This window comes from Poeciliopsis prolifica, unplaced genomic scaffold (genome assembly GCF_027474105.1).
Source record: "Poeciliopsis prolifica strain line A6 unplaced genomic scaffold, Auburn_PproV2 SCAFFOLD148, whole genome shotgun sequence".
Taxonomy (NCBI): Eukaryota; Metazoa; Chordata; class Actinopteri; order Cyprinodontiformes; family Poeciliidae; genus Poeciliopsis; species Poeciliopsis prolifica.
In genome coordinates this window covers 3,043-73,885 of record NW_026562523.1, presented here as the reverse complement: position 1 = coordinate 73,885, position 70,843 = coordinate 3,043, and the positions used below count along the sequence as shown (strand labels likewise).

Sequence of the window (70,843 nt, the reverse complement as noted above, 5' to 3'; positions counted from 1 at the left end):
ACCAATATGAGACTGGACCAGACCGGGACTAATATGAGTCCGGACCAGACTGGGTCCAATATGAGACTGGACCAGATTGGGACCAATATGAGACTGGACCAGACTGGGACCAATATGAGACTGGACCAGACTGGGACCAATATGAGACTGGACCAGACTGGGACCAATATGAGACTGGACCAGACTGGGACCAATATGAGACTGGACCAGACTGGGACTAATATGAGACTGGACCAGACTGGGACCAATATGAGACTGGACCAGACTGGGACCAATATGAGACCGGACCAGACTGGGACCAATATTAGACTGGACCAGACTGGGACCAATATGAGTCTGGACCAGACCGGGACCAATATGAGACTGGACCAGACTGGGACTAATATGAGACTGGACCAGACTGGGACCAATATGAGTCTGGACCAGACTGGGACCAATATGAGTCTGGACCAGACCGGGACCAATAGGAGACTGGACCAGATTGGGACCAATATGAGACTGGACCAGACTGGGACCAATATGAGACTGGACCAGACTGGGACCAATATGAGACTGGACCAGACTGGGACTAATATGAGACTGGACCAGACTGGGACCAATATGAGACTGGACCAGACTGGGACCAATATGAGTCTGGACCAGAGGGACCAATATGAGACTGGACCAGATTGGGACCAATATGAGACTGGACCAGACCGGGACCAATATGAGACCGGACCAGACTGGGACCAATATGAGTCTGGACCAGACTGGGACCAATATGAGACTGGACCAGACTGGGACTAATATGAGACTGGACCAGACTGGGACCAATATGAGACTGGACCAGACTGGGACCAATATGAGTCTGGACCAGACCGGGACCAATATGAGACTGGACCAGATTGGGACCAATATGAGACTGGACCAGACCGGGACCAATATGAGACGGACCGGCTCGACGGGATGGTGGAAAACACTTTAAGGGAGAAATTAGCTCAACAAGCCTGCAGGTGGTGGCAGCATCATGCTGACTGGACAACCAGCCTGATATTATGGGATGGTTTAGATATAAACTCATGCCACACTTTTCAGATTCTACTGTAACTGGTGGCTATGTGTTTATTACAATGATTACAGTAAGATGTGAAAACATGAGTCATCAAACTTTGAGGGAGAAAATCCTCCGAAGGTTTTTATCTAAACGAGATCAAAAATAATTCCTATTTATAATTAATGTATCGTTTACAAACATTCTGGTTCTTTCTAGTCTCTTGGTTCCGGTCCGGTAAAATGTTCTTACAGATCAGAGTGACTCCCACAGCGGCTCCACACGTCAGCAGGACGCCGCCGCCTCCGGGCCCCGGGTCCGACCCGCCGTCGCTGGGCCACGGCAGAACCAGGAACTCCTCTGGAGCAGCAGCTTCCATCCCTGCAGGTTGGCGCAGACTGAGCAGAGCAGAGCAGAACCGGCTCAGAGGAGGACGGATTAACAGATTAGAGCAGATTATGGATCAGAGCTCCTCTGGGATCAGTTACCATCTGAAGAACAGGAAGGATTAGAACAGCAGGAAACCACACAAACAGAACCGGACCGGTACCACAACAAACTAGAACCGGATCTGCTGGACATTTACGGAGCTGTCTCCTGGACAGACATGCTGGTGACCTTTGACCTCTGACCCTCCAGAAGATGAATGTCTCGGCATCTGATGGTTAACGATGAAAATTGACATTTGTTCCTGCGTTTCTGACTTTTGTTTTTTTGTGATTTTATGATGTAAAGCTCTTTGAAATGCCTTTTTGCTAAAATGTGCTACACTAATGAAGTTGATTGATTGATTGATGAGAGAACCACCACTGCCAACTCAGCTAGATAGCTTTAGCTTGTGACTTTTCTCAAGACAGCAGTTAAAGATAAATCTCTAAATACTGACTTGGCACGTTCAGGTTCCTGGCGTCCGGTGGCGTCCGGTGGCGCCAGTTAATATGAATTCAATCTTTATTCATGCTGGACTCCTCCAGCAGCATTAATCAGCTCTCTGTTAGCTTGGGGTAAAACCTGTGCTGAGGTTTTGCCTTCAGCTGATTGGCTGCCATGATTCTAACACAGACATATTATATTTCCATTAAAAACTGATTTATCCTGACATGTAAAATCCAAAGAAGACTCAGAGACAATCAAAATATTAAATGTAGTTTACAACAATAAATTAAAAATAATTGGGTGGTCAGTGTTTTATGTTGTTTTTGCATTTTGTAAACCAATAATTTAACTTTTTCATCCTGTCTGATTATTTATCTCCTTTTGAGTTTCTATTTTTTTGATGTTAAGACAGATAATAACATCAGACAAGTAAATGCAGAACTGTTTGACCATTTCACCAGAACCAGAACCCGTCTGACAACAGGAAACAGACAGCACAAGTTTGGACCTGATGAGACACAAAGTCTGGAAAGGGTGTCAGATCTGGTTCCGGTTCTGGTCAGAAACCCAGGGAGAAAGTTCTGTGGTCCTATGAGTTCAGTCCACTTTCATCTGCAGTGAAACGAAACAGTCATACATCATGGTGGCAGTGTCATGCTATGGCTGGACGACCTTCACTTTATGACTTTGACTCACTCTGATGAATTAATTTCAATCAGACATATTTTCCAGGAGGACCGACCTGTTTATGGGAAGTTCAGGTTTTAACTAGGCCCTTTGTAGACAATCTGTGGTTTATCTGCTCAAAAAAGTGACCTCAAAGTTCATCCACAGTGACACTAGACCAGGGGTGCTCAAGTCCAGTCCTGGAGAGCTACCATCCTGCAACTGTCAGATGCATCCCTGCTCCAACACACCTGAATCAAATGAATCGTTACCAGGCCTGTTCAGAGCTGAGCCTGGTCTACTGGAGTAAGGCTGCAACTAAAAGTTGCAGGACGGTAGCTCTCCAGGACTGGACTTGAGCACCCCTGCACTAGAGGCTTTAGGATGTGATTACTTTTTCACACAACATCCGGTTGGAGAGTCTTTTTATCCCCAGCAAATAAAATCCATTTGAAATCGGTTTCTTGAGGTTGTCTCGTCTTCATTTGATTTAAAGTTATTTTAAAAACAAATGAATAAAACACCAAACAGCCTCTGGTTTCTATTTGTGTGTTTTTGTCTTTGTTTAACAAGAGGAAGTCCTTTTCAGGTTAACTCGTGACGTCGCGATTCGTAACCACGCCCCTTCAAAACACCAAAACCAATATGGCGTCTCTGGATGTCCCTGGGCTCGGGCTTTGGCGCTGCCAGGCCGCCATACAGGCCACAGTTGATGTTTGTTTGTGTGTAAAAGGTTATGGGCTGCACCGCTCCGGGTCACAGAACCCGCTCCGGTCGAACCGGGCCGGGTAATCCTTGATCTTCTGAAAACCCGCAGCTCACGTTGGTTCCTCCAGAAAAATTCTCATCAACCAATCACAGGCAGAGCTGTCTGATGGGGACGTAACGTCAGACCCCAGAGAGCCAATCCACGGCTCTGAAACAAACTATGAGGAGGAAGGCCCGCCTCCTGCGTGTCGAACTGCAGCGCGCGTGAAGAAGAAGGAGTAGAACAGTCCGAATCGGTTCGGTCCGACTGCCGAAGCGACGCCCCAGCTGCAGGTAGGAGCGGTTCGGTTTGACCCGGAGCTCACGGACAGAGCCAGCCGGGCGGTGGGAGGGTGTACTCGGTGTGTATGTGTGGACAGCCGCTGGAGGAGCGGGGCGGGCGGACACAGACCGGAGAACCGTACGGCTGCGGTTCTACCGGACTCAGCACCGTTTCTGAGTCCACAGTGACCCGCAGTCTCCTCCAATGGTGTTCCGGTTTGGACTGGAAGTTTGTTCCCGCCGGAACAGAGAAGCTACAGGGAGAATCAAAGGAACAAACAGGACGTTGGGAGCGCGGGCGCCCCCTGCGGCTGCTGGTACTGCAGCGACAAGTTTAACCTTGTCGCTGCAGCCTGAGTGAGGGCGTACAACAAACATAGTTTCTTCAAAATTAGATGTGAAATGATGACTAATAAATATTTAAGAAAACCTTGCATGAAAACTGTAACATAGTTGATACAGGGAGACATTTCCGTAGCATTAATGTGGAAAATATGGAGCTAGAGTCAATGATTACATGTATCGGAACAGGCCTTAATAAATCATGAGTTTATGGAAGATATTGCACATGAATCACAAAAGAGACAAAATATCTTTTTTTCTTATTTCTATTAATTTCTTGTCATCCCCCAGTCCAGTTGATGGCAGTAGTGCAGAGTTACAGCAGCTCTTTCAATCAGCATTAAACAAAGAAGACATGACATTATTAGTCATTATAGAACCTTTCATGTCATGAAAGAGAGTTGTCTTAGGTTGGTTAGAGCCACAAAATTGGTTAGTAATTCTATCTCTTTCTGTGATTTAATCATTATTATGATTACAGCTGTTAGCCGTACGGTCAGACCACTCAGGAAATGATCTCAGGTCAAATTGACAGAAAATGTGAAAAGGTTCCTGCTGCAGTGACGTAATATGATGAAAGTATTGGCTTCGTGTCTCAGTAGTGAATAATGTGACTTCCAGCATCAATCTCAGCGTGATTGTGGCGCCTCCTGCTGGTTAAAGGTTTCCAGATTTTTCCAGACGTCTGGATCCGTTTAATGTTGTTGTGTTTTATTGACATTAATCGTTCTTATACTGACTCCATATGACCTTTGAACTTGTTCAGATTACTTTGTAATAAAGTTATAACCGGGTCAGCCCGACCCGGGTTGTTCTGTCTCCATAGCAACATGGACACTGAGCTGTTTATGGAGTGTGAGGAGGAGGAGCTGGAACCGTGGCAACAGGTGGACGACAGCGTGGAGGAAGACGACATGGAGTACACAGACAACTATGGAGAGCCAGGTGGGACAAAAACGCTCTGCTGGTACTGGTCCAGATCAGGACTCTCCTGGACCTGAGCTGGGTTCCAAGTACCTACACATTTTTTGGAAGAATCTGAACAGAACTGTGTCTTTAGCGATGGTCTTAAGCGGACTGGGGTTTCAGCTACACACCAGAACAATTCAGCTTCAGAACTTCTACAGTGGATTTGCGAACGGGAACGCGCCATATCATCATTAGATTTAGCAGAAGTTAATGATAAAATGCTATATCATCATTAGCTTTAGCAGAAGTTAATGCTAAAATGCTATATCATCTTTAGCTTTAGCAGAAGTTAATGCTAAAATGCTATATCATCTTTAGCTTTAGCAGAAGTTAATGCTAAAATGCTATATCATCATTAGCTTTAGCAGAAGTTAATGCTAAAATGCTATATCATCTTTAGCTTTAGCAGAAGTTAATGCTAAAATGCTATATCATCTTTAGCTTTAGCAGAAGTTAATGCTAAAATGCTATATCATCTTTAGCTTTAGCAGAAGTTAATGCTAAAATGCTATATCATCATTAGCTTTAGCAGAAGTTAATGCTAAAATGCTATATCATCTTTAGCTTTAGCAGAAGTTAATGCTAAAATGCTATATCATCATTAGATTTAGCAGAAGCTAATGCTAAAATGCTATATCATCATTAGATTTAGCAGAAGCTAATGCTAAAATGCTATATCATCATTAGATTTAGCAGAAGCTAATGCTAAAATGCTATATCATCATTAGATTTAGCAGAAGCTAATGCTAAAATGCTATATCATCATTAGATTTAGCAGAAGCTAATGCTAAAATGCTATATCATCATTATATTTAACAGAAGCTAATGATGGAACTATCAGGTTTAACTGATCAATAATTTTAGCAGATCATTGATCATGATCTTTAGATTTAGCAGGAACTAACGCTAAAGCTTAGGGATCAAAGGTTGACCTGACGCTTTATTTCCACAGTGGAGGATTCTTCACCCTGTGAGACTCCGCCCCCAAGGTCTCCCCTGCCCAGCACACCTCTCCCAGGTGAGTGTCCCCGCCCCCAGGTGAGTGCAGGTGCACCAGTGCTCATCTGTCTGTCTCAGGCGCTCCGCCCTTCGTCTCCTCGGCCCCTCCTCCTCCTCTCTCCGTCTCCACCTCCAAGTCCACTACCTCGGCCCCGCCCCTCAGGGCTTCGGCTCCGCCCCTCATCCTGACGCAGACCGCTGGTGGAACGTTCTTTCTGCCGGCCGGGCCCGGCGCCGGTGCCACCCAGCCGATCCTCCTGACCGCGCAGGTACAGGTCGTGCCCGAGGCCACCGACCCATTTCCATGGCGACCTGGACGCTGATGGCATGCTTCCTGTTGCAGGGCTTCCAGGTTCCCGCAGTGATGACTCCCGGCGCGCCGCTGGTTCTCAACTTGCAGCCCAACCTGCAGACAGTCCAGCTGATCCAGTGTAGGTCCGCTCGGCCCGGAACGAACGCCGCTGACCTCTGACCCTGCTCACCTGCCCCTTGTCTCCACAGCGCCAACTCTGGGCCAGCTGGTCCGACCCGCTGTGGCCGTGTCTACAGTGCTGTCTCAGAACCAGACCGGACCCAGTCCAGCCCACCCGGGATCTGGCTTCACCACTCTGACCATCAGAACCGGCGCTCCGGGATCCGGTGAGCCTCGCGGACGCTTGGCCAGATTCTGAACCCACCAGCTGGACTCACCACTCTGCTGCTGTTTTACAGTCAACCTGCAGGTGGCGCCTGTGGGCGGCGCCGGCTCCCTAAAGCCTGCCGGTTTGCCGGGCCTCCGGCCCGCTTCCACCAACGGAGTCCTGAAGGCCACGCCCTTCAGTGCCACCACAGGTGAGACACCCAGGTCCAGTGACTGACCTGGAGCGGTTCTGATCCGGTTTTGTAACCGATAACAACCAAACCGGTTCAGACTAACAATTCCTTGCCCACAGCTCCAGGCCCCACCCAGTGTGTGGTTACCACGGCGACCGCAGCTGTGCCCCCCCGGGTGGTCATGAGTGTGGAGGAGTTTTATTACGGCAGGTTCAGCGGAGACGTCAGCCTGAGGAGGCCGCCGCCGCCTGGAGCCGCCATCTTCTCTTTTACATGCAACATCTGCTGCTTCAGGGCAGAGAACAACCTCAGGTAGGTACACCTGAACTCACCTGGACTCACCTGAACTCACCTGGACACACCTGACGCACCTAGACACACCTGAACTCACCTGGACTCACCTGAACTCACCTGGACTCACCTGAAATCACCTGGACACCTGACGCACCTAGACACACCTGAACTCACCTGGACTCACCTGGACTCACCTGGACTCACCTGAACTTACCTGAACTCACCTGGACTCACCTGGACTCACCTCAACTCACCTGAACCCACTGGAACCCATCTGTTTACCTGTGCCTCCAGGTTGATGCAGCACGTCCTGCACCACTCGGAGCTCGTAGTGGAGAGTAAAGAGCGTCAGTGCTGTCGGTTCTGTTACCGCCAGTTCTCATCCCAGATCCAGCTGAGGGATCACCAGGACCAGGTCCACGGCTCCGCCCAGTCCACCTGTACGAGCCTCACCTGCAGCAGCCAGGTGTTCTCCTGGCGCTATCTCATCCTGTCTGTCCTCTCCTTCAGGTCTGTGTCGGATCTGTGAGTGGGCCTTCGACAGCGAGCCGGCCTTCCTCAACCACATGAAGTCCAACCACAAGCCGGGCGAAATGCCCTACGTCTGCCAGGTGAGTCTGCCACGTCTGCCACAGCTTCCCTCTCTGGTCGCTGGCTGTGACCTCAGGTGTGTCTCCAGGTGTGCTCGTTTCGCTCATCCTTCTACTCGGACGTCGTGCAGCACTTCGCCACCTTCCACAGAGAGACGCCGTTCCTGCTCTGCGTCTTCTGCCTGAAGGTGATGAAGAACCCGGGCAACTACCAGCAGCACCTGTTCAGGCACAAGGTGAGCATCCACCTTTACACACACACACACACACACACACACACACACACACACACACACACACACACACACACACACACACACACACACACACACACACACACACACACACACACACACCCAGACCAGGTATTCCAGTCTGCTTGTTGCTCCTGACCCTTGATGTAATTTGGGAGCTGCAGGAATCATCTGCAGGTTCTGATTGTTCTTGCAGGTGAATAAAGGAAAGAGCTTTACTTTGAAAGGTAACCCCTGTCTTCCTGTGTCAGCTGAGCCAGGCCTTCCATTGCAACAGATGTCGCCTTCAGTTCACCTTCCTCAAAGACAAGATGCAGCACAAGGTGGAGAACCACCGCAGCTTCCGCCGGCCGCCGCAGCTGGAGGGGCTGCCACCGGGGTCAAAGGTGAGCCCCACCCACACCTGCTCCGGTGTCTGATGATGTCACAGCTGCTCAGGCAGAGTGCGCTCTGTTGCTGTCTCTAGGTAACCATCCGGACCTACGGGAAGGTCAGGCCTCCGATGGCGGCAAACTGCATTTTCAGCCCAACAGAATCAAAACCGAGCCGATGTTCCCGATCCAGAAGAACCCCCCGCTGTTCAAAGTTCTCAAGTCCCCGACCCGGAGGGGGCCGGGCTGCCGAGAGCCCGGCAGGTGAGGCTGCAGCGCCGCGTCCATCCTGCAGAGAGCAGCAGAGGACAGCCAGACTGGAAGAGCTAAAATGTTACTAGGAATTAGAGCGGAACCGGAGGAGTTCTGTCAGGTTCTGAGCGTTCCTTCAGCCCGTTTATTTCCTGCAGGTTCTGGTCGGCGGACCGGTTGTTGTGTCTGGAGTGCAGAACCGACGCATCAGACCTGACGGCTCATTACCCAACCTACGTCCACTGCCTGCTGTGTCCTTACAGCAGCTGCTGCCCGGGCCTACGCCGCCCACATGATCCAGTAAGCCTCCCAGTGCCTCCCAGTACTACAGGGAACTGCACAGAGTACTACATAGTAGGGATTACTATAGTAATCTGTTGATTATTCTGACAATCAAGTAGAGTTGTGTTTGGTCGGAGCTGCTTAAGAAATCTATGAAAGAGAAAATGCTGATAAAAACAATTCATTTGGTTGCATTTAAACGTTATTCTCAAGTATGAAGTGTGTAAAAATGCACAAGTGGAAACACAGATGAGAAATAAGCAATGAATGGAGGCATTATTTAATATTACCTTTAATATTATGCTTCAGTCTCAGGTTTAAAGTATAAAAAAATCTACATCAATAAGATATTCTGACGCTATTTGATTATTTTCTTTCACATCATTCATCTTAATCACAAATAATCATCCTCCTGGATAACAGAATGTGGTTCTGTTGGGGTTTTCTCTAACTGGTTCTGATGGGTTCCAGCCACCACGTCCGCGGCTCCAGGGATAAGGTGCTTCCTCTGCAGAAGGCTCCGCCCCCTTGGTAAGGACCAATCAGCTGTTGAGCGAGTGTCCTGGTTGTAGCGCTGCGTGCTGATTCATTGCTTTGTCTCCTGCAGCGCTTTCCTGCTGCGCTGCTCTGAATGCGACTTCCTGCCTCAGACGGCAGATCAGATGGCCGAACACCTGCTGAGCAACCCGGAGCACGATGGAGCCACCTGCTGGTCCCGCGGTGAGGCTGCACCTCCATGCACTGGACCAGCTCAGAGCCCTGTCCAGATTCCGGTTCTGTTGTCTGACGGCGTCCAGTCAGGCTGACGTACACACGCTGACCGGGGTCAGGCTGCGGCCTCCTCCGGCAGGCGGAGGAGGAAAAAGAGGCCGGCATCCTGCATGCTCTGGTCTCTCCTTGGTGGTAGTGACAACCTTTCCAGATTGCCAATATTCTTCTCTAACGAGCCATCATTGGATCCAGGTGCGTTAAACAAGGGAGAGGCTGAAACATGCAGGATGCGGCCCTCAGGGGCCCCCTTGGGGACCCCTGCCTTATGAACTGCATGGAGATTTCCCAGCAGGAAGTTTTCCTGCATTCAGAACTCAAAACTGGTTCTGGTCAAACGGAAACCATGTTGATACCAACGTGTTAGAAGATATCACAGTGGGGAAAAGGATTTACAAATTCTCCCTCTGAAAATGATGAGAGGCCTGAAACTGACCAACAGTCACACTCCAAACTCCACTCTGGTGAAGAGCAACGAGCTGAAACCAATCGGTAGAACAGGCCAGCAGCCCGGTGTGAAGACATCAACTGTGGGAGTAATAACTAGAAAATGGAAGACATAAAATCTCCTTCCATCAGATCTCACCCTGTCGGGTCAAAATGATCGCAGGAACGGTGAGCAAAAATCCCAAAACAGAGGCTGGGACCTGCAGAAGGCTGGGACCTGCAGAAGGCTGGGACCTGCAGAAGGCTGGGACCTGCAGAAGGCTGCTGTCCGAATCAGGGACTCGGGTCCAGATCCGGGCTGTCTGGAGTTACCAGAAAGCATCGGCAGAGAGTCACATGGCCAGAAACAACTCGCTGTGTTTGGAGGGCAGACCATGTGGAGTTCCATCCAAACTATACCATACCTTCTGTGAAGCATGGGGGTGGCAGCATCATGCTTTGGGGCTGTTTCTCTGCAAAGGGACCAGGACGACTGATCATGAAGGCGTGAATGGGGTCCAGAGTGGCTGAGCTCTCCAGATAACTTCCCTCATGTCGTGTCGTTGAGGTTAGCGCTGCTCCTTAGAGAATGGTGCTACGGACCATTCCACGTCACAGTGATTCTTTCACTCCTGCTTTCAGTTGCATAGTTGTTGCGTATTGATAACTTCAAAATAAGAGCATGAAGACAAACGATTAACCACTTGAAAAATTAACAGCCAAGAAAAAGAAGCTTTAGGAGAAGCAGGGAAAGCTAAGTCTGCTAAACATTTACAAAGTTAAGGCAAAGCAAAATATTAGCTCCACTGTTAACACATTAAGTGTTTAATACCCAGGAGGGAGCAGGGCCGTCTGAACGGGTCCCTGGTACGTTGGACCAGCTGAGGATCCAGAACCCAGAGAGGTCAGAAGGTCAGCAGCTTCCTGACCTTGAAGCCCAGAGCTCTGGGTTGGTTCTCAGCCTGAATCAGGTTCTGAAGGGCTGCAGTGAAACCTGTGGTTCTGCTAACCACTTCTTCTTCTGTTTTCCAGAGTACGTTGAGCCTGACATCCTGCTGTGCCTCAGCGCAGAGCAGCGGTCTTTAGAGGAACCGGACCAGAACCAGGACTCAGCAGAACCGTCCTGGAAGCTGGCAGAGAGCTGGAAAAGTCCGGAGGACAGTCCCTGGACCCCGATCCTGTCCTTCACCCAGCCCAGTGGGCCCAACCACTTCCTGTCCAAGAACAGCGACGCCATCGATTTCTTCAGCCTGCTCTTCCCGCCGGCGCTCGTTGAGCTCATCGCCAAGGAGACCAACGCCCACGCCAAGGCGTGCCGCCTGCTGGGCCGCTGCCCGCCCGACTGGGTCCCCGTCACCGACCGGGAGGTCAAAGGATTCCTGGGCCTGGTGATCCTGATGGGCGTCCACAACCTGCCGGACCCGGCGCACTACTGGTCCTTCAACCACTTTGACAACAGCTACACCTTCCACCGCGCCATGCCGCTGCGCCGCTTCCAGCAGCTCGCCGCCCACCTCCGCATGGGCAACTTGGAGGGGAGCTCCACGGCCCGGGCCGCTCAGCCGACCCGCTGCACGCCTTCCGGCCCATGCTGGGCCTCCTGTGCGGCGCCATGTGGGACGCCTACCGGCCCAACTGCTGCCTGGCTGTGGACCGGGCGCTGCTGCCCAGCCTGGAGGGCGAGGAGCGCGGCGAGGAGCGCGGCGAGGAGCGCGGCGAGGAGCGCGGCGAGGAGCGCGGCGAGGAGCGCGGCGAGGAGCGCGGCGAGGAGCGCGGCGAGGAGCGCGGCGAGGAGCGCGGCGAGGAGCGCGGCGGCCGCGCCCAGCCTGAGGTCTGGCTGCTCTGCGACTCCAAGTCCGGTTACTGCCACCGCCTGTCCATCCAAGTGGGGCAGCGGCGCGGCACGGACCTGGCTCCAGCGTGGTGCCGGAACTGGTCAGGGGGCTGGACAACAAGCACCACCAGCTGTTCCTGGCCAACACGCTGGCCTCCGTCCCGCTCATGCAGTCGCTCCTGCAGCAGAACATCTACGCCTGCAGCTCCTTCCCGCCTCCCAGCCCCGTCCTTCCCCGCCCGCTGTGGGACGAGGGCGAAACTGCGCAACCCGGGAGACTTCCTGCAGAGGCATTGCGGCCCCCTGCTGGCCACTCGCTGGCGCGACACCAAGGAGATGGGCTGCCTGTCAACCAATGCGGCGCCGGGCCAGCCGGACGCCGTCTGGAGGAGCAAGGCGGGCGGGCTGGTGGGCGGATGGCCTTCCGCCTGCTGCAGGAAAACATGCGGGGCGTGGACATCTGCAAGCAGCTGCTGGCCTGCAACCCGCTGGGAGGCGTGCCGAGGACCGCCACTGGCGCAATCTGTTCTGGTTCCTGGTCAACCTGAGCGTTGTCAACGCCTTCATCGTGCTGCGGGAGAGCCGCAAGGACAACCCGCCCGCCTGGGTGCAGGACGGCCTGTTCAGCCAGCTGGCCTTCCGCCGCCGGCTGGGCAACCAGCTGGCGCGCTGCGCCCAGAGGCACGGCGATGCACCGCAGCCGCCGTGCCTCGGTGGAGCCCGGGCTGCCGCCGAGGAACCGGTCCAGCAACGGCACAAGATGGCGAAGATCAGCAGCGTCTCCAAGCGTTGCAGGAACTGCAACACTAAGAACCTGAGGCATGAGAGCGTGTACGGCTGCACCGTCTGCGACGCCAACCTGTGCAAGCGGCCCAGCTGCTTCTGGGAGTTCCACGGCCTGCCGCCGCTCCACCGGGGTGAGTCCGCCGCCTCCAGCGCCGGTTCCGATCCGTCCAAATGCTGACCTGCCCTCTGTTTCAGGGTCGACCAAGCTCGGCTTCCTGAAGGACAGACTCAGGTAAGGGGCGCTCCGGTTCTGGCCTGGTTCTGGTGGAGCTGTGGGTAACCAGGTGTCTGTTGCTGCAGCGGAGAGATCATCCTGGATGATGTCAGCGTAGACGAGACGTTCGGCCCAGTGGAGGACCTGGACTTTTCCGACGACGAGCCGCTGGACGAGCCAGAGAACGAGGAGATGGACCCGACCGGAGCCGGTCCAGACTCCAGTCCGCCTGTAGAGAGCGGCGGTCATGCTGCGCCGCAGCCTGCCGCGGTTCGCCACGGCCCGCTGTCGGTGCGGCAGCTCCGCATCATCCTGTTTGCGCTCTGCGAAGGCCTGCGGCAGGCGTCCCGAGTCTTCTCCACCGACCGCAGCTGATCCGCCGCTGGCTGCGGGAGGCGCGGGCGCGGCCGGCGCAGGAGGAGGAGCGGCATGCGGACGGCGCGGCGCACATGGTGGCCTGGGTGCTGTCCATGCGGGAGCAGCAGCTGCCGCTCACCGAGAGCAACCTGTTTAACAAGGCGTCCATCTTGAAGAAAAAGAAGGCGTTTGGCGACGCCTTCCGCATCTCCTATGACTGGGCCGTCGGCTTCCTGCTGCGCCACCGGCTGGGCGTGTGCCGGGCGGGTCGGGCCGCGGGCCTGGTCCGGGCGGCGCCGCCGCCGCTACAGGCCCGAGTCTGCGCCTTTAGGGAGTTCACGCGGCGGGCGGTGCGGTCCCACCGGCTGGCGCGGCGCGCCGTGGCCGCCATGGATGAGCTCTGCCTCTTTGTGGACTTCCAGCTGGTCCAGGACCGGTCCAGGCGCCACGAGGCGCTGGAGCTGTCCGGGTCCACGCCGCTGCTCACGGTCTACCTGGCGGTTCTGGCCGATGGCGCCGTGCTGCCGACGCTGCTTCTGCTCAGCCGGCCGGTCCCGCAGGCGCCGCCGCCCGACCTCGCCCTGCTGGAGGTCCGGACGGACGGCCTGAGCGCCGAAGACGCCGTGGACCTCTGGACCACCAAGGTCTGGCTGCCACACCTGTCTGGCCCGGCTCCTTCCAAGAAGTCCCTGCTGGTTCTGGACCGGCACCGGGAACACCTGGCCGACCCGTTCCTGACAGCGCTGAGCGCGGCCCGCTGCCTGCCGGCCGTCATCCCCGCAGGATGCTCCTTCTGCCTGCAGCCGCTGGACGTCTGCCTGAAGCCGGCGCTGCAGCGCTTCCTGCTGGCCCGATGGGCCCGGTTCGCCACCGGACCGGAACCAGAGCTGGACGACCCGACCCACAAGCCGCAGGACATCGTGACCCGGATGCTGGTGGACTGGATGCTGGACGCCATGACGCACCTGCGCCGCCTGCCGCACACCTGGAGCACGTCCTTCCAGCTGACCGGACTCCTGCAAGATCAAACCGGGTCGGAACCACAGGACCAGCAGGCAGAACTCATCAGAACCCTGACATGCATCCTCCTGGGTCCAGACGCAGCAGAAACAGAACCAGCTGAACTTCAGGAGGATGAAGACCAGGATGGAGAGGGACAGGAGACATCCAAGGAGAAACCACTGTCCAAAGAGGACAAGACGGAGGACAGGAAGGAGACGGAGGGCAGCAAGGACATGGAGGACAGGAGGGAGACAGAGGACAGGGAGGAGACGGAGGAGTCTGCACATGAGACAAGAGGAGGACAGGAGGACATGGAGACGGGCGCAGAGGACAGCTTGGCAGGGGAGACACTAGAGGACAGCGAGGAAGAGGAGGGACAGGAGAGACAGGAGGAGACGAAGGAGGCGAGCAGAGAGAGACGAGAGACGCGGATCGAGATCGGGGAGGAAGTCGGAGACGAGTGGAAGATCCGGAGCGACGGCGCCAGAACTGAGGAAGACAGCTGAGGTTCTGACCCGATTGTGACTCAGAACGCCCGTGTTCCCCCCAGTGGCCGACAGAGGAACTGCTTCTGCCTGCTGGTCAGTTAGACCGGAACCAGAACTGGGCTCTGCCCGATCTGTTTTTAATGAACTTTTCTTTAAAAATTACTGAGGTTCACCATCATCCAATCAGAAACAAAGGGGCGGGGCTTCAGCATCCATCAGACGGTCCAGGTGTCACACCTGAGGTTCTAATGAACAGATCACGATGAATGTTTACACTCTGAGCTGCTCAGATCAAAATGGGTCATTAGAACCTTCAGAACCAGGTTTAGATGAACAGATGAGTGGCGCCGTTTCAGCGGCAGGCGATTCTCCACCCAGCTGCAGCTACTTCCTGGTAGCAGTAGGCTACTTCCTGGTAGCAGTAGGCTACTTCCTGGTAGCAGTAGGCTACTTCCAATCTGATGCTGCTGGTCTAATCAATGATAGGCTGGAAGGAGAGTACTAGGTAGAGCTAGCTTTGGGTAGGCTAACAACTAGCATGCCTAGGCTGGTTTCCTACTTCATCTGCTGTCCATTAGCATTTGCTAGGCTAGCATTAGCATTAAAAAGGCTAGCAAGTTGCTTGTTTGTTATTACCATAAACTGTCAAAACATGACGCAAGTGTAAGTAACATTTAATGGATGCTGTTTACAGATAATGCATGAGAAACGTTTTTATCCATGTCTGGTGGAAAAGGTTCAAGTCTAGATTACGCAAGCTACTTAGCTAGAGCTAATGCTAAACAGAGCTTTCACCAGGGTATCCAAGGCTACGGTTAGCTTATCCATGCTGGATAAGCTAAGGCCAGATGAAGTAGGAAACCAGCCTAGGCATGCTAGTTGTTAGCCTACCCAAAGCTAGCTCTACCTAGTACTCTCTTTCCAGCCTATCATTAATTAGATCAGCAGCATCAGATTGGAAGAAGCCTACTGCTACCAGGAAGTAGCTGCAGAATTGATCAATGTTTGCGTTAGAGAAGATTACTCTTCTTCCTCACCTTCAGGAGGAAGAGCAACATTAATGTCTGGTTTTGTTTTGATGATGTCACTGTGGCCCTGGAAGCTGATTGGCTGCTGTTATTTTTGTAGATGACCATGAACACTTCCTGTTTCGGTTGTCAGAACACGATGATGAATAAAGCAACCTGTCCAGGTGAGCTGCCTGTTCTCTGTGCCTGAAAACAAACATTTCCGGGATTTTCCAGGGGTTTTTCTCCAGGTTCAGTCCAGTTCTTCCTGGATCTCTGAATCAGAACCGGGTTCTACAGGAGAACTCGGCAGATAAAGATCAACAGCAACATGTCACGTTGTACTTTAAAATGATATTTTCATATTATTAGACTAATGATCATTTGTGCTTTATCAAACAGGATATGCTACTTAGATGTTACAGATTCTGTTAGTGGGATGAAATGAATCTGATGTTCATTAAAGCTAATATAAATTTTCATGTAAAGTATCAAACGTGTCCCAAACCAAGTTCACCTCTGCAGCTAACAGGAAGGGCGACGGACCGCTGGCAGTCCTTATATGGAAATGGGACTGTTGCACTCCGGAAGTGAAGGGGGCGCTATTTCCTATATTATGCTCCCATTTCTGTTTTCCTTTGAAATCTGTGATATATTTTCATCTTTAGGAAGGATTTTCACTCTCAGCTTGTATTTGAACTTTTATCTATTTTTTTACTTAGTGAAGTTTTAACAGTAAGCTTCTGAATCTCCTCAGTCGCATCTTTTCGGGCCTGATACTGCCTCTAGTGGCGCGGGGTGGTGGTGACAACATGATGGCGGTTGCTAACGTCTCTAAGCTAGCCAAAGTGAACGCAGCTGATATGAGAGACTGAAAAACTAACTATCTGGCTGGAAAGAGGCTCCTGCGGAGATGAAGGAAAGATTGTGGGAACTAGAACGATAGAAACGCTGTTGGAATTTAAAATTCAGACTTTAAAGAAAAAAATAACCAAGATACTGGCAAAGAAGTCATTGACATCTTAGCCAAGATGCGCTGCACCGGGCCTCGTTACTGGTTGGGTTGAGAACCACCGAGATGCTTCTGGAAACTCACCAAAAGGAGCTGGCATCCTGCAAACAAGAGCTGCAGTCCGGCCCAAAATGGATCCAGCCAGAACGGAGGAAACACGTCCACTGCCAGGACACATCCTGGGTTAGGGTAGGGTTAGGCCAGGACCCCCGACTGGACATCCTGAGGTAATGCAGGAATCACCACTGCACAGACACAAGCTGCTGCTTTATGCTTCAAGGAAAATGTATTCTTTATTTCTAAAGTTTTTTTTAGATTAAATAGGCCAGATTAATAAATAAGGTAAAGTTAAGCATTCACAGGTTTGATGAATACATTCTGATCTCCTTATCTGGTCAGAGGTCAGTGGAAGGGAGTCGGTGCTTCATTCTTACCTTTTCCTGAACACCAGACGTTCAGTAACCTCTCACTTTTCTGTGTTTTTTCTCATTTTAACTTTGTGTCTTTAAATGTTACGGGTTTGAGAGATGGTGTTAAAAGAAAATCAATATTTCTTTTTTGTAAAAAATGCAAAAGCTAACTGCATGTTTTACAAGAAAACACTCCATTGAGGCAGATGAGAACTTTGGTCTAATCAATGGGGGGGAAATAATTTTGTCTCATGGTTCCAATAAATCTGCTGGTGTTGCTTTACTGTTTCAAAATTTCCAGAATAAACTAGAAACTCACAGAAAAGACAACCGGGGCCACTGGATATTTGTGAACTCAAAATGGAAACTAGTTTTCTGATTCTCTGTAACGTCTATGGTTACAAACAGTGATGCTCAGAATAAGTCCTTATTGTCTGAATTAACTAGTCATTAAAAGAACCATCTCAGAATATTCCACAAACAATTTCATATTGGGAGGAGATTTCAATATGGTGTACAACAGCAGTTCCCAAACCCAGGCTGTGGCCCGGTACCAGTCCACAGACCAATTGGTACCGGGCCACAAGAAATAATGAAATATTTTTGTTTTCTGTATCATTTGAGTCTGGAGGATCTTTTATTTTGAAAATCCTTTCACGGATTCAGCTTTTTTCCGCCAACATTGAGTCACAAGCAGCGAAGTGAACAGAACCAGATCAGATTCTTTGGAAAGAAGCATGGCCGCAGTAAACCAGCACTGAGGTGAACATCGTCACACCTTCCTGTTGGCTAACATTTCTAAAACTCCTTGTTTTGCTTTGGTCTTCATTAATACTCTGAACTTTCTGAATTTGGGGTTTTCATGAGTTGTCACTTCTAATTATCAACATTAAAGAAAAAAACATTAGCAATATATCAGCCTGTGTAACAAATATATATACAGTATATGTGATATACAAGTTTCACTTTTTGAATGAAATTATTGCTTTAAATCAACTTCATGATATTAATTTTATGGTTCCAGTCGATGCGAAGTTTGTCCAAAATTTATTTCTTCTTTGAATTTATTTTGTGTAGTCAATAAGTTGGTGGTTGCCATAGCAACCTGATTTCATTTAGTTAGAATAACTGATCGATCGGTGATCACATGATCAGTGATTGGATCCGTTTCTGTTCATCATTTCAGTCTGACCTCTTATTGCTTATGGATATTTATGCTGTTGTTTGCTCTGCTCATGTAGAAGTTCTGACCGGATGTGAAGCAGAACCTCAAACCGGACCTCCTGCGGTACCAGGCTCCTTCCTCAGCCTGCCTTACAGGCAGTTCCTCTGTCAGCCTGCGGGGGGCGCGCTGTTCCAGCAGCTGGAGAGCCAAAGGCCTCTATGCCCCACCCCTCCTTTCTGATTGGCTGCTTCCTGCTACTCAACGCGCCAGCTCCGCCCACTGGCTCCACAGCACCCAGACCTGCACAGCCAGCAGACGGGTCAGAACCGCAGGAATCGGAACCAGAAGATCCAACATGGGTGAGTTGGGTTCAGCATGCTGCGTTCTGATTGGCTGCTACTCACCTGATCTGCTGCAGCTGTTAACCACAAAATATCTGATCAATAATCAATAATCGTCTAGCTGTAAAACATCAGCATGCCTCCTTCAAGGAAGCTGGGGAATTTCAGCTTCAAGCCACCAGGAGGGTTCACATTCCTGGTTCTGGACCTCTGTGTGTGTGTCTGTGTGTGTGTGTGTGAGTGTGTGTGTGTGAGTGTGTGTGTGTGTTTTCCAGACTGAGCCAGGGAATCTGGACCTTGGTAGTTTTCCATGAAGAAAAGCCAGGATGTTTTGGGGGAAGTTGTGTGCCTGTGTGTTTGTGTGTGTGTGTGCGTGTGTGTGTGTGTGTGTGTGTGTGTGTGTGTGTGTGTGGTGTGTGTGTTATATAACCCTTTTGTGAGAGCCGCCTGAGGCCCGAAGAAGCCGGTTCTGTTCAGATTCTGACTCCGTTTGTATCTCCTGTGGTTGTTTCTGGGCCTTCTGAGCATGCTCAGTAGAGTTCATGTTAATCATTGATCTTAACCCAGTAGAGGCCTGTGCTGCAGCGTCTGGTTATGCTTCTGGATCCGTTTGTGTGTTTCAGCCGCATGTTCAGGATGTGGACCCGGATACCGCAGCCCGCTGGACGCCATGAAGGGTGAGTGGACGTCTGGACCGGGCCAGAACCAGGTCAGCACTCTGGTTCTGGTACTGGAAGTCCAAACAAACCAAACAGTCAAACCAGAAAGTTCAATAGGAAAAATACCTGTACGGGTTCTGGTTCTGCCCGCAGGCCCCCGTGAGCGGATCGTCTACCTGCCCTGTATCTACCGCAGCACCGCGGTCCAGAAGCCCGACTACCTGGCCACAGTGGACGTCGACCCGGAGTCGCCCACGTACTGCCAGGTAGAACCCGACCAGAACCACAAGTCCAGCAGTCCAGTTCTGATGGACTCGTCTGCCTTGTGTCTTCTCACTGATTCTGTTTTTCTCCCAAAACTCCTGTTGGTTCTGTTTGTTTTGGTCGGTTCCAATGCTTTTGATGGTTCTGTTTGGTTCTGATGGTTCTGTTAGTTCCGATGGTTCTGATGGTTCTGTTGGTTCTGTTGGTTCTGTTGGTTCCAATGGTTCTGATGGTTCTGTTGGTTCTGTTTGGTTCTGATGGTTCTGTTGGTTCTGTTTGGTTCTGTTGGTTCCGATGGTTCTGTTGGTTCCGTTGGTTCTGATGGTTCTGTTTGGTTCTGTTGGTTCCGATGGTTCTGTTGGTTCCAATGGTTCTGATGGTTCTGTTGGTTCCGATGGTTCTGTTTGGTTCTGATGGTTCTGATGGTTCTGATGGTTCTTTTGGATCCGATGGTTCTGTTGGTTCTGTTCTGATGGTTCCGTTGGTTCTGATGGTTCTGGTTCTGATGGTTCTGATGGTACTGTTTGGTTCTGATGGTTCTGTTGGTTCCAATGTTCTGATGGTTATGGTTGTTCTGTTGGTTCTGTTGGTTCTGATGGTTCTGATGGTTCTGTTGGTTCTGATGGTTCTGTTGGTTCCGATGGTTCTGATGGTTCTGTTGGTTCTGTTTGGTTCTGTTGGTTCTGATGGTTCTGATGGTACTGTTTGGTTCTGATGGTTCTGTTGGTTCCAATGGTTCTGATGGTTCTGTTGGTTCTGTTTGGTTCTGTTGGTTCTGATGGTTCTGATGGTTCTGTTGGTTCTGATGGTTCTGTTGGTTCCGATGGTTCTGATGGTTCTGTTGGTTCTGATGGTTCTGTTGGTTCCGATGGTTCTGATGGTTCTGTTGGTTCCAATGGTTCTGATGGTTCTGTTGGTTCTGTTTGGTTCTGTTGGTTCTGATGGTTCTGATGGTTCTGTTGGTTCTGATGGTTCTGTTGGTTCCGTTGGTTCTGATGGTTCTGTTGGTTCTGATGGTTCTGTTGGTTCCAATGGTTCCGATGGTTCTGTTGGTTTGATGGTTCTGTTGGTTCCGATGGTTCTGTTGGTTCTGATGGTTCTGTTGGTTCCGATGGTTCTGTTGGTTCTGTTTGGTTCTGTTGGTTCTGATGGTTCTGATGGTTCTGTTGGTTCTGATGGTTCTGTTGGTTCCGTTGGTTCTGATGGTTCTGTTGGTTCTGTTGGTTCTGATGGTTCTGTTGGTTCCAATGGTTCCGATGGTTCTGTTGGTTCTGATGGTTCTGTTGGTTCCGATGGTTCTGTTGGTTCTGATGGTTCTGTTGGTTCCGATGGTTCTGTTGGTTCTGTTGGTTCTGTTGGTTCTGATGGTTCTGATGGTTCTTTTGGATCCGATGGTTCTGTTGGTTCTGATGGTTCTGTTGGTTCTGATGGTTCTGTTGGTTCCAATGGTTCCGATGGTTCTGTTGGTTCTGATGGTTCTGTTGGTTCCGATGGTTCTGTTGGTTCTGATGGTTCTGTTGGTTCCGATGGTTCTGTTGGTTCTGTTTGGTTCTGTTGGTTCTGATGGTTCTGATGGTTCTTTTGGATCCGATGGTTCTGTTGGTTCTGATGGTTCTGTTGGTTCCGATGGTTCTGTTGGTTCTGTTTGGTTCTGTTGGTTCTGATGGTTCTGTTGTTTCTGATGGTTCTGTTGGTTCCAATGGTTCTGATGGTTCTGTTGGTTCTGTTTGGTTCTGTTGGTTCTGATGGTTCTGTTGGTTCTGATGGTCTGTTGGTTCTGTTGGTTCTGATGGTTCTGTTGGTTCTGTTGGTTCTGATGGTTCTGTTTGGTTCTGATGGTTCTGTTGGTTCTGTTGGTTCCGATGGTTCTGTTGGTTCCAATGGTTCCGATGGTTCTGTTTGGTTCTGATGGTTCTGATGGTTCTTTTGGATCCGATGGTTCTGTTGGTTCTGTTGGTTCTGATGGTTCCGTTGGTTCTGATGGTTCTGTTGGTTCTGATGGTTCTGATGGTACTGTTTGGTTCTGATGGTTCTGATGGTTCTGTTGGTTCCGATGGTTCTGTTGGTTCTGTTTGGTTCTGTTGGTTCTGATGGTTCTGATGGTTCTGTTGTTTCTGATGGTTCTGATGGTTCTGTTGGTTCTGATGGTTCTGTTAGTTCCGATGGTTCTGATGGTTCTGTTGGTTCCGATGATTCTGTTGGTTCTGTTTGGTTCTGATGGTTCTGTTAGTTCCGATGGTTCTGATGGTTCTGTTAGTTCTGTTGTTTCTGATGGTTCTGTTGGTTCAGATGGTTCTGTTTGGTTCTGTTGGTTCTGTTTGGTTCTGTTGGTTCTGATGGTTCCGTTGGTTCTGTTGGTTCCGATGGTTCTGTTGGTTCCGATGGTTCTGTGGTTCTGTTGGTTCTGTTGGTTCTGTTGGTTCTGTTTGGTTCTGTTGGTTCTGATGGTTCCGTTGGTTCTGTTGGTTCCGATGGTTCTGTTGGTTCTGTTGGTTCTGTTGGTTCTGGTTCTGATGGTTCCGTTGGTTCTGTTGGTTCCGATGGTTCTGTTGGTTCTGTTGGTTCCGATGGTTCCGTTGGTTCTGTTGGTTCCGTTGGTTCTGTTGGTTCTGTTTGGTTCTGTTGGTTCTGATGGTTCTTTTGGTTCCGTTGTTCCGTTGGTTCTGATGGTTCTGTTGGTTCTGATGGTTCTTTGGTTCTGTTGGTTCGTTGGTTCTGTTTTTTTTCTGTTGGTTTTCTTGTTGTTTGGTTCTGGCGGTTCTGTTGGTTCTGATGGTTCCGTTGGTTCTGTTGGTTCCGATGGTTCTGTTGGTTCTGATGGTTCTGATGGTTCTGTTGGTTCTGTTGGTTCTGATGGTTCTGTTGGTTCTGATGGTTCTGTTGGTTCTGTTTGGTTCTGTTGGTTCTGATGGTTCTTGTTTCCGATGGTTCTGTTGGTTCTGATGGTTCTGTTGGTTCTGTTGGTTCTTTTGGATCCGATTGTTCCGTTGGTTTTGATGGTTCTGTTGGTTCTGATGGTTCTGTTTGGTTCTGTTGGTTCTGATGGTTCTGATGGTTCTGTTGGTTCCGATGGTTCTGTTGGTTCTGTTGGTTCCGATGGTTCTGTTGGTTCTGATGGTTCTGTTGGTTCTGATGGTTCCGTTGGTTCTGTTGGTTCCGATGGTTCCGTTGGTTCTGTTGGTTCCGTTGGTTCTGTTGGTTCTGTTTGGTTCTGTTGGTTCTGATGGTTCTTTTGGATCCGATTGTTCCGTTGGTTCTGATGGTTCTGTTGGTTCTGATGGTTCTGTTTGGTTCTGTTGGTTCCGTTGGTTCTGTTTGGTTCTGGCGGTTCTGTTGGTTCTGATGGTTCTGATGGTTCTGTTTGGTTCTGTTGGTTCTGATGGTTCTGTTGGTTCTGATGGTTCTGTTGGTTCTGTTTGGTTCTGTTGGTTCTGATGGTTCTGTTGTTTCCGATGGTTCTGTTGGTTCTGATGGTTCTGTTGGTTCTGTTTGGTTCTGTTGGTTCTGATGGTTCTGTTGGTTCTGATGGTTCTGTTGGTTCTGATGGTTCTTTTGGATCCGATTGTTCCGTTGGTTTTGATGGTTCTGTTGGTTCTGATGGTTCTGTTTGGTTCTGTTGGTTCTGATGGTTCTGTTGGTTCCGATGGTTCTGTTGGTTCTGTTGGTTCCGATGGTTCTGTTGGTTCTGATGGTTCTGTTGTTTCCTATGGTTCTGTTTGGTTCTGTTGGTTCCGATGGTTCTGTTTGGTTCTGATGGTTCTGTTGGTTCTGTTTCTTCTGATGGTTCTGTTGGGTCCAGAGTATCTAACCCGACCCGTCTGCAGGTGATCCACCGCCTGCCGATGCCGAACCTGAACGATGAGCTGCATCACTCTGGTTGGAACGCCTGCAGCAGCTGCTTCGGCGACCCGACCCGAACCCGGAACCGGCTCATCCTGCCGTCGCTCATCTCCTCCCGGATCTACGTGATCGATGTGGGAACCGAGCCCAGAGCGCCGCGGATCCACAAGGTCAGCAGCCGCACACGCTGCTGACCTCTACATGACCTGCTGGAGGTCATGTAGAGGTCAGGAAACCTGCAGACGAAATAGATGAACAAAACTATGAATGAAAGAAAATAATGTAGAAAACAGACGAACAGAAATGAAAACATGCAGAGTTCAGCTGGATCTTAAAACGATAACACAGAAAACAGGAGGAGGAGGAAGAGGAAGAAGAGGAGGAGGAAGAGTTGGAGGAAGAGGAGGAGGAAGAGGAGGAAGAGGAGGAGGAAGAGGCTCAGGTTCATGCAGAGTTCATTGCAGATCTTTAACTCTAGTAGTAAAAACAGAAAATATTCCAGTTTAACTTGTTGATGTTGGAGAGAAAATAAACATCTGTTGCTAAAAATTCCTGAACCCAGACGGTTCTGAACCCAGACGGTTCTGAGCCCAGACGGTTCTGAACCCAGACGGTTCTGAACGGTTCAGAGCCCAGACGGTTCTGAACCCAGACGGTTCTGAACGGTTCTGAGCCCAGACGGTTCTGAACCCAGACGGTTCTGAGCCCAGACGGTTCAGAGCCCAGACGGTTTCTGAACCCAGACGGTTCTGAACCCAGACGGTTCTGAACGGTTCTGAGCCCAGACGGTTCTGAGCCCAGACGGTTCTGAACGGTTCTGAACCCAGACGGTTCTGAACCCAGACGGTTCTGAACGGTTCTGAACCCAGACGGTTCTGAACCCAGACGGTTCTGAACCCAGACGGTTCTGAACGGTTCTGAGCCAGACGGTTCTGAACCCAGACGGTTCTGAACGGTTCTGAGCCCAGACGGTTCTGAGCCCAGACGGTTCTGAACCCAGACGGTTCTGAGCCCAGACGGTTCAGAGCCCAGACGGTTCTGAACCCAGACGGTTCTGAACCCAGACGGTTCTGAACGGTTCTGAGCCCAGACGGTTCTGAGCCCAGACGGTTCTGAACGGTTCTGAACCCAGACGGTTCTGAACCCAGACGGTTCTGAACCCAGACGGTTCTGAACCCAGACGGTTCTGAACCCAGACGGTTCTGAACCCAGACGGTTCTGAACGGTTCTGAGCCCAGACGGTTCTGAACCCAGACGGTTCTGAACCCAGACGGTTCTGAACGGTTCTGAGCCCAGACGGTTCTGAGCCCAGACGGTTCTGAACGGTTCTGAACCCAGACGGTTCAGAGCCCAGACGGTTCTGAACCCAGACGGTTCAGAGCCCAGACGGTTCTGAACCCAGACGGTTCTGAACCCAGACGGTTCTGAACGGTTCTGAGCCCAGACGGTTCAGAACCCAGACGGTTCTGAACCCAGACGGTTCAGAGCCCAGACGGTTCTGAACCCAGACGGTTCTGAACGGTTCTGAGCCCAGACGGTTCTGAACCCAGACGGTTCTGAACCCAGACGGTTCTGAACGGTTCTGAGCCCAGACGGTTCTGAACCCAGACGGTTCAGAGCCCAGACGGTTCTGAACCCAGACGGTTCTGAGCCCAGACGGTTCTGAACGGTTCTGAGCCCAGACGGTTCTGAACCCAGACGGTTCTGGCCCAGACGGTTCTGAACGGTTCTGAACCCAGACGGTTCTGAACGGTTCTGAGCCCAGACGGTTCTGAGCCCAGACGGTTCTGAACCCAGATGGTTCTGAGCCCAGACGGTTCTGAACCCAGACGGTTCTGAACGGTTCTGACCGAGACGGTTCTGAACCCAGACGGTTCTGAACCCGACGTTCTGAACGGTTCTGAGTCCAGACGGTCTGAACCCAGACGGTTCTGAACCCAGACGGTTCAGAGCCCAGACGGTTCTGAACGGTTCTGAGCCACGGTTCTGAACCCAGACGGTTCTGAACCCAGACGGTTCTGAACACTGACGGTTCTGAACGGTTGTGAGCCCAACGTTCTGAACCCAGACGGTTCTGAACGGTTCTGAGCCCAGACGGTTCAGAGCCCATACGGTTCTGAACCCAGACGGTTCTGAGCCCAGACGGTTCTGAACCCAGACGGTTCTGAACCCAGATGGTTCTGAGCCCAGACGGTTCTGAACCCAGACGGTTCTGAACGGTTCTGAGCCCAGACGTTCTGAACCCAGACGGTTCTGAACCCAGACGGTTCTGAACGGTTCTGACCCAGACGGTTCTGAACCCAGACGGTTCTGAACCCAGACGGTTCTGAACGGTTCTGAACCCAGACGGTTTTGAACCGTCTGGGTTCAAAACCCAGACGGTTTTGAACCCAGACGGTTCTGAACCCAGACGGTTCTGAACCGTTCAGAGCCCAGACGGTTCTGAACCCAGACGGTTCTGAACGGTTCTGAGCCAGACGGTTCTGAACGGTTTCTGAACACAGACGGTTCTGAACGGTTCTGAACCCAGACGGTTCTGAACCCAGACGGTTTCCGGGCCCAGACGTTTTGAACCCAGACGGTTCTGAACGGTTCTGACGGTTCTGAGCCCAGACGGTTCAGAGCCCAGACGGTTCTGAACCCAGACGGTTCTGAACGGTTCTGAGCCCAGACGGTTCTGAACCCAGACGGTTCCGAGCCCAGACGGTTTTGAACCCAGACGGTTCTGAACGGTTCTGAACCCAGACGTTCTGAGCCCAGACGGTTCTGAACCCAGACGGTTCTGAGCCCAGACGTTCTGAGCCCAGACGGTTCTGAACGGTTCTGAACCCAGACGGTTCTGAGCCAAGACGGTTCTGAACGGTTCTGAGCCCAGACGGTTCTGAGCCCAGACGGTTCTGAGCCCAGACGGTTCTGAACGGTTCTGAACCCAGACGGTTCTGAACGGTTCTGAACCCAGACGGTTCTGAACCCAGACGGTTCTGAACGGTTCTGAACCCAGACGGTTCTGAACCCAGACGGTTCTGAGCCCAGACGGTTCTGAACACAGACGGTTCTGAACACAGACGGTTCTGAACACAGACGGTTCTGAGCCCAGACGGTTCTGAACGGTTCTGAACCCAGACGGTTCTGAGCCCAGACGGTTCTGAACGGTTCTGAACCCAGACGGTTCTGAGCCCACACTGATATTCTAGGGTTTCATGGACGTAGAGGTGACTCTACTGCCCCCTGCTGGTGTCGCCGTGGCATTACAGTGGCTGTAGAGGCAGACAGTGAAAACAGCAAAGCGGTTCTGTTTGGGATCCGGTCCAAAGATACGAATCCTTCCTGTCCCCACATGGTTATTTATGCTTTTTCTGAAGTTACAGTCAAAGATGAACAGTAATAATTTGGTTTAATTAGCCTGGAATGAGGGAAAAAGTTGGTTTTTAAATGAATGTTATTCACTCAACTTTAAATATTGAACTTGAACTAAACCTTTAGTTAGCAAGTTAAATGTTGTTTGTAAGCTAAATATGTAGCCAGTCAGCTTATGTAGAAACTCAGTTTGTAACTAGTTATTTAGCTATCTTCCTCATAACTATTGAAATTTCTAATTGAGATTTATTAAGCTAAGTATTTAGCTCGCTAACTAAGTATTTGCTTCTTTGCGGGTTCCAGACGGTGGAGCCCATCGATCTGTACTGGAAGTGCGGCCTGGCCAACCTCACACCAGCCACTGCCTGGCCAGCGACCAGATCATGATCAGCTGCATGGGAGAGCCAGCAGGTGGCGGTAAAGGTGAGGCTTGAACCCACAGAGAGGATCACAAGCTGCTGCCCTCTGCTGGACGGTGGTGGTAACTGCTGCTGTTGCAGGGGGCTTTGTCCTGCTGGACGGTGAGACGTTTGAGGTGATCGGTAACTGGGAGCATCCAGGTGAGGCGGCGCCGTTCGGCTACGACTTCTGGTACCAGCCCCGCCACAATGTGATGATCAGCACCGAGTGGGGGGGCGCCCAAAGCGCTGGTCCACGGCTTCAACCCAGCCACGTCAAGGAAGGTCAGTGGTCTGGTAACAGCCGTAATGGTGTCTCTTTAAGACACTCTGGCATCGCTAGTGATGTCACAAGTATGTGTGTATCCAAAGTTACACACAAAGATGCTTACACAAGTTACACATCCAGTATTACACACACACAGACATTGTTTTCACTCCATAAATAATTAACCCATTTATTTCAATTGTATTCATTTATTGTATCTTTTATTGAATAGTTTTAATTCATTAAAGATAATAATAGCTGTAGATCGAGAGCAGAGCATCATTCATCACCGCAGGGAGCCTTCAGAGGGATCCATCGCTATGATGACAGCAGCTTCAGCTTCCTGGAGCTTTTCTGTCCACCTGTATCTGCAGCTGTCGTTTTGACTGACTCTGTTTTTGGCCTCTGATCAGTGGCAATAGTCTCAGAATACCAGTGTGTGTCTGACTGGATTTGTAATCCATTCACATTCCTGTGCTTAACTTTGGACGGTTGTGAGACATGATGAGTAAACCGTGAAATGAAAATGTGTGCATAACTGGGATCTTGTAAATATGAGGTCACAAATATGAAGACATTATGAACATAAAATAAAGTACACATACGTAATTACAATTTCTACAAACGCTAAATTTCTACACATAGACTTTTCAACTACAACCTTACAAATGTGATAATTGTGAATCCAGACCTTCTCCTGGGTCTGCAGAGGTCATCAGGAGTCGCCTGATGAGCTCAGACAGAACCGGTTAGTGGACGAGGACTTTTTGACTCATTTCACACTCCAGACAGCCTGATATTCATGAGCCGTGGTGCGTTAAATGCTGGTGGAAAGCTGGTCATCTGATTTCTGCTCTGAGTTGGTGTCCTCATCCTTTGACTGTGCTGTGCCGAAGTGACAAAGATGTTAATTTGTTGGATAACGGAATATCTCTCCACTTCTTTATAATGCAAAAAAATGTTAATAGATATATTGTGCATCATGGTTTAAAAAAACGACCACTAGGTGGCAGAAAACAGGCAGTTAAACAAAATGAGCGTCCTGGTGGTCTGCCTCAGACATGAAACCAGCACACTTTGGTCTCCCATTAAATGAGACAAAGAACTTTTAAATGATTCCAGATCACGTTTTATATTTCTGGTAGTTTGACACGATGTCCTCCTCATATTTTTCTATTCGTGGGAGCTGATGTCTATGTTAGCTGTGCTACTTTAGCTGCTCCATACTTATTCATTATTATTTTAGCACAATTTTTAATTTTTTATATATATATATATATATATATATAAAAATTCCCTTCTCACCCACCGCGGGTGGTTCTTATCCTCTGAGCTCGGGTCCTCTACCAGAGGATATATAGATATATATCTAAATATATAGATCTATATATATATAGATATAGATATATATCTATACATATATAGATCTATATCTATATATGTATAGATCTATATCCTCTGAGCTCGGGTCCTCTACCAGAGGATATATAGATCTATATATAGATCTATATATAGATCTATATATCTTCTACCAGAGGCCTGGGAGCTTGAGGGTCCTGCAGTATCTTGTGCCAAGGACTGCACATTTCTGGACTGAGATATCTGATGTTGTTCCTGGGATCTGTTGTAGCCACTGCTCCAGTTTGGGGGTTACTGCCCCGAGGCCCCGATGACCACAGCACCACTGTGGTCTTCACCTTCCAGTCCTCTCCAGTTCCTCCCTGAGGCCCTGGTATTTCTCCAGTTTCTCCTTTTCCTGATGTTGCAATCACTTGGTATTGCTACATCTACCACAACGGCTTTCCTCTGATGTTTATCCACTACGACAATGTCTGGTTGGTTCGCCATTACCATTTTGTCTGTCTGGATCTGGAAGTCCCACAGGATCTTAGCTCTGCATTCTCCACCACCTTTGGGGGTGTTTCCCACTTTGATCTCGGGGTTTCCAGTCCATATTCTGCACAGATGTTTCTGTACACTATGCCTGCCACTTGGTTATGTCGTTCCATGTACGCTTTCCCTGCCAGTATCTTGCACCCTGCTGTGATGTGCTGGACTGTCTCAGGGGCCTCCTTGCACAACCTACACCTTGGGTCTTGTCTGGTGTGGTAGATCTGGGCCTCTATTGCTCTGGTGTTTAGGCCTGTTCCTGGGCGGCCAGGATGAGGGCCTCTGTGCTGTCCTTGAGTCCAGCTTTTTATATATATATATATATATATATATATATATATATATATATATATATATATATATATATATATATATATGCAACCGTATAACAATGATGAAGAGGGGCCCACAGCTTGGCTCAACCCAGGGGCCCACATCCCCCTAAGTCCGGCCCTGCACACAGCCACAGTTGCTCATTCAACCAAGAAAAAGGGAGCATTAAAAAATTCCTGGCATTCGTAAATAAAAATTTGCAACAAATATGAGTGATTTAAATTCAAGAAAAAAGCTTTAAAACATTTTTTTGTTAAAAAATTATTCTTACAATTTAAAAGATTTTAAAGTTTTTTTTTTTTTTTTTGACAATCCAAAACATTGATCACAATTAAATTTTTTTTGTTTGACATGATTTTGTTTTCGATTGAATAATATTGAAGCCAGTTTGTCTCCATACAGGTTTGGTTGTTTTGATTTCCGTCATGATGGAGCAGGAGTTTGAAGACAGTGACGTCACAAAGGATCATATCGTCATTTTGCTTTTCTTTACTTGTGTTTATTTGCCTAATTAACATCTTATGAGTTTGATTTGACATCAACAAGTGTCCTGATGTTGATCAGGTCGGTGCTGACTGACGGCAGTTCCCATCCTTCGCTCAGTTTGGACATGAGGTCAGCTGTTGACCGCCGTCCACATCTTGCGTTACGCCAGACTCCTTTTTGGTTTTGGAAATGTACTGAGTTGTAATCCGGTTCAGATGTTCTGGCTGTCGGGATAGATAATGGTTGCTGTAAACGGGTTGCTGTGAGGTCGGTTCATCTAGATAACTCGTGTACTTTGAGACGCATTGCGACCCAAACGCCCTGCAGTGATCGGGGGAGGGTTGCTCCTCGCCGGCGCCACGTCGATTTTTTCCCGGAAGTGATAATAGCAAAATACAAAAAGTGGTGCAGGATTTTTTTGAACAATGTTTTTTAAAGGTTTGTGTATTTTAATGAAAATGCCACAAGTACAAATAAAAATGTTAAAATATTTCCAGGGGAGCTATAGCGCCACCAGTGGCAGTGGTTGTTAGGACTCTGCTTATTTCCACCAACCTTACAGCCAGTCTTTGTAAGGTTGGTGGTGAAGAGAGAGTTTGTTGAAGGGCAGACATCCTGGTGAGTAACTACAATGTCCAGTGGAGCCCCAATATCAGACTGGTTTAACTGGTCTTCTGGTTCTGGTTCTGACCTCCAGAAAAGACTGATCCTCCAGTCTTTTCTGGAGGCCATTTCTGCCATTTGCCATCATTATCCCAAAGCAGTTTATCAAGAAGTTATTCAACAGAAGCTAACAGCAAAGTAGCTCTTAGCTTCTGCTGACATATGGTGGATAACGTTAAAGCACTAATAGCTACTTCTACATCTCCTTAAAATAGCGTTTCTCAACGGGTGGTACCGCCCCCGGGGGGCAACAAAGGGCAGCAGAAATATTTGCATAGGGAGCGCTGCGATTCCTTTGGGAGCGTTTGGTTGAAGGTAAACTTTACACCTTAAATGACAACAATATCAGTTCACACTTTGAGCTACTTGCTAAAAAGAGCTGTGTAACATAATGTAACTGTATAAATGGCAGTTCTTCTTGTCAGTGTTTCTGTTAGCTTCCATTAGCTTGTGTTTGCTTCTGTTAGCATCCATTAGCTTCTGTTAGCTTGCATTAGCTTCAGTAAGTTTTCATTAGCTTCTGTTAGCTTCTATTAGCTTTTGTTAGCTTCCATTAGCTTCCCTTAACTTGTGTTAGCTTCCATTAGCTTCTGTTATCTTCCATTAGCTTCTGTTACCTTCCATTAGCTTTTGTTTGCTTCTGTTAGCTTCTATTAGCTTGTCTTAGCTTCTGTTAGCTTCCATTAGGTTGTGTTAGCGTCCATTAGCTTCTGTTAGCTTCCATTAGCTTCAATTAGCTTGTGTTAGCTTCCATTAGCTTCTGTTAGCTTCCATTAGCTTGTGTTAGTATCCATTAGCTTCTGTTATCTTCTTGGCGCAGCTCCGTCCTCCTGCTACTGGTGGCTTCACCGCATCAGGTGAAGGACAACGAAATGTTGCTCTGTTAGAACAGTAGAAAACTGTTTTCCTCTGTGTTTTTTACGCCCCCTGGTGGCAATAAGATGAAGGTGCTTGATTCTGATAAACGTGATTACTAAAATCACAAACCCTGAAAAATGAACCCGTTTAATAAAGAAATCCCTGAGTGGGTGATTCCACAATACAGAGCGTTCATTTAGTTAGCGTCGGTGCGGTAAGCCGTCCGGTAGCAGCACAGGTTTACGTCGCTCTGCTTTTCCCATCGATTCGCTCCTCCACAGCAAAAAACAAAACCCCGCAAAACTCAGAAACAGGAGAATCGGGACATAGAGCAGAACAACGGACCAGATTGAATCAAGATCAGAGAATCCTGATTCTCTGAGGGCAGATCAGGATCAGGATCAGGAGGAGGAGGGAAGATGCTGGAGCACCTTCATCTTATTGCCACCAGGGGCGTAATAACACAGAGGCAAACAGTTTTCTACTGTCCTTGATTTTGATTGATGTCGGATTTATATGGATCTATGAAAAATGGCAAGACAAAAGACATTTTTCTGATAATAAATGACTTTATTATAAGTCAAACAGAAGATCGGTAGTCTGAATCTTAATGGAGGCACGTAAAACCAACAGCTACTGGTAACCTGAAGAACAGCAGGTCAATAAAAACAATAAAATAAAACTAAAGAGGACAATAAACCAAGAAAGGATCAAATGAATAGAAGGCAACTAAATGGAAATGAACAATGAACAAAATGCAAAAATAAACTAAGAAACTAAACTAAATAGAGGAATAAACTTGTATGGCAAGACCTTTCGAGCAATAATTAATACCGAACAGACAGACACTATTTTCACATAAAAGGTAAAATAATATTTTGCCATTTGTTTGTTGGGACCACAACCAGTTCTAACAAGAGATATATTTTACTGAGAAAACAGTAGGAAACTTAGTACTTATGTTTTAAATTATATTTTATTTCATAATTTCTTCAGTATTATTTTTTATGTTAGTGTTAATGTCATGATGCCGTTCAGTGACTCCATAACACTGGATTAAGAACCAGCTTTGTTCTTTGTAATCTCTGACCTGTCTATTGATTTATTAACTTTAAATCAATAGACAGATCTAAAGATATAATCCATGTTTCTGTTCAATATTTCTCTGGCATTAAAAGGATCTGGAACTTTTATTTTTCCCCTCAAAGTTCTGGTTTGCACATTAATGGCGCGTGGGTGAAATTATGTGGATGATACTGTGATGTCCCATTCTCCTGAAGGCAGCACGGAGCTGCAGCAGCAGAAACTGACAGGAGGTGGAGAAGAGTGACGATTGATGAAGTTGCAGTTCGATCATGTTTGCTTTTTAGGGCCCAGTTTTTTGCAAATAGTTAAAAGTTTGAACTGGTGTACAACTTCTATCTGGACACTTTGAACAAGATTTAAATCAGAAAATAAAAGTTAGGTTAAGAAAAGCTGATCATCAAAGTTTGAGCCCGACTGATTTTAAGTTGAATGTTCATTTGCATTTTTTATACTTAGACTGTAAGAATAATTATTTTCTTGTGTTCTCTCGACAACTAGTCATTTTCTGTTAATGATTTTAGATGATAAATACAGAAAGAATAAAAATCATAACAGCAACAATCATGACATTAACTATCGATGCGTTCAGTGGAAGCAGCAGGCCCAACACAGCCGCACATTTTAAACTTGAGCTGCAGCAATGCATTCTGGGTGAAGAACCTGTGGAGAGGAAATGGAACTGCTGCGTAAACAGACTTCAAAATAAGAGCATGAATATAAACGTCTAACTTCCAGTGGAAATATTCAGTTGATAAGAAAAACTTAAACACAGATGTTGAACTTTATTTATTCACTGAAAGTTTACTAAACTTTATTTGGAAAAGTCAGGGGAGCTAGGTTAGCTAAGATGCTAAAAATCATTAGCTGTGCTGTTAGCGTGTTAGCGGAAGTGCTGCCATCGCCTCACAGATCCAATCTGGGCCCAACGGCCCGGCTTCCTGCGTGTTTCTGGTGCCATCAAGTAAACGGTTCTGGTCCCAGTGGGTCAGAACCCCTGGACCGACTCAAACCAGTCCGGCGTTCTGTTCCAGGTCTCTACGGATCCGCCCTCCATGTCTGGGACTGGACCAGCCACAGGAAGCTGCAGACTCTGGAACTGGGAGAAGATGGCGCCATTCCTTTGGAGGTCCGCTTCCTGCACGACCCCGACGCCACCGAGGGCTACGTGGGATGTGCCCTGCGGGGATGTGTCTTCAGGTTCTACAGAACCCCGGTCAGAACCACCGCTGTCATGGAGGCTGCCGGGCTTCTGTAGGAGGTTCTGGTCCAAACGCAGGAGGTTCTGGTACCAGAGGGTCCATCGGCCATCATGAGGGGTTCCACCTAAAAACCATTTATGATTGAAACTGGAATAAAGTTGGAAGGTTTTTATGTTACTAGTGAAATGGACCAGAACCACCGAGAGCCCAGAACAGAGATAGCTGGAGATCTGGTTCTGGTGTCCATCATCAGAACCATCAAAAGGTTCTGATAGTTCTGATGTTTCCTCAGAAAGGCGACTGGGCCGCAGAGAAGGTCATCAGTGTTCCCAGTAAGAAGGTGGAGGGATGGATGCTACCTGAGATGCCAAGTGAGCCGACGGTCTACCTGTCTCTGTCTCTAACCTGTCTCTGTCTCACCTGTCTCTAACCTGTCTCTGTCTCTAACCTGTCTCTATCCCACCTGTCTCTGTCTCTAACCTGTCTCTATCTCACCTGTCTCTGTCTCTAACCTGTCTCTGTCTCACCTGTCACTAACCTGTCTCTGTCTCTAACCTGTCTCTGTCTCTAACCTGTCTCTATCCCACCTGTCTCTGTCTCTAACCTGTCTCTATCTCACCTGTCTCTGTCTCTAACCTGTCTCTGTCTCACCTGTCACTAACCTGTCTCTGTCTCTAACCTGTCTCTGTCTCTAACCTGTCTCTATCCCACCTGTCTCTGTCTCTAACCTGTCTCTGTCTCACCTGTCTCTAACCTGTCTCTGTCTCTAACCTGTCTCTGTCTCACCTGTCTCTAACCTGTCTCTGTCTCTAACCTGTCTCTGTCTCACCTGTCTCTGTCTCTAACCTGTCTCTGTCTCTAACCTGTCTCTATCCCACCTGTCTCTGTCTCTAACCTGTCTCTGTCTCACCTGTCACTAACCTGTCTCTGTCTCACCTGTCTCTGTCTCTAACCTGTCTCTGTCTCACCTGTCTCTAACCTGTCTCTGTCTCTAACCTGTCTCTGTCTCACCTGTCTCTGTCTCTAACCTGTCTCTGTCTCTAACCTGTCTCTGTCTCACCTGTCTCTAACCTGTCTCTGTCTCTCACCTGTCCCTAACCTGTCTCTGTCTCACCTGTCTCTGTCTCTAACCTGTCTCTGTCTCACCTGTCTCTAACCTGTCTCTGTCTCACCTGTCTCTGTCTCTAACCTGTCTCTGTCTCACCAGTCTCTGTCCTACCTGTCTCTGCCCTACCTGTCTCACCTGTCTCTGTCTCTAACCTGTCTCTGTCTCACCTGTCTCTAACCTGTCTCTGTCTCACCTGTCTCTGTCTCTAACCTGTCTCTGTCTCACCTGTCTCTAACCTGTCTCTGTCTCACCTGTCTCTGTCTCTAACCTGTCTCTGTCTCACCAGTCTCTGTCCTACCTGTCTCTGTCCTACCTGTCTCTGTCTCACCTGTCTCTGTCTCTAACCTGTCTCTGCCCTACCTGTCTCACCTGTCTATGTCTTACCTGTCTCACCTGTCTCTGTCCTACCTGTCTCTGTCTCACCTGTCTCTGTCTCTAACCTGTCTCTGCCCTACCTGTCTCACCTGTCTCTGTCCTACCTGTCTCTGTCTCACCTGTCTCTGCCCTACCTGTCTCACCTGTCTCTGTCCTACCTGTCTCTGTCTCACCTGTCTCTGCCCTACCTGTCTCACCTGTCTCTGTCCTACCTGTCTCTGCCCTACCTGTCTCACCTGTCTCTGTCTCTAACCTGTCTCTGCCCTACCTGTCTCTGTCTCACCTGTCTCTGCCCTAACTGTCTCACATGTCTCTGTCCTACCTGTCTCTGCCCTACCTGTCTCACCTGTCTCTGTCTCTAACCTGTCTCTGTCTCTAACCTGTCTCTATCCCACCTGTCTCTGTCTCTAACCTGTCTCTGTCTCACCTGTCACTAACCTGTCTCTGTCTCACCTGTCTCTAACCTGTCTCTGTCTCTAACCTGTCTCTGTCTCTAACCTGTCTCTGTCTCACCTGTCTCTAACCTGTCTCTGTCCTACCTGTCTCTGTCTCTCACCTGTCCCTAACCTGTCTCTGTCTCACCTGTCTCTGTCTCTAACCTGTCTCTGTCTCTAACCTGTCTCTGTCCTACCTGTCTCTGTCTCACCTGTCTATGTCTTACCTGTCTCACCTGTCTCTGTCTCACCTGTCTCTGCCCTACCTGTCTCACCTGTCTCTGTCTCTAACCTGTCTCTGTCTCACCTGTCTCTGTCCTACCTGTCTCTGTCTCACCTGTCTCTGCCCTACCTGTCTCACCTGTCTCTAACCTGTCTCTGTCTCACCTGTCTCTGCCCTACCTGTCTCACCTGTCTCTAACCTGTCTCTGTCTCACCTGTCTCTAACCTGTCTCTGTCCTACCTGTCTCTGTCTCTCACCTGTCCCTAACCTGTCTCTGTCTCACCTGTCTCTGTCTCTAACCTGTCTCTGTCTCTAACCTGTCTCTGTCCTACCTGTCTCTGTCTCACCTGTCTATGTCTTACCTGTCTCACCTGTCTCTGTCCTACCTGTCTCTGTCTCACCTGTCTCTGCCCTACCTGTCTCACCTGTCTCTGTCTCTAACCTGTCTCTGTCTCACCTGTCTCTGTCCTACCTGTCTCTGTCTCACCTGTCTCTGCCCTACCTGTCTCACCTGTCTCTGTCCTACCTGTCTCTGCCCTACCTGTCTCACCTGTCTCTGTCTCTAACCTGTCTCTGTCTCACCTGTCTCTGTCTCTAACCTGTCTCTGCCCTACCTGTCCTACCTGTCTCTGTCTCACCTGTCTCTGCCCTACCTGTCTCACATGTCTCTGTCCTACCTGTCTCTGCCCTACCTGTCTCACCTGTCACTAACCTGTCTCTGTCTCACCTGTCTCTGTCTCACCTGTCTCTGTCCTACCTGTCTCTGTCTCACCTGTCTCTGTCCTACCTGTCTCACCTGTCTCTGTCCTACCTGTCTCTGCCCTACCTGTCTCACCTGTCTCTAACCTGTCTCTGTCTCACCTGTCCCTAACCTGTCTCTGTCTCACCTGTCTCTGTCTCTAACCTGTCTCTGTCTCTAACCTGTCTCTGTCTCACCTGTCTCTGTCTCTAACCTGTCTCTGTCCTACCTGTCTCTGTCTCACCTGTCTCTGTCTCTAACCTGTCTCTGTCTCACCTGTCTCTGCCCTACCTGTCTCACCTGTCTCTGTCCTACCTGTCTCTGCCCTACCTGTCTCACCTGTCTCTGTCTCTAACCTGTCTCTGTCCTACCTGTCTCTGTCTCACCAGTCTCTGCCCTACCTGTCTCACCTGTCTCTGTCTCTAACCTGTCTCTGTCCTACCTGTCTCTGTCTCACCTGTCTCTGTCTCTAACCTGTCTCTGTCCTACCTGTCTCTGTCTCACCTGTCTCTGTCTCTAACCTGTCTCTGCCCTACCTGTCTCACCTGTCTCTGTCCTACCTGTCTCTGTCTCACATGTCTCTGTCTCTAACCTGTCTCTGTCTCTAACCTGTCTCTGTCTCACCTGTCTCTGTCCTACCTGTCTCACCAGTCTCTGTCCTACCTGTCTCTGCCCTACCTGTCTCACCTGTCTCTGTCTCTAACCTGTCTCTGTCTCACCTGTCTCTGTCTCTAACCTGTCTCTGCCCTACCTGTCTCACATGTCTCTGCCCTACCTGTCTCACCTGTCTGCAGGCCTCATCACTGACATCCTGATCTCGTTGGATGATCGCTTCCTCTACTTCAGCAACTGGCTCCACGGTGACATCAGACAGTATGACATCACAGACCGCAGGAACCCTCGATTGGTTGGACAGGTCTGATGTCATCACATCTGTCTCTTGCTACAGCGAGACGTCGGAGTGAGACGGCTCACCTGTCTGTCTGTTCCAGGTGTTCCTGGGAGGAAGCATCATCAGAGACGGACCAGTCAAAGTCCTGGAGGATCCAGAAAAGCAGGAGCAGCCGGCTCCTTGCATCATCAAGGTATAATACCTGAGTCTACCTGAGTGTGTCTGTCTCACCTGTCTCTAATCTGTCTCACCTGTCCGCCCCTCAGGGGAAGCGTGTCCCTGGAAGTCCCCAGATGCTGCAGCTCAGTCTGGACGGTCGGAGACTTTACGTCACCACGTCTCTGTTCAGCGGTTGGGACAAGCAGTTCTACCCGGACATGATGAGGTACCGACCCGCGACCCGGAAGAGCCCGGCGCCTGCTGAGGACCGGAGCCGCGTGTTGGGCCACAGAAGCTGAGCGTGTCCTGGTGTTTTGCAGAGAGGGCTCGGTGATGATGCGGATCGATGTGGACGTGGAGCGGGGCGGCCTGTCCCTCAACCCGGACTTCCTGGTGGACTTCGGCCGGGAGCCCGACGGGCCGGCGCTGGCCCACGAGCTGCGCTACCCGGGGGGCGACTGCACCTCCGACATCTGGGTCTGACGTAGGAGCGCTTTATCAGCAGCTCCGGTTTGAAATGTTTCTGCTGAAAAGCCTTTGAATAAATCAGATTTCTGTCTCTAAAAGATAAAAGACAAAAACGTAAATCTGCTCTTCACTGGTCGCAACGCGGCGGCGCGACCCGCAGCAGTTGCTATGCTACACTGCCATGCTACACTGCTATGCTACACTGCTATGCTACACTGCTATGCTGCACTGCCATGCTACACTGCTATGCTACACTGCCATGCTACACTGCTATGCTACACTGCTATGCTACACTTTTATGCTTCGCTGCTATGCTATGCTGCACTGCTATGCTACACTGCTATGCTACACTGCTATGCTACACTTTTATGCTTCGCTGCTATGCTATGCTGCACTGCCATGCTACACTGCTATGCTACACTTTTATGCTACGCTGCTATGCTACACTGCTATGCTACACTGCTATGCTACACTTTTATGCTACGCTGCTATGCTACACTGCTATGCTACACTTTTATGCTTCGCTGCTATGCTATGCTGCACTGCTATGCTACACTGCTATGCTGCACCAGTAAAGTATTTAGCAGAAGCTAATGCTAAGGTGCTAATTTTAAGGCAAATTAAATCTACAATTTTTGAACCATTTATTGTTGCCATGTTTTGTTCTTAAATATCGTATTTATGTTTCCATCTGATTCTCTAGCTGTTTGTCTCTTCCTAAGTTTCTTCTTAATCTTTCTCCAGGAAACGGAACCGCCGTGTAAACGGGCTCTTCAAAATAAGGGCATAAATGTAATTTTTAAAAGCCCGAGCCAGAGATGTTAAGGTGGCCCAGGCGGCTCCGGCCGAACCGAACCTCCCGGTAAATGTTCGGTGCTGCCCAGCAGGGCGCCCAGGCCCTGGACGCGCATCTCCAGTCTGAGCTGCAGCTGCAGGTCCAGACCTGCCGCTGCTGGTTCCGACAGGATGATGATCGTTCATCATGTGATTAATGACGACATGTCGCCATGACGCGTCTGTTCAGCCGCTCATCACTTTCATAACTCAGTCATGACCAACATGGCGACCGTCACTGCTAAACTCCACCAGCTCAGGCTGGTGGGATGAGCTGTGAACAGCTCTGGGCTTTGATTAGGCCGCTGCAGAACCTCTCCCATAATGATGTCAAGTTAAACAGAAAACATTGAATCCATGTTTCTGACTGATTCTGTTACGTCAGGACAGAAAGCACCTTTTAATTCATGTGTGAAATATTAATAATCATTAAACACTGAAGTTACAAACTGCAGCTTGAAGTTCTCTGGCTCCGTCCGAACCCTGAGGCCCGAACTTCTGCTTCAGGCTGGGGGTTAAAGGTCACAGTGTGTCCCACGTCCTCCACTTCCTCCCATCTTGGTTCTATTTCCGCCCTAACGCAAACTCTGCATTTTTACGGACTTCTGCAAACTGCATTACCCACAATTCATTGCTGCATGTGACGTTGAGTTAAAAGGCGGATTTATGGCAATGATTTTTTTTATTGAAATACACAATAACAATGACAAACTCAAACAATAATGAACATTACAAGAAAAAAATAAGATCACAACTCTAACAGAAAATAAAGGCTAGAACAAGAAATACAAAATTACACAACAAAAAAAAAACTAAATAAAGGTAAGTTATTGAGAAGAGGGGCGAACTGAAATTCTTCCATTAAATCACAATTTATTTGCTTTTAAGGTCTTTTTCAGACATCTGTTAAAGGAGGAAAGTTTGTTTTGAGAGCAGAGATTGACAGGGAGCATTTTGCATAACGGCATTTATGGATATAATATTTGGTTATAATCATCAAAACATTCACTAAAACTTCTACATTTTTTTCTTTGATATATAAACCAAACTGAATTATTTGTGAAGAATTAAAGTCCACATTTACAGATCTAGAGGATAAAAAGTTACAAGTTTTTTCCAACTTTATGGAAAATTAAAAGAAAATATTATGACAAGGCACATTAGTGATAAAAAGTTTGATTTAATAAACTGAGCAGGAAAAGAAGAAATGAAAATAAACACAAACTAAATGAGGAAAGAAAAAATGTCACAAATGAAAGACAAATTTCAAATCTTAAATTAAGATATTAACATATTGGATTAAAGATTGTAAATAATAAATGATTTCACTTTAAAAGTGGAGTTGATTTTTAGAAAGTAGTATTTGAGAATGAAACTTGGGATTAGATAAATCATCATTTAACTCTGTTAGAAGACCAAATTTCATTTTCTAAAACTAAAGATGGAATAGATTTATTGTACAACATCCACTTTTCAAAGCTTTCTAAAAACTTTAACCGTCAGAATATTGTCAGATTATAAAGTTGCACAGTCTTAATGTGGCTTCCATTAATGAGCAATAAATTAATTTTAATAATATCAGACCTGTTTCCTTTAAATATATTCTTCAATATTCCTTCATATTGTTGAAAGTCTGTTACTCGTTGCCTCCAGATCCGTTGATTCAGTGTGTAAACGTGAAACCAAGCAGCAATCACTGTTCAACTTCACAATCAACCAGAATTTATTCAAACAGAAATGGAAGAGCAAAAATCCCACCAACAACCCAACCTGATAAAAAAGATGCAAAATCAGCAGGAAAACATTCATTATCTTATAAACAAATGCAAAATATGAAGACGCTGTGCGTCACCCAGCGATCTGACCAACTGTGTCAGCTCTATTACTTTTATATCTAGGCGTGTGTTTACTGTGTGACCGTCGTCTAGAGCTGCTCTCTGCAGCGTCGTGGCAATCCGCCAGCTGTTTGCATGAATTCATCGCTGTCAGTTTTCACGGGGAAGGAACAATATGTGACAGAATGGACTGGAGAAATAATCACACCTTTTCACTGTGTTTAAGGACTGCAGACTGCACTTCTACTCAACTAAGATATACTAAAGTGCAGTTACAGCAGTTCGCCACTAGTTGGCACAGTGAGCACCACTGACTCAGCAGCAGTTTCGTGCAGTGGCGGCTGGTTCAGGCTCTTGTTGTCAACAGTGTTCATCGAATAAAAGAACCTGCGAAAATCACACTGACTCATCATCAAGAGTGCAACAAATAGATGAGCTATTGGACAGAAACATGGAAACATTTTACCTGACAAACTGGGACCAGTTTTTATCAGCTATCTGTGTTTATTATTCTTCCAAACTGGTTCCTGAACCGCATTGAGCTCTCCTGACCTCTGACCTTTGACCCAGTGCAGCAAACAGCAGATTTGATAATAACATTGGCAAATCATTTCATGTAATATTATAAAGTCTTCTAAATCAGACTTGAACAGCTTCAATACCAAAACATGTTGCACTCAACATTTTCTGATTAGTTTTCTACGTCTTTGGTTGTGATGAACTAAAACATTTCAGATTAATACGTGACTCACACATTTATTAAGACTGATTTCATATAAAGAACTACTGATTCGACTCATTTTAATCAAATTATGTCTAAGAAAAAAGTTCTGCTGATCAGATTATAGTTATATTGATTGAATCTTTAATCTAAACATTTCAACATGCACTAAAGTTAATCATCATTCAAACTAGTATAATTAAAGTAACATTTCCAACAATAGACAAGGTATAATTATGTTTTGAAGACATTTTCATATTGGCACAGCCAGCTGATGTTTACAAACATCAGCGTTGACGACCCTGTTAATGCAGTTTGTTTTGTTTTTAATTTAATCCAAACTGGTTCCCAGTGGAGAACAGATTCTGTAGATATGGATCATAATCTGACAGTTTATTATTATAACTTTATGTTGATTCACCACCAACTACAGCATTAACTTTATGTCATGATAACTGATGGACGTTACTCTGTTAGTAAACACACAGCAACACATCAGTGATTTAAAGTTGATTCAATGTGATGACCTCATCGTTCAGCGTCACTTCCTGTGACAGGTCGAGTCACTTCCTGTGACAGGTCGAGTCACTTCCTGTGACAGGTCGAGTCACTTCCTGTGACAGGTCGAGTCACTTCCTGTGACAGGTCGAGTCACTTCCTGTGACAGGTCGAGTCACTTCCTGTGACAGGTCGAGTCACTTCCTGTGACAGGTCGAGTCACTTCCTGTGACAGGTCGAGTCACTTCCTGTGACAGGTCGAGTCACTTCCTGTGACAGGTCGAGCCACTTCCTGTGGGTCGAGTCACTTCCTGTGGGTCGAGTCACTTCCTGTGGGTCGAGTCACTTCCTGTGACAGGTCGAGTCACTTCCTGTGGGTCGAGTCGCTACAGGATGAAGTTCAGAAACATTTTGGTTGCAGAGCCAGAAACTCTCAGCAGGATGGAAATGTTAATATCTCCCATTACAGGAAGCTGAGAGCCGATTCAATGATCAATGATCAATAATCGATCAGTGCTGGTTAGAAAAGCTTCCACTCAGGCTCACATTCTGCTGTTCATGACAGGAAATGAATTGATTCTGGTGAACCTGGATGGGATGGTCCTGTTCCTCATTGGTTCTGATCCAATGAAGCGAACTGATCGCTGCTCTGTAGAAACTTGTTTTCAAACATCATTTTCACAAGTAACAAAAAACATATTTGGTGAAAATTGGATTTATAGTGAAGTTTTGCAAACGGTTTTGTCACTTAGTTAGGATTTTTCAGCAGGCATCAACGCAGCCACCTACAATTCAGAAACATCTGCAGTGCGCGAAGGTTTCGCCCAGTTAATCCATAACACCGGCCCTTCTGTCCCAACCCGAACCCTGACTGAGTCCACTTTCCCCGTGGAGCCCCGGACCGGAAGTTTTTACAAACCGAACAGCCAGAGAGGAGAAAACGGTTCTGACCCGCCTGGAGGTTCAGTCTTCCTCATGGGTTCCTCTCTCTCCAGATAAAACATGGATGCTTCACCTTCCATGTTTGTCAGTTATTCATCACTAACAGATTAATTGACTGTTGTAGCAACAGAGACATATTGATTTAATGACTTGATTTTAAATGAGAGTGTTGATAAGTTGAACAGGTCTCTGTTTTTGATTCTGGATTTCTGGAGTCTCTGTTCCATTTTCTCCAGAAAAAGTTTCTATTTTCTTCTCGGATTTCGGTGAACGAAGTTCAGCAGAAAACAGAAGCAGCAGCAATACGTACTTTGTACCAGCAGAGGGCGCCGTGATGCCGACTCTCAACCATCCAACTTTTCTAATCTTTCAGTGATGCCTCACTCCGACTGCTAAATGAAATCCACAAAAACAGATCTATTAAAATTCTGGATGATATTTCCGAAACAAAACATATTCGATATAACCCAAAATAAAAATATATATACTTTTGCTGCAAAGTAAAAAAATTATTAAACACAGCTGAGAATATTAAATAAACTGTACAAGTCTTGGAAAAAACAACAATACATTAATCTACAGACACACATATCTGCCAAAGTTTAACCACAAAGTAAAAAACACTGTGTGCCTGAAAATCATCGCATTAGATACCTAACAATGTAATAACCGATGGAGAATATTTTAGATTTAGTTTAAAAAGTTTAAACCTAGGTGTTACTAAATTTTCACGGTTTAATCAATTGTGCTCGGAAGGACCTAAAAAGAACCTCTACTGATCTTAGTCTGAGGGTCCTTGTCCTGGGAATAATCCTCAAAGTGAGACCTCTTCCTTTTCCGACCCTCTCTGATTGAAATCGTTCCACTACGTCAGGTCGTCCGGTCCGCTCCGAGAAGATGTCTGCGACGGGTTCAGGCGGACCAGGACCCGGACCAGGACCCGCCACGGGCTCCGGGTCCGGGCCTCCAACCCCCGAAAGTTCAGCGAGAAGATCGCCCTGCACACCCAGCGCCAGGCCGAGGAGACGGCCGCCTTCCAGGAGGTTATGATGGACATCACTTCGACCAGGGTGAGTGCGACGCGGAGGGAGGAGGGAGCTCCCCGGAGGAAGAGAGGCCTGTCCGGGTCTTCGAGAGGCGCCACATCCGTTGGTTCTGCTGAGACTGGACATTTTTGTTTGAGTTCGGTTACTTTAGAAAGTAAAAGACGTTTTCGGGGATAACGCGAGAAACTTCTGTCTCGTTTAGAGTCGGAAGCGCTTCGGTTTTCTTCGTTTCCGTCGTTAGCGGGGCTAGCTCCTGTTAGCAGCGATGCTAACTGTTTACCACTGCACTGCTGGGAGCTGCCCGGCTGCAGGGGCCGGGAATGAGGCGTCCTAACCCGGGTGAAAAACGGAGCCGTCCCGCTGCTGGAGCTGCGGAGCCTCTGCTCTGTCCCGGTTTGTTGTGTTTTAACAGACTCCAGGTGTCAGGTTGTTATCAGTCTGTTTTCATCCCATCCTGGGGTCAGATTTGTTGACCTGAAGCATCCACTGCACGTTGAACTCTTCGTCGGTCGTTTGGCTTTTCTTTGGACTTTGGCTGCTCCTCCACTCAGTTCCTGTTCGAGTCCAGATCGCTGTTTTCATCTCCAGGCTCTGCTGGTAGAGGTGGTGTCATGCTCTGGGCTGGATCATCTCGGCAGAGCTTTCAGGATTGTACTTCTTCCCACAGAAGCAAGCTGGTTTGGAGATTCCTGTTAATAAAATAGTTTTTTAAAAGTGATATGGATTATGTTTATTAAACATGAACAGAAAATTCTTCATGGTTTCTGCTCAGTTCCTGCAGAAAGACAAACCTGAATCTGTTTCATCTACAACTTCTGGAGAACTTTGAACCTGAAACCGGGCCAGTGTTCTGCCTGTGCAGCCGTTTGGTTCTGGTTCTGGAGTCGGCAGAATGAACCCAGGTTCTAGGCAGCTGAAGGTCGGGTCCAGCTGATGTCGATGGACCTCCAGAACCATTCGGAAGCCTCAGTCTGCTGCAGCCCAAAAGGCCGGTCCAAACCAGACCGGACGTAATTCTGCTGGGTTCTGTTTGGGTCTGTTCGAACCGGCCAGATCGGACCTGCCTGACGGAGTTGTTGTGACGTCATAGGTCATGATGTCAAGTTCATGCATGCTGAATAAACTCAGATATTTAGACCCATCAGTGATAAACATGCAGTCTGATCATGATAATAATGGTTTTGATCAGAACCTGTGGTCGTCCCAGCAGCTGCAGGCCCAGAAGTTACGCCTGGCCCGGAACCAGGGGCCGTACTATGGCGGCTCCTTACCCAACGTCAACCAGATCGGCCGCAACCCGCAGGACTTCCAGGTAAGCTTTAACCTGAGTTGGACAAGAGTTTGCGTTAACCTCTGCTAACACAGTGTCAGCGTTAGCCTCCACCAGTCCTCTGTTAGCCTCCAGTCTCTGGTTACTTTCCCAGTATGACTCCAGTAAAGCGTTGTGTTCCTGTTGACCTGGAATCCTCTTTCGTTGCAGCTGAATGGTGTTTCAGTGTTTCGTTCCTGGTGGAATATATTAAACTGTAGCCATAAAACTTTCAGAACGTGAGTCTGAGCCCAGCGGTGAACGTCTCTTCTTCTTCTACTGTTCCTCCCCCCAGAGCTCGTTCCAGTCCGGCCTGGAGTCCACCCGCTCCACCCGCCACCACGGCTTGGTGGAGCGGGTCCAGAGGGACCGCCGCTTCGTCTCGCCGGTCCGACCGTATCGGAACCGCCAAGTATCCTTCAGAACCGCTGTTCCTGCTGACCTAGAGGTTCTGCCGCGGTCTGGCCCGGCTGTGGCTCAGTGATGCTGCCTCAGTCTGAACTCTGCAGAGTTAATGAAGTGACAGAATCATCTAGAACCCGGGTTTGGTTCTGGAAATGTTCTTTAATTCAGAAGAAGAGCAGGTTGAAAAGTGGTGCTTTTATTGTGAAAGAGCCTGACTGTGTTGTTGCTCCTTAACCTGCCGCCTCCCCAGGTGGAGAACTCTCTGTACAGCGCCGCCTACCTGTCCCCGCCCCCCGACAGCAGCTGGAGAAGGTGGAGTCTGCTACGTGTCTCCATGGAATCGCGTCTGTCCTCTGGGACCCCTGTTTGTCTCTTTCCGGGCCCCCTGTGTGTTCCTGCCTCTCCAACGCCCCTCTGTGACCCCAGCGTGACCCCAGGTGGTTCAGCGGAGCAGCAGAGGCTCATCAGGTCGACTGCAGGAGGAGACGCAGTCTGTCCTCAGTCTGTCCTCAGGGGACCATGTTCCGCACATTGCCCTGACCCAACACACCTGCACAGCTAGCTCGCATGCTAAGGAAGTAATCCGTCTGAAGCAGCTGTTGGGTCAGGGACGCTTCTGTCCCTTCAGGACGGCTCTGGACGCCTGGCGGAGGTTCAGCCGCTCCGATGGAGCCGTCGGCCTCTGAGCTCTTCTCCAGGATCTCTCAGGGCTTTTGTTTGGACTTTGGTTGGGTTGATCCAGAACCAGAACCAGTAGCGTGGTGATGAGATCTGGACCAGTCCTGAACAAATTGCTGACTCCTGTCAGGATGCATGACCTTGAGGTGACCTTTAGGGATGCATCAAGCTCAGATGGAGCTTCAGCCTCTGATAAATCTTAAGGTTTTCCTGCAACTGAATGGTGGTTTGGGTCAGAACCAGAACCACTCAGGGACCTGGCCAAGATCCAGAAATCCTGGAGATCTGCTGATCCGGGGAGCGTCTGGGTCAGAACTAAAGCTAAGATCACTGTTCTGTCTCTGCTGGTCAGAACCTGGGCTCAGTTCTGCTGACTGAACGGCTCTGGTTCTGGTTCTGGTCGCTGTGGGTCACACAAAGTGGATCCTTGTGTTTCATTAACAGCTGAAGCTCTAACAGGAAGCGGGTCTGGGCCGCTGCTGCTTCTTCTGTGGTTTTTCTGTGGCTTCATTAATCTGTTTCAGTCGTTTTAACTCTGAGCCGCTTCCCTTCGCTCCGATTCGTGTCGTGACCTCTCCCGTTGGGTTTCAGACGGTCTTCTATTCAGACGGTCTGCAGCCGGTTCTGAATAGAAGCGGTCCAAACACACAGCCCTGTGGAGCACCACAAACAGCAGAAGGACGAGGAGGAAAACATTACAACGTCTTAATACTCACATAAAGCTCTGTCAGAATGAAGGAGACTCAGATTGATTTATTTCCAGAATAAAGTGATGAAAGTATCAGAAGAATTTAATGAGTAAACAAACTCACTCGTCGCGTTATTGCGACTTTACATAATGCCTGTTGGATGATGGATGCTGTTCCCACAGTCTGTCCTACTAAACCTGATGACCAGATCTTGGCCCCGCCCCCTCGTTGCCTCTATCTTCCTCCTCTCGGCTTGAGCTCCTCTTCCTCGACACCCTGCCCTCCTCACTGTGTGTCTCGCTGTCTCTCTATGTCTCTCTTTGTGTCTCTCTAAAGCTAAGATCACGGTTCTGTCTCTGCTGGTCCAGCCACACCAGAGAGACCACACCTATGTGTCTCTATGTGTCTCTCTGTCTCTATGTGTGTCTCTGTCTCTATGTGTGTCTCTCTGTGTCTCTCTCTGTCTATGTCTATCTCTGTGTCTCTATGTCTGTCTCTCTGTCTCTATGTGTCTCTCTGTCTCTATGTGTGTCTCTCTCTGTCTCTCTGTGTCTCTATGTCTGTCTCTGTGTCTCTATGTCTCTCTCTGTGTCTCTATGTCTCTCTCTGTCTCTCTGTGTCTCTATGTCTGTCTCTGTGTCTCTATGTCTCTCTCTGTGCCTCTATGTCTCTCTCTGTGTCTCTATGTCTCTCTCTGTCTCTCTGTGTCTCTATGTCTCTCTCTGTGTCTCTATGTCTCTCTCTGTGTCTCTATGTCTCTCTCTGTCTCTCTGTGTCTCTATGTCTCTCTCTGTGTCTCTGTGTGTCTCTGTCTCTCTATGTCTCTCTGTGTCTCTGTCTCTCTCTGTGTCTCTCTATGTCTCTCTCTGTGTCTCTGTGTCTCTATGTCTGTCTCTGTGTCTCTATGTCTCTCTCTGTGTCTCTCTATGTCTCTCTCTGTCTCTGTGTCTCTATGTCTCTCTCTGTGTCTCTATGTCTCTCTCTGTGTCTCTGTGTGTCTCTGTCTCTCTGTGTCTCTATGTCTCTCTCTGTGTCTCTGTGTCTCTCTCTGTGTCTCTATGTCTCTCTCTGTGTCTCTCTATGTCTCTCTCTGTGTCTCTCTATGTCTCTCTCTGTCTCTATGTCTCTCTCTGTGTCTCTCTATGTCTCTCTCTGTGTCTCTATGTCTGTCTCTGTGTCTCTATGTCTCTCTCTGTGTCTCTCTATGTCTCTCTCTGTCTCTCTGTGTCTCTATGTCTCTCTCTGTGTCTCTCTATGTCTCTCTCTGTGTCTCTCTATGTCTCTCTCTGTCTCTATGTCTCTCTCTGTGTCTCTCTATGTCTCTCTCTGTGTCTCTCTATGTCTCTCTCTGTCTCTATGTCTCTCTCTGTGTCTCTCTATGTCTCTCTCTGTGTCTCTATGTCTGTCTCTGTGTCTCTATGTCTCTCTCTGTGTCTCTCTATGTCTCTCTCTGTCTCTCTGTGTCTCTATGTCTCTCTCTGTGTCTCTCTATGTCTCTCTCTGTGTCTCTATGTCTCTCTATGTCTCTCTCTGTGTCTCTATGTCTGTCTCTGTGTCTCTATGTGTCTCTCTCTCCGGTTGCTGGAGGAAAATAACTTTGTCTTGTTGTCGATCACTGAAAGGAACTGGTCTGGAAACTTCCCTGGAGATAAAAGCCAGTTGTTCCGTCTCCCCACCACAGCGCTCAACAGGTGAATCCTCCTCTTCCTCCTGTTCCTACTCTTCCTGACAGTGTGAGACGTTTCTGTTTCCTGTTCCTGTCTGTTTCATCCCTCCATCTCTCTGCTGTCTGAGCTCCACTTGATCTGTACACCCACTCACATCCTGCTGCAGGTTTGTTGCTGCAGTCTTTGGGTGGCAGTGATGCAGCGTCTCCAGCCGCTTTCAGCCCGTTGAACATCTTCTTCTCCTTCTTCTTCTCTCCTCCTGAATCTTTGTGTCTGCCCCCCCTACAGGACCAACTCTGACTCCGCCCACACCAGCGTCATGAACCCCCTCATGGGAGACTTCAGCATGGCGGGATCCACCCTGACTCCCCAGGGAGCCAGACGAAACGGTGAGGAACATGGATGGATGCTGGTTGGATGCTGGTAGGATGCAGGATGGATGCTGGATGGATGCTGGTAGGATGCAGGATGGATGCTGGATGGATGCAGGTTGGATGCTGGTAGGATGCTGATTGGATGCTGGTAGGATGCAGGATGGATGCATGTTGGATGCTGGTTGGATGCAGGATGGATGCTGGTTGGATGCTGGTAGGATGCAGGATGGATGCTGGATGGATGCAGGTTGGATGCTGGTAGGATGCAGGATGGATGCAGGTTGGATGCTGGTTGGATGCAGGATGGATGCTGGTAGGATGCAGGATGGATGCTGATTGGATGCTGGTAGGATGCAGGATGGATGCAGGTTGGATGCTGGTTGGATGCAGGATGGATGCTGGTAGGATGCTGGTTGGATGCTGGTAGGATGCAGGATGGATGCATGTTGGATCCTGGTTGGATGCAGGATGGATGCTGGTTGGATGCTGGTAAGATGCAGGATGGATGCTGGTTGGATGCAGGATGGATGCTGGTTGGATGCTGGTAGGATGCAGGATGGATGCTGGTAGGATGCAGGATGGATGCTGGTAGGATGCAGGATGGATGCTGGTTGGATGCAGGATGGATGCTGGATGGATGCTGGTTGGATGCTGGTAGGATGCTGGTAGGATGCAGGATGGATGCATGTTGGATGCTGGTTGGATGCAGGATGGATGCTGGTTGGATGCTGGTAGGATGCAGGATGGATGCTGGTTGGATGCAGGATGGATGCTGGTAGGATGCAGGATGGATGCTGGTTGGATGCTGGTTGGATGCTGGTTGGATGCTGGATGGATGCTGGTTGGATGCAGGTTGGATGCTGGTAGGATGCAGGATGGATGCTGGTAGGATGCAGGATGGATGCTGGTTGGATGCTGGATGGATGCAGGATGGATGCTGGTTGGATGCAGGATGGATGCTGGTAGAATGCAGGATGGATGCTGGATGGATGCAGGTTGGATGCTGGTAGGATGCAGGATGGATGCTGGTTGGATGCTGGATGGATGCAGGTTGGATGCTGGTAGGATGCAGGATGGATGCTGGTTGGAATCTGGTAGGATGCAGGATGGATGCTGGTTGGATGCTGGATGGATGCAGGATGGATTCAGGATGGATGCTGGTAGGATGCAGGATGGATGCTGGTTGGATGCAGGATGGATGCTGGATGGATGCAGGTTGGATGCTGGATGGATGCAAGATGGATTCAGGATGGATGCTGGTAGGATGCAGGATGGATGCAGGATGGATGCTGGATGGATGCAGGATGGATGCTGGTAGGATGCAGGATGGATGAAGGTTGGATGCTGGTAGGATGCAGGATGGATGCTGGTTGGATGCTGGATGGATGCAGGTTGGATGCTGGTAGGATGCAGGATGGATGCTGGTTGGATGCAGGTTGGATGCTGGTAGGATGCAGGATGGATGCTGGTTGGATGCTGGATGGATGCAGGTTGGATGCTGGTTGGATGCTGGATGGATGCAGGATGGATTCAGGATGGATGCTGGTAGGATGCAGGATGGATGCTGGTTGGATGCAGGATGGATGCTGGATGGATGCAGGTTGGATACAAGATGGATTCAGGATGGATGCTGGTAGGATGCAGGATGGATGCTGGTTGAATGCTGGTAGGATGCAGGATGGATGCTGGATGGATGCAGGATGGATGCAGGTTGGATGCTGGTAGGATGCAGGATGGATGCTGGTAGGATGCTGGTAGGATGCAGGATGGATGAAGGTTGGATGCTGGTTGGATGCAGGATGGATGAAGGTTGGATGCTGGTTGGATGCTGGATGGATGCAGAATGGATGAAGGTTGGATGCTGGATGGATGCAGGATGGATGCTGGATGGATGCTGGTTGGATGCTGGATGGATGCAGGTTGGATGCTGGTTGGATGCTGGATGGATGCTGGATGGATGCAGGTTGGATGCTGTTTGGATGCTGATTGGATGCAGGATGGATGCTGGTTGGATGCTGGTAGGATGCAGGTTGGATGCAGGATGGATGCTGGTTGGATGCTGGTAGGATGCAGGTTGGATGCAGGATGGATGCTGGTTGGATGCAGGTTGGATGCAGGATGGATGCTGGTTGGATGCTGGTAGGATGCAGGATGGATGCTGGTTGGATGCTGGTAGGATGCAGGTTGGATGCTGGTTGGATGCTGGATGGATGCTGGTTGGATGCTGGTAGGATGCAGGTTGGATGCAGGATAGATGCTGGTTGGATGCTGGATGGATGCAGGTTGGATGCTGGTTGGATGCTGGTAGGATGCAGGTTAGATGCAGGATGGATGCTGGTTGGATGCTGGTAGGATGCAGGTTGGATGCAGGATGGATGCTGGTTGGATGCAGGTTGGATGCAGGATGGATGCTGGTTGGATGCTGGTAGGATGCAGGTTGGATGCAGGATGGATGCAGGATGGATGCTGGTTGGATGCAGGTTGGATGCAGGTTGGATGCAGGATGGATGCAGGATGGATGCTGGTTGGATGCAGGTTGGATGCTGGTTGGATGCTGGTTGGATGCAGGTTGGATGCAGGATGGATGCTGGTTGGATGCTGGTTGGATGCAGGTTGGATGCTGGTTGGATGCTGGTAGGATGCAGGTTGGATGCAGGTTGGATGCAGGATGGATGCTGGTAGGATGCAGGATGGATGCTGGTTGGATGCTGGTAGGATGCAGTATGGATGCTGGTTGGATGCTGGTTGGATGCTGGTAGGATGCAGGTTGGATGCAGGTTGGATGCAGGATGGATGCTGGTTGGATGCAGGATGGATGCTGGTAGGATGCAGGATGGATGCTGGTTGGATGCTGGTAGGATGCAGGATGGATGCTGGTTGGATGCTGGATGGATGCAGGATGGATGCTCGTTGGATGCAGGATGGATGCTGGTAGGATGCAGGATGGATGCTGGTTGGATGCAGGATGGATGCTGGATGGATGCTGGTTGGATGCTGGTAGGATGCTGGTAGGATGCAGGATGGATGCATGTTGGATGCTGGTTGGATGCAGGATGGATGCTGGTTGGATGCTGGTAGGATGCAGGATGGATGCTGGTTGGATGCAGGATGGATGCTGGTAGGATGCAGGATGGATGCTGGTTGGATGCTGGTTGGATGCTGGATGGATGCTGGTTGGATGCAGGTTGGATGCTGGTAGGATGCAGGATGGATGCTGGTAGGATGCAGGATGGATGCTGGTTGGATGCTGGATGGATGCAGGATGGATGCTGGTTGGATGCAGGATGGATGCTGGTAGAATGCAGGATGGATGCTGGATGGATGCAGGTTGGATGCTGGTAGGATGCAGGATGGATGCTGGTTGGATGCTGGATGGATGCAGGTTGGATGCTGGTAGGATGCAGGATGGATGCTGGTAGGATGCAGGATGGATGCTGGTTGGAATCTGGTAGGATGCAGGATGGATGCTGGTTGGATGCTGGATGGATGCAGGATGGATTCAGGATGGATGCTGGTAGGATGCAGGATGGATGCTGGTTGGATGCAGGATGGATGCTGGATGGATGCAGGTTGGATGCTGGATGGATGCAAGATGGATTCAGGATGGATGCTGGTAGGATGCAGGATGGATGCTGGTTGGATGCTGGTAGGATGCAGGATGGATGCTGGTTGGATGCAGGATGGATGCTGGTAGAATGCAGGATGGATGCAGGTTGGATGCTGGTAGGATGCAGGATGGATGCTGGTTGGATGCTGGATGGATGCAGGTTGGATGCTGGTAGGATGCAGGATGGATGCTGGTAGGATGCAGGATGGATGCTGGTTGGAATCTGGTAGGATGCAGGATGGATGCAGGATGGATGCTGGTTGGATGCTGGTAGGATGCAGGTTGGATGCAGGATGGATGCTGGTTGGATGCAGGTTGGATGCAGGATGGATGCTGGTTGGATGCTGGTAGAATGCAGGATGGATGCTGGTTGGATGCTGGTAGGATGCAGGTTGGATGCTGGTTGGATGCTGGATGGATGCTGGTTGGATGCTGGTAGGATGCAGGTTGGATGCAGGATAGATGCTGGTTGGATGCTGGATGGATGCAGGTTGGATGCTGGTTGGATGCTGGTAGGATGCAGGTTAGATGCAGGATGGATGCTGGTTGGATGCTGGTAGGATGCAGGTTGGATGCAGGATGGATGCTGGTTGGATGCAGGTTGGATGCAGGATGGATGCTGGTTGGATGCTGGTAGGATGCAGGTTGGATGCAGGATGGATGCAGGATGGATGCAGGATGGATGCTGGTTGGATGCAGGTTGGATGCAGGTTGGATGCAGGATGGATGCAGGATGGATGCTGGTTGGATGCAGGTTGGATGCTGGTTGGATGCTGGTTGGATGCAGGTTGGATGCAGGATGGATGCTGGTTGGATGCAGGTTGGATGCTGGTTGGATGCTGGTAGGATGCAGGTTGGATGCAGGTTGGATGCAGGATGGATGCAGGTTGGATGCAGGATGGATGCTGGTTGGATGCTGGTAGGATGCAGGATGGATGCTGGTTGGATGCAGGATGGATGCTGGTAGGATGCAGGATGGATGCTGGTTGGGTGCTGGATGGATGCAGGTTGGATGCTGGTAGGATGCAGGATGGATGCTGGTAGGATGCAGGATGGATGCTGGTAGGATGCAGGATGGATGCTGGTTGGATGCAGGATGGATGCTGGTTGGATGCAGGATGGATGCTGGTAGGATGCAGGATGGATGCTGGATGGATGCAGGTTGGATGCTGGTAGGACGCAGGATGGATGCTGGTTGGATGCTGGTTGGATGCAGGTTGGATGCTGGTAGGATGCTGGTAGGATGCAGGATGGATGCTGGTTGGATGCTGGTAGGATGCAGGATGGATGCTGGATGGATGCAGGATGGATGCTGGTTGGATGCAGGATGGATGCTGGTAGGATGCAGGATGGATGCTGGATGGATGCAGGTTGGATGCTGGATGGATGCAGGATGGATGCTGGTAGGATGCAGGATGGATGCTGGTTGGATGCTGGTAGGATGCAGGATGGTTGCTGGTTGGATGCAGGATGGATGCTGGTAGGATGCAGGATGGATGCTGGTTGGATGCTGGTAGGATGCAGGATGGATGCTGGTAGGATGCAGGATGGATGCTGGTAGGATGCAGGATGGATGCTGGTAGGATGCAGGATGGATGCTGGATGGATGCAGGATGGATGCTGGATGGATGCAGGTTGGATGCAGGATGGATGCTGGTAGGATGCAGGATGGATGAAGGTTGGATGCTGGTTGGATGCAGGATGGATGCAGGTTGGATGTTGGTTGGATGCAGGATGGATGCAGGATGGATGAAGGTTGGATGCTGGTTGGATGCTGGATGGATGCAGGTTGGATGTTGGTTGGATGCAGGATGGATGCAGGTTGGATGCTGGTTGGATGCTGGATGGATGCAGAATGGATGCAGGTTGGATGCTGGATGGATGCAGGATGTATGCTGGATGGATGCTGGTAGGATGCAGGATGGATGCTGGTTGGATGCAGGATGGATGCTGGTAGGATGCAGGATGGATGCTGGTTGGATGCTGTTTGGATGCTGGATGGATGCAGGATGGATGCAGGTTGGATGCTGGTTGGATGCAGGTTGGATGCTGGATGGATGCAGGATGGATGCAGGTTGGATGCAGGTTGGATGCTGGATGGATGCTGGTAGGATGCAGGATGGATGCAGGTTGGATGCTGGTTGGATGCTGGTAGGATGCAGGTTGGATGCAGGATGGATGCAGGTTGGATGCAGGATGGATGCTGGATGGATGCTGGTTGGATGCTGGTAGGATGCAGGATGGATGCAGGTTGGATGCAGGATGGATGCTGGATGGATGCTGGTTGGATGCTGGTAGGATGCTGGATGGATGCTGGTTGGATGCTGGATGGATGCTGGTTGGATGCTGATAGGATGCAGGTTGGATGCTGGTTGGATGCTGGATGGATGCTGGTTGGATGCTGGATGGATGCTGGTTGGATGATGGATGGATGCTGGTTGGATGCAGGATGGATGCAAGTTGGATGCAGGTTGGATGCTGGTAGGATGCTGGTTGGATGCTGATAGGATGCTGGTTGGATGCTGGATGGATGCTGGTAGGATGCAGGATGGATGCAGGTTGGATGCTGGTTGGATGCAGGTTGGATGCTGGTTGGATGCAGGATGGATGCTGGTTGGATGCTGGTAGGATGCAGGATGGATGCTGGTAGGATGCAGGATGGATGCAGGATGGATGCTGGTAGGATGCAGGATGGATGCTGGATGGATGCAGGATGGATGCAGGTTGGATGCAGGATGGATGCTGGTAGGATGCAGGATGGATGAAGGTTGGATGCTGGTTGGATGCAGGATGGATGCAGGTTGGATGTTGGTTGGATGCAGGATGGATGCAGGATGGATGAAGGTTGGATGCTGGTTGGATGCTGGATGGATGCAGGTTGGATGTTGGTTGGATGCAGGATGGATGCTGGATGGATGCAGGTTGGATGCTGGTTGGATGCTGGATGGATGCAGAATGGATGCAGGTTGGATGCTGGATGGATGCAGGATGGATGCTGGATGGATGCTGGTAGGATGCAGGATGGATGCTGGTTGGATGCAGGATGGATGAAGGTTGGATGCTGGTTGGATGCAGGATGGATGCAGGTTGGATGTTGGTTGGATGCAGGATGGATGCAGGATGGATGAAGGTTGGATGCTGGTTGGATGCTGGATGGATGCAGGTTGGATGTTGGTTGGATGCAGGATGGATGCTGGATGGATGCAGGTTGGATGCTGGTTGGATGCTGGATGGATGCAGAATGGATGCAGGTTGGATGCTGGATGGATGCAGGATGGATGCTGGATGGATGCTGGTAGGATGCAGGATGGATGCTGGTTGGATGCAGGATGGATGCTGGTAGGATGCTGGATGGATGCTGGATGGATGCTGGTTGGATGCAGGTTGGATGCAGGTTGGATGCTGGATGGATGCAGGTTGGATGCTGTTTGGATGCTGGATGGATGCAGGTTGGATGCAGGTTGGATGCTGGTTGGATGCAGGTTGGATGCTGGATGGATGCAGGATGGATGCAGGTTGGATGCTGGATGGATGCAGGTTGGATGCTGGATGGATGCTGGTAGGATGCAGGATGGATGCAGGTTGGATGCTGGTTGGATGCTGGTAGGATGCAGGTTGGATGCAGGATGGATGCAGGTTGGATGCAGGATGGATGCTGGATGGATGCTGGTTGGATGCTGGTAGGATGCAGGTTGGATGCAGGATGGATGCAGGTTGGATGCAGGATGGATGCTGGATGGATGCTGGTTGGATGCTGGTAGGATGCTGGATGGATGCTGGTTGGATGCTGGATGGATGCTGGTTGGATGCTGATAGGATGCAGGTTGGATGCTGGATGGATGCTGGTTGGATGATGGATGGATGCTGGTTGGATGCAGGATGGATGCAAGTTGGATGCAGGTTGGATGCTGGTAGGATGCTGGTTGGATGCTGATAGGATGCTGGTTGGATGCTGGATGGATGCTGGTAGGATGCAGGATGGATGCAGGTTGGATGCTGGTTGGATGCAGGTTGGATGCTGGTTGGATGCAGGATGGATGCTGGTTGGATGCTGGTAGGATGCAGGTTGGATGCAGGATGGATGCAGGTTGGATGCTGGTTGGATGCTGGATGGATGCTGGTTGGATGCTGGTAGAATGCAGGCTGGATGCAGGATAGATGCTGGTTGGATGCTGGATGGATGCAGGTTGGATGCTGGTTGGATGCAGGATGGATGCTGGTTGGATGCTGGTAGGATGCAGGTTGGATGCAGGATGGATGCTGGTTGGATGCAGGATGGATGCTGGTTGGATGCTGGTAGGATGCAGGATGGATGCAGGTTGGATGCTGGTTGAATGCTGGATGGATGCAGGTTGGATGCTGGTTGGATGCTGGATGGATGCTGGTTGGATGCTGGTAGGATGCAGGTTGGATGCAGGATAGATGCTGGTTGGATGCTGGATGGATGCAGGTTGGATGCTGGTTGGATGCTGATTGGATGCAGGATGGATGCTGGTTGGATGCAGGATGGATGCTGGTTGGATGCTGGTAGGATGCAGGTTGGATGCAGGATGGATGCTGGTTGGATGCAGGATGGATGCTGGTTGGATGCTGGTAGGATGCAGGATGGATGCTGGTAGGATGCAGGTTGGATGCAGGATGGATGCAGGTTGGATGCTGGTAGGATGCAGGTTGGATGCAGGTAGGATGCAGGATGGATGCTGGTAGGATGCAGGTTGGATGCAGGACGGATGCAGGTTGGATGCTGGTAGGATGCAGGATGGATGCTGGTAGGATGCAGGATGGATGCTGGTTGGATGCTGGTAGGATGCAGGATGGATGCTGGTTGGATGCTGGTTGGATGCAGGATGGATGCTGGTAGGATGCAGGATGGATGCTGGATGGATGCAGGTTGGATGCAGGTTGGATGCTGGTAGGATGCAGGATGGATGCTGGTTGGATGCTGGTTCGATGCAGGTTGGATGCTGGTTGGATGCAGGATAGATGCTGGTTGGATGCTGGATGGATGCAGGTTGGATGCTGGTTGGATGCTGATTGGATGCAGGATGGATGCTGGTTGGATGCTGGTAGGATGCAGGTTGGATGCAGGATGGATGCTGGTTGGATGCTGGTAGGATGCAGGTTGGATGCAGGATGGATGCTGGTTGGATGCAGGATGGATGCTGGTTGGATGCTGGTAGGATGCAGGATGGATGCTGGTAGGATGCAGGTTGGATGCAGGATGGATGCAGGTTGGATGCTGGTAGGATGCAGGTTGGATGCAGGTAGGATGCAGGATGGATGCTGGTAGGATGCAGGTTGGATGCAGGACGGATGCAGGTTGGATGCTGGTAGGATGCAGGATGGATGCTGGTAGGATGCAGGATGGATGCTGGTTGGATGCTGGTAGGATGCAGGATGGATGCTGGTTGGATGCTGGTTGGATGCAGGATGGATGCTGGTAGGATGCAGGATGGATGCTGGATGGATGCAGGTTGGATGCAGGTTGGATGCTGGTAGGATGCAGGATGGATGCTGGTTGGATGCTGGTTCGATGCAGGTTGGATGCTGGTAGGATGCAGGTTGGATGCAGGTTGGATGCAGGATGGATGCAGGTTGGATGCAGGATGGATGCAGGATGGATGCTGGTAGGATGCAGGTTGGATGCAGGATGGATGCAGGATGGATGCTGGTTGGATGCAGGATGGATGCTGGTTGGATGCAGGTTGGATGCAGGATGGATGCTGGTTGGATGCAGGATGGATGCTGGTTGGATGCAGGTTGGATGCAGGATGGATGCAGGTTGGATGCTGGTTGGATGCTGGATGGATGCTGGTTGGATGCTGGTAGGATGCAGGCTGGATGCAGGATAGATGCTGGTTGGATGCTGGATGGATGCAGGTTGGATGCTGGTTGGATGCTGATTGGATGCTGGTTGGATGCTGGTATGATGCAGGTTGGATGCAGGATGGATGCTGGTTGAATGCAGGTTGGATGCAGGATGGATGCTGGTTGGATGCTGGTAGGATGCAGGATGGATGCAGGATGGATGCTGGTTGGATGCAGGTTGGATGCTGGATGGATGCAGGTTGGATGCTGGTTGGATGCTGGATGGATGCTGGTTGGATGCTGGTAGGATGCAGGTTGGATGCAGGATAGATGCTGGTTGGATGCTGGATGGATGCAGGTTGGATGCTGGTTGGATGCTGATTGGATGCAGGATGGATGCTGGTTGGATGCTGGTAGGATGCAGGTTGGATGCTGGTTGGATGCTGGTAGGATGCAGGTTGGATGCAGGATGGATGCTGGTTGGATGCAGGTTGGATGCAGGATGGATGCAGGATGGATGCTGGTTGGATGCAGGTTGGATGCAGGATGGATGCAGGTTGGATGCTGGTGGGATGCAGGTTGGATGCAGGTAGGATGCAGGATGGATGCTGGTAGGATGCAGGTTGGATGCAGGACGGATGCAGGTTGGATGCTGGATGGATGCAGGTTGGATGCTGGTAGGATGCAGGATGGATGCTGGTTGGATGCTGGTAGGATGCAGGATGGATGCTGGTTGGATGCAGGATGGATGCAGGATGGATGCAGGATGGATGCTGGTAGGATGCAGGATGGATGCTGGTTGGATGCTGGTAGGATGCAGGATGGATGCTGTTTGGATTTAGGATGGATGCTGGTTGGATGCTGGTATGATGCAGGTTGGATGCAGGATGGATGCACGTTGGATGCTGGTAGGATGCAGGATGGATGCTGGTTGGATGCAGGTTGGATGCTGGTAGGATGCAGGTTGGATGCAGGATGGATGCTGGTTGGCTGCAGGTTGGATGCAGGATGGATGCTGGTAGGATGCAGGTTGGATGCAGGATGGATGCTGGTAGGATGCAGGTTGGATGCAGGTTGGATGCAGGATGGATGCAGGTTGGATGCTGGTAGGATGCAGGATGGATGCAGGATGGATGCTGGTTGGATGCTGGTTGGATGCAGGTTGGATGCAGGATGGATGCTGGTTGGATGCTGGTAGGATGCAGGTTGGATGCAGGATGGATGCAGGATGGATGCTGGTTGGATGCTGGTTGGATGCAGGTTGGATGCAGGATGGATGCTGGTTGGATGCTGGTTGGATGCTGGTTGGATGCAGGATGGATGCAGGATGGATGCTGGTTGGATGCAGGATGGATGCTGGTTGGATGCTGGATGGATGCTGGTTGGATGCTGGTTGGATGCAGGATGGATGCAGGTTGGATGCTGGTTGGATGCTGGTTGGATGCAGGTTGGATGCAGGATAGATGCTGGTTGGATGCTGGATGGATGCTGGTTGGATGCAGGTTGGATGCAGGATGGATGCTGGTTGGATGCAGGATTGATGCTGGTTGGATGCTGGATGGATGCTGGTTGGATGCAGGTTGGATGCTGGTTGGATGCTGGTTGGATGTAGGTTGGATGCAGGATAGATGCTGGTTGGATGCTGGATGGATGCTGGTTGGATGCAGGTTGGATGCTGGTTGGATGCTGGTTGGATGCAGGTTGGATGCAGGATAGATGCTGGTTGGATGCTGGATGGATGCTGGTTGGATGCAGGTTGGATGCAGGATGGATGCTGGTTGGATGCTGGTAGGATGAAGTCTCTCTCTCTCTCCCTGCAGGGCCGAGCGACGCAGAGAACCGAAGAAGTGAGTCGAACTTTCTGGAAACTCTTTGTGATTCTCCAATAGGTCTGCTGGTAAATCCAGGAAGTCGGGTCAGAACCTTCTGGCAGAATTCATATCCAGTTTTTGCAGAACTGACCAGAACCAGATGTACTGGGTGGACAGTCTGGGGGTGTCTCTGCCCTCTGATTGGACAGAAACCAGGAAATGCTCCAGCAGTGGGATACAAAAACTCCTTCGATTGGCTGAGAACCACAGGAACCTTGCCCTGGTTCTGATCCAGTGTGACAGAATGTTGTGTGTTTAGAGGTTCTGCTGCTGGTTCTGATGGTTCTGTCCTCCATCCTGCAGTGTTCCCGTATCCGGTTCCTCCCATTGAGGAAAACGTTTTGGACGAAGACAAACTGCTCAAAGCCTGGGATGCCAAGAAGGTACCGTTCAGTTCTTTTCTGTAGTCGGACCCAGCTGAATCAGATTCCTTGTGGATCTGATTGGTTCTGGATGAACCACAAGGTTCTTCTGTTTTATGTCTTCTTTTCTTCTTCTGCATCTCTGTTTCCGTCCAGCTGTCTCTGCCGTCGTCTCGACCAAAGTCCTGCGAGGTTCCAGGCATCAAGTAAGTCTTGGTTCTGATCTGTAGTTCTTCCAGAGGTCCAGATCCGATTCTGACTGACTTCCGACTCGTCCTAGCATCTTCACGTCCCCGGAGCAACCGTCCACGCCGGTCCAAGGCGTCCCTCAGGTCTCCAACACCGGCGGCTCGCTGCCCGATCTGTCCAGCCTCCACTTCCCGTCGCCGCTGCCCACGCCGCTGGACCAGGACGAGCCCGGTTACCCAGCATCCTCGGCTCTGAGCGGCGGCAGCAGCACCGGAAACCTGGCCTCCACCCTCACCCAGCTGGGTATCAACGCCGCCGGAGGAAACGGCAGCTACCACCAGCCAGCGCCAGGTCAGAACCCGCCGGGTCAGGAATCACATCCTTTAACTTCTGCTAATGTCTTCTGGACACAAAACAAGAATATTTTTCTGGTTTTATATAAAACGTCACAAAAGCAAACCGTGAAAGTCTCTGAAGGTTTGAAACACTGAATCTCAGCACAGAGGAGTGAAAATATTCTCATTGTTGCTGAATTTTGGCCTGAATAAAATGAAGAAACCCGAAACCTGAGCAGATCCTCAGCAGAACCGGACCAGAACCGGGCCTCAACGTTTGTCTTATGGCTCCGTTAAAGAGTCACAGTTTTATTTCCATTCCTCTTAGTTTTAGAATAACAAAAATGAGCAGAAACTAGCACTTCATAGCTAATTACATCAACAAGTGACAGAACTGCTAAACATAAAAGCTTTGGCTATTGCTAGATGCTTTTAAAAAATGATGTAAGCTAGTGCTAAACTACCGCATGACCTGAAGCTAACGCTAAAATATTTAACACATAAGTAATTAATACATTAATTTCTTTCCAGCAAACTTTAAAAGACATTAGAGAAAGCTACCGCTAAACACATAAAAACATAGCACAAGCTAATGATAGATACTTTAAGATGTTGGCGTAGGGCCGAGTGTCAACATCCAGTCCTGCAGGCCCGCTGTCCTGCAACCTTTAGATGAGCCTCTGCTGCACCTGAATAGAATAATGAGGTCATTAAGGCTCTGGAGAACCAGGAGGAGGGAATGAAGCCGTTTCATTCCTGTGTTTTGTGCCTGAGGCACATCGAAAAGCTGCAGGACACCTGGAGGACTGGAGTTTGACACCCCTGGCGTAGGGTATTGCTAATTACCCCAAGCTTCTCTTCAACTATTGCAATGATCAGGAGCTAATGCTAAACCTGCAGTGGAAGCTAACCCAAAACCACTGTAAAACTGCCAGGTCAGGACAGAAATCTGGATTCAGATGGTGATAAATTCATTCATTTCTACTCTATCAAAACCTGATGATGAGTAAAAACATTCAACTAGTTATATAAAAGTGGGAATCAGAGCTTAGCATGACGATTACAGGGGAAGATTGGTTCCATATGTGGAAAAGGCATCAGAGTTCACATGGAAAAAGCCAACACAATTTTTCATCATGCCTATCAGAGCATAAATACGGGACGTTGGAGGAAGTGGGGTCAGTGAAGGCCGAGCATTCTCACGTTTGGAGCTGTCCTGAAACTGGTCGGTCTCGGAAAAAAGGCAACGAACATCCCAGAGGAGACGGGGAAGGTGGCGCCCCCTGGGCAAGAGGCATGGAATAACAGGAGAAATTTACATTATGGGAAATCCGACACATGGTTTGAGACTTCAGCCAGCACAATATTCAAGACTAAAGACCAAAGAACAGGTCAAAGGTCAAGTAGAGAAAGAGCTCCCAAGCAAAAGTTTTGTTATGTAACGTTGAATGTAAATTTTTCAGACACACTAAGTAAGTAAACAAATGTGAATAAATAAAAACAACAGGCGTATGAATAATTCTGGGCATGACTGTACGTTCTGGAGGTGTGGGTTCAGTGAAGCTGGATGGAGTTCTGGATAAAGAGAAGTGGTCTGCAGAAGCCATGATGCTGCCACCGCCGTGCATTTGGTCTGTTTGGGTCTAAGTGACCCCGATCTGTGAGTAAACGTTTCTGCACTTGTTGATCTCCAAGGTCGGCGAGCTGCGCTCTAAATTTAACCCCCGGATTCACACGGCGGCGGGTTCGTTCTTCCTCTGCAGTCGGAAAACGTCGGCGAGTTTGGTGGCTGCAGCAGCCGCGGGCAGGAAGCTGCAGCAGCAGACTGCACCTGCAGACAGGAAGCGCCTCTGATTACCATCGCAAATGTTCAGAGCACAGCCGGTGGGAGGTCAAAGGTCAAATGTGGAGATGAGAGGAGCTGCAGGTGTCTGCAGCGCCACCTGTTGTCTGCTCTCTGTCAATTTAGAAATCGGTTCTGGATCTGACCTGTGCTGCCAAAGGGGGTCAAAGGTGATTTCCAGACAGTCCATCAATCTCAGAGAGACAAAGACTTCAAGGTCATGACACACGGAAGCCTCTCTGGAAACAGACGAGTTGAAGCACGGAGGTGTAGCAGTGATGATGTGGGCTTGCTTTGCAGCCACTGTAACTTCTACTTCCTGAAATGATTTTTTTTCTACTTCCTGTCTGTCGGTCTCAGGTCTCCTGGCGTCTCTACAGAGCGCGCTCAGTCACCCCAACCTGCAGTCGTCGTTAAGCAACCCCAACATCCAGTCGTCCCTCAGCAGCCACTCCTTCTCCAGCTCTCTAAGCTCCGCCTCCCTCCACTCGTCGCTAAGCAACCCGTCTCTGCAGTCGTCGCTCAGCTCCTCCCCCTCCCTGCCGTCCTCCCTCAGCAGCCAATCGCTGCACTCGTCCCTCAGTAACTCCTCCCTCCAGTCCGGCGGGTACAGTGGCGGCGGAGGGGGCGTGGCCGGATCTGGCTCCTCCCCCTACTCGGTGATGTTGGCGGGGCAGGGCCAGGCGTTGCTCAGCACGTCGCCACGGAGACGGGGCCCTCTGTCGCCGCTCATCCTGCCGATGGCGGGGGAGACCCGGAGGATCCACCCCAAACAGTTCTCCCCCACCATGTCCCCCACCCTGTCCTCCATCTCCCAGGTAACCAGCTCACCTGCAGCCGGGCGGATGACGATGGATGCGCATCCAGTTCCTCTGATCACCCACTGATGTCACTTCCTGTGACCCCGCAGGGCGTCCCGTTGGACACCAGCCGCCTCCCTCCGTACCCGCTCACCCAGCCGGGCCAGCAGAACCCGTCTGTGGGTCAGAACCACCAGATGCTCCGCCTCCAGCAGCCCAGAACCAATCAGCAGCAGCTGCACCTGCAGAACCTCCGGAACCAGCACCTGCAGCAGTTTGGACCGGTACGTCAGGATCCTCGCAGACTTCTGATGTTCTGACCCGGTTCTGACTCAGTTCTGCTGCTCCACAGTTGCAGAGGCCCGTGGGACCGCAGCAGAACCCGCCCGTCAAGTCGGAGAGCGCTTTGGACCCGTGCAGCCAGACGTCCTCCCAGTACCGGTCCAAACCGGACCAGAACCAGCAGGCGGAGCAGCAGCACATCAACCTGAACACAGACTTCTACAACGTGAGTACCAGAACCGGGGTAGGGTCCAACCGGGTCAGAAGCTCACACAGAAACAGTCCCATCTTCCTCCAAAGTTCTGCGGTCTCCCGAGGGTCGCGGCCCATTCCCCCCCACGCCCCCGAGGGTCGCGACCCCCACGTTGAGCAGCCTGGTTTAGCTGCTGACGTCCTGATGTGCTTCTTGCAGGACGCACTGTTCAGTTCGCTGCTGGACGATCCGTACCTCAGCCTGCAGCTGTCCGGAAAATCACACCAGCAGGTGAAACTTGGTTTCTCCATGAATTTATTCATGTCTTCATCAGGCCTGCGCTTGTTTCAACGAGCCTCTGTTCAGCCGCTCACCTGATGCGGAACCTGCAGGCCTGAGGAGAGCAGGAAGAACCAAGCTTCCTGCTTCCTGCTGCAACAGGAAGCAGGAAGCTTGGTTCTCCACACCATGTGCTGCAGTTCTGCCCTTCCACCAGCTGGGGGCAGCACCAGCCCTGCTTCCTCGTTAACTGGTCCTCTCCCTCTGCTCCAGTTCCCGGCTGAGTGTCCGGTTGATGGCCTGAACCACAGCGGACCGGGTCAGAACCATTTCCCGTCCAACAACCAGGGGGCGCTAGAGCTGCAAGAGCCCGGCGACCCACAGCGGCTCAACCACCAGAACCAGAACTACAACGGCGGAGACGGTCACCAGAACGTCCCCAACATCATCCTCACAGGTACTCACCTGAACCACCAGAACCTCTCGTTGTTCTGAGCCGGTTCTGACCCGTTCCCTCCCCCTGCAGGAGACTCTCCCCCCGGTCTGTCCAAGGAGATCACCAGCGCTCTGTCCCACGTCCCCGGCTTCGAGATGGACGCCTTCTCCCTGGACGAGCCGCTGCGCATCGACCCGCTGGCGTTGGACCTGCTGGAGGGCGAGCTGATGCTGGCCGACCCGGCCGTGGAGGACTCCTTCCGCTCCGACCGCCTCAAATAACCGGACCGGACCGGGTCCAGACACCTGTCCCTCCACATGGAGTGCTTAGACTGAAAACCTGAGGTTAGAGGTCACGATACTTATTTTCCCTGGAAACTGGTTCTGGTTCTGGTCCATTTGGACCCAAGATGCAGGAGAGGAAATGTAAAAAAAAACTAAACCAGCAGCGCTGGGAGGAACTTTGTTACATGGAAGCAGAACTAGTACCAGAACCGGTACCACTTTGGGTCAATGAATCGCTCGGAACCACTTCGGACCCGATCCGGTCTGCTTGCAGAACTTTTCCTGCTTTATTATTCCAGAGGAGATCCTGAACCGGACTGGTGAGACCAGGAAGCAGAACCGGAACCAGCTGGTCTGCATGTCTGTGGTTCTGGACCCACTGACCCAGAACTCCGGTTCATTTTGTGTCAAACATCATCTCAGAGTTCAGATTTTCTGAAGTGGAGCCTGAATGCAGCACAGTTCCTCTGAGGCGCCAAAGTCCAAAGAAAAGCCCGATCCACCAGGACAGGAAGACCGAATCAGAACCGGTTCGCTCAAGAGGATCCGGTTCTGAAAAATATCAGCGCATTTCATGTGATCAGAACCTCTGTGGTCCTCCAGAACCCAGCAGGTCCGAAGCTGCACTACCTGGGAGAACAGACACCTCCAGAACCGGACCTGGTCGAAACCGGACCGGGTCTCTGCTGCCTCCAGCGGCTCCTCCTCTCTGATCCGGGTCCAGAAAAGCCCTGAAATGATTTTTACAGAAAGATGAAAAATAGATTTTTGCACTTTGAAGAAAAAAAGTAAAAATATTTAACATTTTTATATTTTTATTTCTGCCCAAAGTCTTTAAGCAAGACGTCTCCTGATTGGTGGGACGAACCCTTTAGCCCCGCCCGCTCACTGTGATGGACAGCGCTTAGCCACGCCCCCTGCCTGCTGCTGCGTCCAATTTTCAGCCATATTTTTTCTGTATCGTGTAAATAAGTTTGTATTTTATTAAGATTTGAAATGTGTACAAAGATTCTAATATGAGAGTCGAATAAACTTCTTCTGTCCGAGAATCTGACTCGGCCCGGTCCGATCCGTGGTTCTGCTGTTCCACCACAAAATCATGAAACATCAGATTTTCCCTGTCATATTCCAGAAACACGGCCGCAAGGTTCTGCTTCGAGGGTCCAGGCCAGCCGGGTCCAGATTAATTTGGATTTTCTACTGATTAATCAGAACCGTTCAGCTGCGAACAGGAAGTCGGTCCAGCGGGTTCCTGTTCATGGAACACAGCTGGAAGGTTCTGGAGGCAGAACGGATCAGTGACCGGTTCCGACTGACTGTCCGGCATGTGGAAAGCATCCGGTTCAGACTGCAGCGCTGCCCCCTGCAGGTCAGAGCGGGCTGCTGCAGGTCGGTTCCGTTAAAATTCGGTTGTTGATCAGAACGAAGTGAAACCAGAACCTGCAGTTACTGTTGAGAATTTTAACACTCAAAAGCAGCGTGTCAGGGAGCCGAACCGGAACCCGTCCCGCAGAATGTCGGCCCTCCAGGGCCCACTTTGGGCCCCCGGCTCTGGAACTTAATGTAGAAACCGAACAGTTAGCTCTGCGCTAGCTAATACACAAATGAGCGGAAGTGGACTATCAAATTAAAAGCTGGGCCGTCAGGACCTGCCGAGGATCCGTTTGACTTTAAAACGGCTCATGTTTTTGTTTAAAACGTTCATTTAATAGTTTAATTAAAGTTTCAATCTAAACGTTTAGCTTCAAAACTACATATTTTATAAATATTTAATTTGGATTCAGATGTTCATCTTGATAACTAAATATTTAGTATGAAGGAAAATTTTTAGCGAGCTTGCTAAATAAATAAAGTTTGAAACTAACTGTGTAACATGGTAAAAATATATAAATCCCATTTTCTCTTATTGTTGAGTTAGAATAACTCGGAACGTTCTGAACGCGTCGGAGGATTCGGTCTTTTTTCCGCTCACTCGGCAGACTTCTGGTCAGAATCGGAACCGGACCTGAAAATGATCCACTTGTTAACAGGACTCGATTCTTTAATGATCGAACAAACTGGATGTGGACAGAACCACGAACAAAACGGTTCTATGAACCTGATGTGTGTTTGAGACTGAGGCCATATTTCATAATGTTTCTACTGATGTTTATGAATTTCTCACATCCTTTGTGCTGTTTATAGTTTTAGAGGAAAAGCTGATTATGTTTGTATTCAAGTGTTTTTATTGGAGTTTATTGATAATATTAATAACCAGGGAAATAGTAAATGTTTTAACCCGGAAGTGCTTCTGACGTCAGCAGAAGCCGTTTCTGAAGGCGGATTGTCATGACTCAATTTTACAGAAAATAAAGCAACCTGCGGAACTGCTGCCCCCTGCTGTCCGTTTCTCACGTGCGCTACGTTCTCTTTCATCTGATTTTCTCTTCAACAAACATTAAAATGATTATAATCACTTAATTATAACTTTAACCTGCAGTCTCTTACAAAAGTATTCACACCCCTGTATTAACTGACCTGTTCGTCCATTAGACTGTCAGCCTGTAGGAGAGCATTACCATGGCGACTATGGAGGAGCTGCAGGTATCCACAGCTCAGGTAGGAGGAAATTAACATATTCCCACAGTCAAACATGGTGGAGGCAGCATTGTGCGGTGGGGATATTTTTGCAGCAGGCACCAGAACTTTATGAAAAATTAAAAGTTTTATGTGAATGAAAACTTTGAAATGAAAATAATTTTGTCCAGAATGAAGAAATATGAATCGAAATTATCTTTAAAAATATTTTAAACAAAACCTCACCAATAAGAGACATTTGAAGCCTCTCCACTCTGAACTTCTCCCCGTGATGTCATCGCCCATATATGGTCATTGCAGGTCCAAGCAACAGCTTCAGCACGATTTACTGAGGAACTCTGTAACAGCGCCACCTACAGTCTGTTATTGTTGCTGTATTAATCTGCTAATAGCTTCTTTAGCTGAAACATTTACATAAAAAATTATCACCAGTTTTTATAAACAAGAAAGAAAAGCCTCACTTTTGAGTCAGGCCATGGGCGGTTCTACATGGGGGCCATCAGGGGTCAATAGGGGCCCCGTATTCTCCAGACGAAACTACATCTAATGTAAGCCATTTTATTGTTTACTTTTACAATCAATTAAAAATAAAAGTGTTGAGCTTTTAGCTTCAGGTCTGCCCTCCCCACTGTGACCTTGAATAACCTTGAAGTTGAAGCAGAACTGATGATTGTCAGTGCAAAGGCAACAGGAAGTGCTGGTTTTACCGCTTCCTCTATTTTTCTGCAGCAACAGGCCTGATAAATTTCAGAAATATTCACAACGTTCTCCACACATCTGATTGAAGAACCGGTTCATCTGGAGGAGACAGAACCAGAGGGCGGTTCAGGTACTTGGTTCTGGTACCAGGATCCAGTCTGATTCTGGAAGAGGAAACAGCAGATTATACATGGCGGACCTGTACCAGAACGGTTCTGTTGTGTTCTGCCATCAGTTCTGGATCTTTCCATGTGAAACTCCCTGCTGGGTCGGATCTGGTTCTGGTCCAGATGGAGGGGACGGTTCTGCAGTGGGTTAATAAATTCATCTTTCGCCTTCTGACAGCTGCGTCAATGTGACCGCATCTGAACCGGAAACAGTGCTGCGAGGCTTCAAAGTAAAAGTACCACTAATCTCAAACTCAAGAGAAACACCCTGAAGGAAGTCTGATGGATTTATAGATTATTTATTAGACAAACAGTTGGAAGATTAATCAACCAATGAAAGCACAGAGATGTTTAAAGCTGATGTTCCATCATCCATCCATCATCCATCCATCCATCATCCATCCATCATCATCCATCCATCATTCATCCATCCATCATCCATCCATCCATCCATCATCCATCCATCCATCATCCATCCATCCAACCTGCTACAATGAACGGATGGATGGATGATGGATGATGGATGGATGGATGATGGATGGATGAACGGAATGTAAATGACATCAACAACAATTGGAAATGTGATTAACTGCAGGTGAGGCGTCCGTCCTCTTATTCTGAAGGTCTCTTCCGGAAGCAGTGTGCCGTGTTGCGTCCCTCTTCCTCTTTCTCTTCTTCTCCTGCGCCTCTCGGATCAGAGCTGCTAACATGGACGGAACCTGGCTGGCATGGACCTGACCATGATCCTCCCTCCTCTCACCTGCGGGTCGAACAAGCTAACAAGTCCAGGTACGGTACTCCCGCCTCCGGCTGACCCGGTGCCGCTCAGAATCGAACCGGGCCGGACCCAGTCCAGCTCCCAGTTAGCCCCTAACTGCTTCGGAGGGTAACGGACACCGCGATGCGCCTATTGTCGGACAGTTCCCTGGGCTTGTTTTCAGTGATGTTCGGACCTGCCGCAGTTCGGTACCAGAGGGATGGGTTCGGGTTTTATCCGGGTTGAATGATCCTTAGCGCCGCCAGACTGATTATTGTTATTATTATTTATTAATAACAATAGTTTTAAACATTATTGCTAAAAACAGCAGAACAAAACTAATCCGGTTCCAATGTTCTGCTGGTACCGTAACCGTTCTCCTTAACCTGTTCGTTTCGGTGGTACCGGAGCTTGTCAGGGCCTCTGACCGACTCGCTGTGACCGGGAAAGATGCTCCAGAGCCTGGCCAGACCTTCACCATGGGCTGTCCGATGATGGAACCCGGCTGCTGCATGAGTTTTAGGCCTGTTTTCATGCATGCTGCCCCGCATGCTGCTGATGATGGATGATGGTTAGATGGGTGGTTGGATGATGGAGGAGCTGCATCATGGAGAAGCAGGTGAGATCTCTGCTCCTGACATCAGGAGTTTGTTATGAATTATTAATGCACATGAAGCAGAGGGTTAAGGTTCCCAGGAGTTCCTCTTCTCCTGATGTGAAGAACCATGAATCTGATCAGAGGAATCATCATCATTTGGACCAGCAGAACCTAAACCAGGTGATCCAGATTCCTGAAGGTTTTCTTCCAATCGCAGCCCTCCTGGGAGTCATGTGACCGACTCTGGATTTGTTTTGGCTGCTGGAGCTTCCAGGACGTGTCGACTCATGTCTGTCCCTGAAGGAACCGAAACACTGATGCTTCCATAACAAACCCGATTCTGGTCCTGCTGGACCAGAACCAAAATAGAGGCAGCCTCAGTCTGACCAACTGGATCCATCCATTATAGTTAATCAGTCTGACCAACTGGATCCATTGGGATCCAGTTGGTCAGACTGATTATCGTTAATCAGTCTGACCGG

General features: G+C 49.5%; 3 protein-coding genes and 1 pseudogene across 8 annotated transcripts; 3 read left to right on the top strand and 1 right to left on the bottom strand.

Annotated features, from left to right (window-relative positions):
• Positions 1-1,409, bottom strand: part of LOC129355848 (retinol dehydrogenase 12-like) — a 30,134-nt pseudogene extending 28,725 nt beyond the window's left edge.
• Positions 1,410-18,542: 17,133 nt separating this feature from the next.
• Positions 18,543-38,921, top strand: LOC129355857 (methanethiol oxidase-like). Its single transcript, XM_055025471.1, is given in 13 exon segments — positions 18,543-18,595; positions 19,201-19,254; positions 19,390-19,502; positions 23,325-23,510; positions 27,001-27,040; positions 27,043-27,120; positions 27,198-27,380; positions 33,711-33,892; positions 34,171-34,249; positions 37,552-37,673; positions 37,750-37,842; positions 37,916-38,034; positions 38,129-38,921. Coding segments are annotated over 13 exon segments (1,416 nt in total). The 5' UTR covers positions 18,543-18,591; the 3' UTR covers positions 38,292-38,921.
• A 4,739-nt stretch (positions 38,922-43,660) lies between these two features.
• On the top strand, positions 43,661-67,929 carry LOC129355832 (CREB-regulated transcription coactivator 2-like). Its single transcript, XM_055025447.1, is given in 17 exon segments — positions 43,661-44,066; positions 44,069-44,176; positions 45,342-45,464; positions 45,757-45,873; positions 46,117-46,178; positions 48,856-48,924; positions 49,189-49,289; positions 60,510-60,536; positions 60,864-60,943; positions 61,079-61,128; positions 61,203-61,462; positions 63,650-64,107; positions 64,200-64,373; positions 64,442-64,597; positions 64,784-64,855; positions 65,117-65,300; positions 65,370-67,929. Coding segments are annotated over 17 exon segments (2,295 nt in total). The 5' UTR covers positions 43,661-44,003; the 3' UTR covers positions 65,561-67,929.
• On the top strand, positions 54,522-60,502 carry LOC129355833 (uncharacterized). Of its 6 annotated transcripts, none has more exons than XM_055025451.1 (3): positions 54,522-55,527; positions 57,123-58,431; positions 59,004-60,502. In XM_055025451.1, exons 2-3 carry the CDS (start codon positions 58,338-58,340, stop codon positions 59,885-59,887), a joined length of 978 nt encoding a protein of 325 aa, XP_054881426.1. In that variant the 5' UTR covers positions 54,522-55,527; positions 57,123-58,337; the 3' UTR covers positions 59,888-60,502. The 6 variants fall into 6 exon arrangements, with proteins under 6 accessions (XP_054881426.1, XP_054881424.1, XP_054881430.1 ...); XM_055025449.1 differs by having other exon boundaries at positions 54,522-57,903; positions 57,959-58,431; XM_055025455.1 differs by having other exon boundaries at positions 54,522-58,431; positions 59,004-59,047; positions 59,114-60,502.
• Positions 67,930-70,843: the final 2,914 nt, after the last annotated feature.

Coding starts and splice junctions, on each gene's coding strand:
- LOC129355833 (XM_055025451.1), top strand. CDS start 58,338: ATGCTGGATGGATGCAGGTTGGATGCAGGTTGGATGCTGGTAGGATGC. Junction 58,432..59,003: donor TCGATGCAGGTTGGATGCTG/GTAGGATGCAGG, acceptor GGTAGGATGCAG/GTTGGATGCAGGATAGATGC.